The 72,089-nt window shown below is 40.3% G+C and overlaps 2 protein-coding genes across 2 annotated transcripts; one reads left to right on the top strand and one right to left on the bottom strand.

Moving 5' to 3' along the window:
• Window positions 1-46,534: 46,534 nt before the first annotated feature.
• LOC130868662 (pregnancy-specific glycoprotein 22-like) lies at window positions 46,535-54,090 on the bottom strand. The gene is made up of 5 exons (XM_057760806.1): window positions 54,027-54,090; window positions 52,359-52,718; window positions 49,123-49,482; window positions 48,002-48,361; window positions 46,535-46,806 (listed from the first exon to the last, which is right to left on the bottom strand). Exons 1-5 carry the CDS (start codon window positions 54,088-54,090, stop codon window positions 46,535-46,537), a joined length of 1,416 nt encoding a protein of 471 aa, XP_057616789.1.
• Window positions 54,091-59,158: 5,068 nt separating this feature from the next.
• Window positions 59,159-63,034, top strand: LOC130870293 (F-box/WD repeat-containing protein 11-like). Its single transcript, XM_057762957.1, has one exon. The coding sequence runs from the start codon at window positions 59,276-59,278 to the stop codon at window positions 60,800-60,802; it is 1,527 nt and encodes a 508-aa protein (XP_057618940.1). The 5' UTR covers window positions 59,159-59,275; the 3' UTR covers window positions 60,803-63,034.
• Window positions 63,035-72,089: the final 9,055 nt, after the last annotated feature.

Here is a 72,089-nt window from a genome sequence, read left to right as displayed (position 1 = left end):
CAATCTGAGATGAATATCTTCCTAGGAAGGATAACCTCCCAGAGTCCTGTAGACTATAGGTAGGTTTGCGTTCAAAATACTGCTCTGCCCTTCCAGTCTCCGAGCTGCCTCAAGTTCCTTTCCCATCTTTTCTTTATGCTTCTGTCCTATAGAACAAAGAGTGAGAGTCAAGGGTAATGAACTTCTTTGTGATGAGACAATAGTAGTTGACCCTGGAACTGCACTCTGCTTTGTCCTGACCTAGGTTAGTCAGTACTGGAAAGGGACAGAATGTACAACTGTGTGACACAAAACTCAGCTGGGCATCCAGTCAGCCCTGTGTTTTCAATGCTCTGGAAACATGGAATTTGCTCCCAGCAGGAAGGTGACAAAACTGTCTTTGAGGTTCCAAAGGGCCAGGTGTGTAATGTGTCATGAAAAGACCAAATCTTTTCTCATTGGAGTCACCAAAAGACTGGGCTCTGACTGAGGTCAATGGTCCAAGATGTGTCAGGAGTCTCACATCTTGGGTGTGTAAGAGGAGGTGACCTGATTCCTAGAAAAAGGTTGTGAGCTCTTTCACCCTGTAAGACTTTCAAGACTGTAATACTACTTTCTCTGTTGTTGAGTTATGTAATTGGTCTACACTTGCACTCCATGGTCTTTTGAGAGGCCTTGAACCTTTACCTAGTTGATTCCCCTTGGATACCATGAATTTTCCAAAGGAAACACATAAAGTGGGAAACAGAAAATGGTCTCTGACAGTGTAACAGACACATTAAGCAGTCAGTAGGTCTGGGAATGCTGTGACCAGGATTTATAGGTATGTAAAATCAGAGTGGTACAAGGTTACTAGGTAACTTCCTGGTTCAGACAAATACTTTTCTGCCATTTCATTGTGTACCCTGATAACATCCCTGGTGATCACCAGGGGAACTACTGCTCATGTCTGGGAAGCTGTCAAATCACCATAGCCTGCAGTTATTTACCTGCACGAGAGAATTTTCCAAGTGGGACCCAGAGGAGAAGCTCTTGTCAGGACATCTTTTGTCCTTGGTCCAGTTCCTAAGGTACCATGACCTTTCTGTGAAATCTCATATGCCGAACAAGACAGTGAGTTAATGGCCTGGATACTAGTTGAGCTAGACTCCTCTGCTGACTCTCTGAAGAAGATGGCCAAGGGATGTACACCAACCAAGGCTCTCATGACAGAGCACTGTCTGATTCCACATATCACAAGATTTTGAATACTAGGGAGCACTATTCCCTGCCATCAGGAAGCCAAAAATCCACCACTTATAAAATGCTTCTCATGGACACCTGGAGTTCAGTCTAGGACAGAGTTCAGGAGGCAGGGCATCCTGGTGCTCACATCTCTGTGAAGAGCTCATGTAGTCCATAATCAGGCACAGTGTTGATTCCCTTGGAGTCTTTCTTAAGGAAACATGCCTGGTAAGAACCACTAAAGACTAGACAGAGGCTGATATCCTTGGCATGTTACCCACCACATATTTACCTGTGTTCTAGGTGAAGTCAAATGAAGGATTAAAATCTGTTGCCATTATTCTAAACTATATGTGTTCTGCACTAAATGCTCCAACCCCAATACAGGGCCACAATGCACAGAGAATGTAGGTGCAGACCACACTCCTGTGCGTGTCCAGTGAGGTGAACCTCACCCACCTCACAGAGTTCCCAGAAAATCACTTACCTTGCACATGGAGGTAGGTGGATGTGGTTGATACAATTCTTCCACGTCTACTATAGGCTCGAAAGGTGTAGAATCCTGTGTCCTTCTGAGTGAGTTTTTCAATCAACAAGGATCCATTGTGATATATTGTCTCTCTGCCACTATGCACAGGCCCTGTAGCACTTACATTTTTGTGCAGTGCATATAATGCAATTCCTTGCTTCATATTTGTTAGCCCTTTGAACCAGGCTAAGGCTAAAAGATTCTCTGGCAGATTGTTGACAAGGATAAGGACGTTATCACCTTCAGCCACTAGGGGTGGCACTGATTCAGTGGACAAATGAGCAGTAGTGGGGAGATGCCAGAAGGAGAAAAGGGAGGCTAGAAGGGAATTGAAAAAACCACCAATATTAAAGAGTTGTGATTATCACTCAGTTTTGCTGTGAGGTAGGTTGTGCCCACCCTCATTGGCAGACATGAACAGCATGATTTCCATTCACTCAGAGCCTCTGAGTATGTCATTACTTCTTAGAATTTTTCTGCTCAGCTGTCTACCTGGTTCTCCATTCAGTGTATCACATCCCTCCTTATAGAGCATTTGGAATGAGGAGAAACATCTCTCTGAACTCTTCTTCTTGAAAGTCCTCCCTTTCTGAATTTTTCTCTGTTCCCTTTGTGATTCCTACCAACCGATGACTTCATTTTTTCTATATACTGACATCATGTCCACTAGAACTAGGGAATTTTGTGTTTGTCTGTTTTTTTTTTTTTTTTTTTTTTTTTTTTTTTTTTTTTTTGAGGCAGGGTGTCTCTGTGTAGCTTTGGCTGTCCTGGAACTTGCTTGCTCTATAGACCCGTTTGGCCTTAAACTCACAGAGATCACCTGTCTCTGCCTCCAAGTGCTAGGATTAAAGGCCTGTGCCACAACTGTCTGGCCGAACCAGGGATTTATGATGCAGGATAAGTCTGACCTTTTTGTCTGCTTCAGTTCCTGGAAGAGACTCAGACACAAATGGATAAAGGGAAAAAAAGGAAGGAGGAATGCATCTTCATGGATTTCTCTTCATAGCTCCTAGGTTTGGACCTATCTTATGACAATAATTACGTAATTATATTTAAGTGTGAAATAAATGACTTTAGATTTACTTATATAAATACATGTGTGTAGTTGTAAAGTCTGGTGTCTCCTTGTGCACATATGAAGATATATTCCACAAATCTTTGTGGGACATATGTGTCAGGGTATGCAGGTAAGTGTATGCCACAGCACCTATGTTGAAGGCAGAGTAGAGCCTGCAGGAGTCTGTTCTCTCCATATACTGCGTGGGAACTGAGGTTTGGCTTCAGTTTGTCTCATCTTCCCAAACTGAGACATCTTGCTAACCCTCCCCTGTTTGATTTCATTTGAAGGGTCATGGTTGGATAAAGCTGTCTACATAACACTGCAGCTAATATAATTCTCATTGTTTGAGCCCTTTCCCTTATCATCATCACCTCCTGTCCTCTGAGAGCTTCAGGCTGCTGAGCGCCTGTCCCTCACTGTACTTTATGCAAACACAAGCCTTGAGACTCATCTTAGACTCCTGTTTTCTTCAGGAGACTCCAGACTAGTTCCCCTTCCCACACATTCAGGGAGTGGGTACCCTTACCTGTGAGCAGAAGCCCCTGCCAGTGGTTGCATCTTTTGTAGAGAAGCACAAAGAACCCCTCCATCAATCTTCTCACTTACTGTCCTCCCTCTGAGAAAAAAAAACAAAAACAAAAACTCAGGCTCTGATGTTCCTCCTTTCTGGCTGAGATCCTTCTCAGGCAGTAGCACTTCCCAGAATGCAGTGGGTTGTGAGTTGTGGGATTTCAGTCCAAGACACTTCTCAATCCCTTCCACTCTCAGTGCTGTCCCACATCCATCTTGACTTCCCTTTATAGTTCTTCTCCAAGCAGCACATTGAGCGACAAGGCTGATAAACATCCCCATGCCCTCAGAGAACAACCGCTCCTCCCAAGGCTGACACCTGCTGTGTTCTTGCCTTGCATCTGTCAGTACCAATGAGGGAGCCTCCACCATGTCTCTGTGTCCTTGTGACACAGAAATACAATTGATCCCTCAGTCAAGCCAGTGTTCTCTATGATTTAGGAAGGTTGTATTTATTTAATCCTTGCAGTAATGTCTCTGATGGCTGGAAAGTTGAGTGATAATTAGGGATGAAGCTCAGTCCTTTATCACTAATGTCACCAGTCAAATTCGTGATCAAGAAGAGAGGCCCAGGTGTAGTTGTGTGAGGAGTTCCATGTTTTCAGTGTTGGGGAAGAGGTGACCCGTGCATCCTTGAAAGGATTGTGTGCTCCATCTTCCAATGGAAAGTTTCAAAGCTACATTCTAGCAATATGTACTGGGTGTATACATGTCCTCTTCTATATTCCTGGGTTACCTTTGCCCTTTTTCTAAATGATTTATGAGTCATAATCTCATCTTCCCCTATGAGAGAGGTGAGGAGTGAGGTGACCTTCATGGTCCCCATGCAGAAAGGTATCCTCAGACCGAGGAAGAAGCCAGTCGGTCAGAGCAGGGTCTATGGAAGGAACTCAAGGTTTAGTAGGGACAGAAATGAAAAGCAGTCTACTTAGGGGAGCCATTTTTGGAGTATTGAGAATATGACTTTTTTATCACTCTGTGGAAATCACTGGGAGAATTGCAATCACATGTCTAGGGCTATAGCAAACATGGTCAAGAAGCCAACTGTGAACTTCACTGATGCATTCAACACAGGTGGGTGGCAGGGTCTGTCATCCTGATTAGTGGGCCCTTTAGGACTCGTAATTCCTTGTACTGTAGGAAGAGTCTAGACAGAGATCCGTATTTGTTCTGGGAAGCCCTACACTAAATTTGGAAGTAGTGTGAATCCAGAGGAAGAGTATTCTCAAAAAGAGCTTTGTGCTTAGGAAGTTTCAAAGAAAATTTCTAGGATATTTATCGAGATTAAAGGGCAGGAAACCGTAGGGCATGGTGGTGAATGCCTTTAATGCAGAGCATTCAGGAGGCAGAGAAAGAGAAAGTTGAATCTCTTAGATCTAGGCCAGCATGTTATATGGAGCAAGTTCCAGGATAGCTGGGATTACACGGAGATATACTGTCTGGTAAAAAAATAAAAATAAAAAAAGAAAGGACACTAATAGAGGAAATTTCACATGCATTTTCTGCCCAATCACTGGTGTCTAAACCCTACCTTCTCTTTGTCCAAAGGGTGCAGAGGGGGCTTGCTCTTGAGTACAATTCACATTGATTCAAATAGAAGTATCTTTCCTCTACACTGGTCTATGTTTATTTCTCTTGCCGTGATAAAAACACCCTGAAAAGGGGCAGTTTAGGAGAGAGGGTACAGTCCATTTTCCTACTGGGACTGTGTTATATGGTAGCACTGAAGGAAGTCAAGGTAGAAAACATGTTCCTTACTGGCTCATTTGCAGGTTCACACACTGGTTCACGCTTAGCTAGCTTTCTTATATAACCAAAGACCATCTGCTTAGAAATGATGCTGCCCACAGTGCTCTGGGCCCTCATGTATCAATTAAGACAATCACTCACAAAAACGCACAGCCTTTGCCTGACTAGGTTGATTGAGACTCTGTTCTATTTTTCATTGCTGTGGTTTTTTTATTTGTCTATTCATTTATTTTTGCATCCTGACCACACTATCCTCTCCCTCCTCTCCTCTCAGTCCCTCTGCCCACTTCACCCTTTTCATTGATCCACATGTCTGATTTAATGAGAAGACAATTCAGCTATTTTATTTTTTATTATAGTTCCATAGTAGATCTTGAAGTCGGGTATGGTGATAGCTCCAGAAGTTCCTTTATTGTATTCTTTTAGGTATCCTGGATTTTTTTTTGTTTGTTTATCCATATGATGTTGAGTGTTATTCTTTTGATGTCTGTGATGAATTGTGTTAGAATTTTGATGGGAATTGCGTGGAATCTGTAGATTGCTTTTGGTAAGATGTACATGTTTACTGTATTAATACTATGTCCCCAAGAGCATGGGAGATTTTTCCATTTTCTAATATCTTTTCCAATTTCTTCTTTCAAAGATTTGGAGTTCTTGTTATAAATGTCTTTCACTTGCTTGGTATCTTAGGGTTTCTATTGCTGTAAAGAGAAACCATGATTATGGCCATTCTTATAAAGGAACATATTTAATTGGGGTGCCTCACTTGCAGTTTCAAAGGTTCAATCCATTATCATCACAGTGGAGATCATGGCAGCAAGCTCACAGATATGTGGCTTGAGATTAGTCCTACATAGTCCTTCTAGATTTCATTGATTCTTTATATTGTTTATACTTTTCCCTTCGCTTCTATTTTATTGATTTATCCCTCAATTTGATTATTTCACACTGTCATGTACTCATCTTGAGTGTTTGCTTCTTTTTGTTCTAGAGCTTTCAGGTGCACTGTTATGTCACTAATATGATATCTCATTAATTTCTTTATGAAAGTATTTAGTGAAATGAACTTTCCTCCTAACACCACTTTGTGTCCCGAAGTTTGGATGTGTTCTACATCCAATTTTATTGAATTCTCAAAATTCGTTAACTTATTTCTTTATTTTTTCCTTGACTCAGTGATAATTCCATGGAGAGTTTTTCAGTTTCTATTAGTTTACTGACTTTCTGTTGTTTCTGTTGTTATTGAAATCCAGCTTTAATCCACAATGATCTGATAAAATACAGGTGGTTATTTCAATTTTCTTGTGTTTTTTGAGACTTGCTTTGGTGACCAAGTATATAATCAGTTTGGAATAATATTCCATGAGGTGCTAAGAAAAAATTATATTCTTTTGTGTTTGGGTACAGTGTTCTGTAGATAGCTGTTAAGTCCATTATAGTCATAATGTCTGTTAGTTTCTTTATTTCTCTATTTATTTTCTGTCTGGACTACATGTCCATTGGTGAGAGTAGAGTCTTGAAGACTCCCACTATTAGTGCATGGGGTTCAGTGTGTGATCTAATCTTTAGTACTGTTGCTTTTATAAATGTGAGTACTTTTGTATTGGGGGCATAAATGTTCAGAACTGAGAGTTATCTTGGTAGGTTTATTCTCTGATGAATATGAAATGTCCTTCTCTGTCTGTCTTGATTAATTTTGGTGAGGCAGGATGTCTCTATTCTTCTTCCTAGTGTGGTCTTCACTTTTTCTTCTTCCTTTTCCTCCTCTTCTTCCTCCTCCTCCTCTTCTTCTTGTGATTGATGTGCCCTGTTCCTAAACAACAGAAGCCAGCCAGAATAGGGACAGGACACAACAGCAGTGCAATTGATAATATGGGAGCACATATTCTGTGGGACAGGTCTTTGGGAACAGAATCTGGTGAGTGGTGTATTTCAGCTGGCACATGGGTCATTCATCTGTTCTTCTATATAGTATGGTCTGTGCCTCAAGACTTTATTTCTTCTAAGGTGATTTTGGGCAGTCTCAGCATGACAGTTAATTCTAACTAGGACACTGTTTCAAACTGTTAAGTCCTCCTCCATGGGGAGATTCCACAAAAAGTTCCCCATTCTTTAAATGAGTGGCCATCTCTGTTTGACATGGTTATCACAGGTGCTGGTATCCAATCAGAGCCAGAACACAGCTGAAGGACACCCTGAGTCTTACTTTTCCCACTTCTTAGATACTGATCTCAGGAACACTGAGATGCCTACAACAGACATTGGGAAGAGTTAAGGAAAGAGCATCAATAAAACATAAGTTTCATCCTGAAACAGGACTGTACTCCCAGGCACATTAATTTCCTGTCTCTTTTGGCCCCATTGGAATCAAAGCAGAGCCAATTACCACATGAGACAAGGCAGAATTCAGGAGCATTTAGGGGAAAGGAACATGAGCAGAGATCAAAGTTCTGGGTGTTCTTTCAGGGTCATAGAGATCATGAGAGCAAATGGGGTGACAAGAATGCATGAGTTAATGACAGAAATAAAAATCTGCTTAACCTTAACTAAACTCTCTGCCTGGGAAGTTTCTCCCTCTTGGGAGAACCCTCCAATTAACATTCCAATACCAGTCTAAGGTAAACCAAGAGAAATCAGAGATTCAAGGAGCGGAGGAAGAATTGTAGATGGATTCTCACAAGATGATAGGGATTTTTTTGTGACCATGACAAAAGCTAGGAATTAATTTCTATATCTATCTATGAAATTAAGGCTTTACCCAAAGCTCGATAGTGTCATTTTGGGGATCTACATCCCAAGCATAGCATTTTTTTTTTTTACTTTGGGCCTATATATGCCAATGACAGGGTTCTAGGCAAGGGAGATACAGGAGCTACAAGTATTATTAATGGTGTTGGGAATTAAGAGTTATTAATAGGTTATCAAGGGCTCTCCATTGATAAGCCAAGAGTACTGGAAAGGTGGATGAGACACAACATGCAGAAAAGATTTAGGTTTGACATTTGACATTGGAAACAAATGATTAGCTGAAATGAATATGATTAAATCATCTGAACAATATGGAGCAAACCAAATAAAGCCACATGTGATACCTGCAAAGAAACAGGAAAATCCTGATGTACAGAAGGTTCTAGTATCTATCTGCTTTACCACCTCTGTTGAGTAGTTCCCAATTAGAGCTGGGGTGCAGATTACTAGAAGAGTATTCGTGCAGCATACTTAAACCCTTGATCTATCACCAGCCCAACACACAAAAAACCCACTGGAATCTCATGTGTGTACTGAGACTGAATCTGAGATATCCCCTATGTCTATCACCCTGAGCTAGTCAAGGAAGGGGAAGTCCCTCCAGCTCAGTCTAGCTCAGTGATGGGCATAGCTGTTTGTACTTGTATTTGAGTAGGATTCCTTAGCCAGCCTAGGTATCTGTGTGGTGGCTCTGTGTTAATATCCAAGAGTCACCAAGCTTCCAAGCTCTAGCTCTCTGTATGTAGCCAGGTATAGTAAGAAGGAAACAGAATATTACACATAAGTAATATTCAGGCTAAATGGATCACCTCAGGTGGCAGTCATTCATTTCCAGATTATACACTCATAGAGTCCTGTGTTATTTGTGACGTTGAATAAGTGAGAGTACAGTTGCCCTCTGAGAGTTTCAGTCTCTTACCTTGTGAGAGACTTTAACCATTTACCACCCACATATAGGTTATATTCTGACACTCACATGCATCTACTTGTATTTGAAGACTACTGTTCTCAACCTCCGTGAGGTTAGAATTGTTGCTTGTGATAGTTGTCTTAGAACAGAGCTGTGCAGATAACAGAGAGAATATGGTACTCTGTGAGACCTATGACCCTTTGCAAAGGCCTCTTTTAATCAGTGTTGCCCTTTCTAACATCTACCCCCAATATTTGTCCTTAGAGGACAAGGCAGAAGATGACTCACAGTTATATGCTGGAGGACCTTAGTACTCTTGAGATTGTGGATCTCCTCTGCTGTGTGGGAGAAACATTCTTTGTCATTTGTGAGATGAGATGCAGAGCTTGATGATACACTTAGGATCTGGAATCAAATGCCTGTTGTCTCTTCTGAGCCTCACTAATTCACTGCTTACCCTGCACCAAGGAGTGTTGTGTCCCTCCTGCTGTACTGATATCTGCTTCTGGCCCTGGGACAGTGACCTCCAAGGTTTAAAGAAGTCCTACAGATGGGATATAATAAGACTTCTTAATTAACTTTCCTGAGAATCCCTCACAAATATTCATCAGTACTTTTGTGTACAGAAATCACACACGATCATGAGTAGACCTGCTATTCAGCTAAATAAGCAGACTGAATCATAACATGGGCCAATCTTCCCAGGTGTTGATGGTGACTGATGTGAAGCATGGATCCCTGAATTCAAAGGATGAATCACAGAATGATCTATGAGAGGAAAGACTATGGGTTAAAAGTGAACTTGAAACAGAACCATTGTCTTGGCTTTTGATCCTGTTTTTCACAGTTAAAAGTTGTAGCAAGATATTTTGTGAAATGCAGGTTGCTGTTTTCTTTCTTTTCTTCTTTTTCAAGTTCTTACATTTCAGGTGTATAGTTATTTTTACTGTATATATCTGTAGAGCACAAGTATACCCAATTCTCCCAGAAGCCAGAAGAAGGCAGGGGATAACCTGGAAATGGAATTACAAATTGGTTATTAAATGTCATGGGTGTGCTAAAAACCTCTACAAGAGCAATCAGAGTTCTAAACCACTGAGCCATCTCTTCAACACTCCCAGATGAATGTTTTCAGACCCAGATCTGACTAGAACTATGACTTGAGGGGATGGGTGTTTTAGGCAGATCTGGATTAAAAATTTAGAGCCCTAACTTTCTCTATATGACACCACTGTTACTAGTACCTAGGATCTAAGGCCAATTTCTGAAAACATTACTACTCTAAAGAATACAATGAGTTATGATAAGAGGCAAATGTTATTTTGTTTGAAATCAGTGACTGCCTGACCAAATAGAGGCCTGTGTTAGATACATGATCTATTGGAAGGGGGAGATCAAAGCCATATTCTTTGCCTTTCTGGAGTAATAAGCATGGCATGGGAGAAATCAAATGATTTTCTGTCCAGTATGTGAGCTATGAAGTCCTGAAATTTGAAAAAAAAATCCTGCACCAGTGAGTAGTTTAGTTCTAGAATAAAATCTAACTCTCCCATTTGTTTTCACTTCATAGAGCAGACATCTCCAGAAGCTGCCAAGAGTCTATGTTAGCATCTGTGAAACAGCTGCTTCTGCTCCACATACACCTGAGAAGACCTCTGGGGGAAGACACCGGATATGTGCTTGTACACAGACATCCTGCCTGTCACCCATGGCCTGTGAGACAGACATATACACTGTGGTTTCTGCGTCTCTTTTCCAGTGATAGCACACATTGCTTATGAATGCCACCAAGGTGATAAAGTGGCCTCAGGTATGAACAAAGACCTGACACTGGAGCAGGACAGCTGTCGAGACCAGCATCATCTGTTCCTGCTTGCCTACAGGACATAATTAGCTAATTAGCTATAATCCCTGAAGACACGCAGTCATCAGGAGGATGTATGACCTCTGTCCCTCCTCTAGGACTTCCTGATTTTCCTGTAAAGTGTCATAAGTCCATCAGAAAAGTTGGCTAGGAGCCTTGGCACTGGAGCAGCAGGGCTCTCCATGCTGAGTCTCAGAAGATGCCCAGTGGACGCATAAGGGTTGTGCATAGTCCCCATGGAGCTGGAGTTAGGTAACCTTGGGAAGCCTCTTCACGGAGGTTCTGGGAACTGGAATCAGGTTCTCTGGAACAGCAGAATGTTCTATTAAACACTGGGTCATATCTTCAACCTCCCTTTCTCATTCTCTTCTTTTTTCTCCTTGTGGTTCCAATCAGCTCCTGAATTCACCTTCTAAATGTCTGTCTGCCTTCTGATCCATTACAGTTAGGGCTTTGGGATGACAGAGCGCCCCTTCTGCTTTGGAATATTTGGAATGAATGAATGAATAAATAAATGAATGAATGACGAATGATGTTACTAGGACATTGAATTGAAGGAATCTCATGCTTGTGGGTAACAAAATAAACTAATGCCACAGTTTATTTCTAATTTACAGTTACTCATGTATTTTTAGATATGTGTATGAGAGATAAAGAGGACATGTGTGTTTATTCATGTATATATCAGTGTATAGATGAGAAAATGCTATTGCACTTATATTTAGGTTGAATGACATGAGGAAGTTGATTTTCTCCTTCTACCAACTTGGATCTAGGAATTGAAACTAGCATGACACCCTTGTCAGGATGTGCTTTTACAGACTAGGCCACCCTTTTCTGATTTTTTTTTAGAGGGTGAACACTGCCACAGTTGGGAACAATAATCTTTAGACAATAATGGCCAATGATAATAAAATTTGAATAGAAAATGATCTCCTTAATGTTTCCTGTTTGCCAAGGGCTTCTTATTGCTAAACATTTGTCCTTCTCTACCCTCACCCTTTGTGATAAAGAACAAACCCCGAGTCTCCTCTCAAGCACCTAACTCAGAAAAGTCCAGCCATACTCTGAGTTCTCATCCAATGTCAAGCCACGGTCTCTACAACTACGTGTTAGGACACAGGTTTGCAGCTTCAGCCCACCTTCCCACATCCTCAGTCAGGCCATATGTTCTGCAGCTCCTCTAGGACAGAGAGTGTAGTAGCTGTCTGTCGTATGACCTGACTACTCTCGGTTTACAACACCTGGCTCCTCCATGATTCTTGTTACATACACTACACTAATGTAAACCCGTGGTATGTTAGTTCCCTCTGTCCTTATAAGGTTATAGAAGATCAGAACTCTACTTTGTGTGAGGAATCTGAAGACAGTTCAGTGATGTTGAGCAGAAATGGAGAGTACTCTTAGAAGTGGCTTCTTGACCTCACTACATAATCTGTCTCATGGCAATTTTTCTTATTCTCTCACTTTCCCTTGTTCTCTCTTATTTTGACCCCTTTTTAAAGCTTTTAAATGGCTTTTTTAGAATTTTCTAGATGCTTATTGTAATTACACTATTTTCATTCCGCATTCTCATCCTCTACCTCTTCCCATGCCTTCCACTCTCTTTCTAATTCATTCTTCTTCTGCAATCATTATTGTTATTATTACACATGTATTTTATTTATTTATTTTTACTGTTAACATTTTATTCTTAGCTGGTGGGGATATAAAAATGTGAATATTGTTTATTTTATGTCTAATATCCACTTGTGAGTGAGTACATACCATCTTTGTCTTTCTGGGTGTTGGTTATCTCACTCAAGATGGTTTTTCCTCGTTCCATATATTTACCTGTAATTTTCAAGATGTTATTGGTTTTTACCATTGAGTAGTATTTCATTATGTAAATGTACCACATTTTCTTTAACCGTTCATCAGTTGAGGTACATCTAGGTTGTTTCTAGTTTCTGGCTATTATGAAAAATGCTGCTCTGAACATTAGTTGAGGAAAAAAACTTATGGTATAGGTCTGCATTCTTTGGGTATATGCCAAAGAGTAGTATTGTTGGATCTTGAGGTAAATTGATTCCCCATTTTCTGAGAAGCCATCATAGTATGGGAAGCCTTCTGTATATGTATTGCTTTTATTAGTTAATGAATAAAGAAGCTGTTTTGTCCTGTGATAGGGCAGAATAGACCTAGCTGGAAAAACCAAGCTGAATGCTGGGAGAAAGTAGGTAGATTCAGCGAGATGCTATGTAGCTGCCACCAAAGGAAACAGATGCCCAGGAACTTTACCCATAAACCATGAGCCTCATGGTAAAATATAAAATAATGGAAATAGGTTAATTTAAGATATAAGAGCTAGATAGAAATATGTTTAAGTTATTGGCAAAACAGTATTGCAATTGGATTTGGACTCCACATGTACTGGGTGGACAGCCTAAATGCCTAACCAGTCCACAGCCCAGAAAGTCTCCCAACCCTGCTCTCTTAGCTTGCTTTTACCTAAGCAGTTTTTTTTTTTGTAAAACTCCTGCTACAGCAGAGCTAACTTCATGCAGCGACTTGGAAATTTCCCAAGCTCATGAACCTCTCCTCCCCCACTGCCACATTCCTTGCTGAGTGGTATCTCTTGTGCAGCTTCTGGTTTATGCTCCCTGCCCATGAATTCTGGGATTCTGCTCCATGTATGGAATTGATTTAATTGCTTTAATTTGTCAAGCAAAGCATATTTCTCAGTATTTAACCAGTACCATGGCAGGAGACTAAATTGGCTCAGGACTGTTCATGTTGCCACTGGCTGCATCGCTGCTAGCCATGACTCTGCAACCACAACACCTGCTGGACAATAAAGATTATTATACCTAAAACAATTTGCCAGATCTCATAAGAGTTCATTAATAAATCAATATGGTGACTACATTAACATTGAAACATTCAGTAACTTTTTTGCTAATATTACAAATTAGATTGTATTCTGCAAGGCTTATGTGGTTATGGTGGTACATCCATTTATTGGATATTGGGACTCAGTTTTTTTCTTCATATTATATCCTTAAGAAAGAATGAAGCACTTTTAGAAATGATACGGTCTTTACAGACTAATAATGAACAGCTAGTTAACAAGATTAACACCATCAGAAATCAAAATTTACCTACAAAAATTAATACTATTAAAAAGGGTAATACTAATTTGACAGACAACATTGAATCCATGTTTAAGAGTACTGAGAAATTATATGAAAGAATTTATACTGTTGAACTTGACAATCAAAATTTATTAAAAAGTTATGATAAATTAGCAGATAGAGTATCTCTCCAGGATGGCAATCTGAATGCTATCTAAGTAATGGCCAAGGATGAGGAGAAACTTCAGACATTGGAATCACATGTGCAGAATGAGGACCAGAGTCTAGGTGCCTCAATGAAATCATTAGAAATATATACTGATCAGGAGATTTGGGCTTTACAAAAGACAATAGTAAAAAGATTTGAAATAATTGAGGAAATTATTGGAGCTAATGAACAGGGAAAGAAGACACAAGGACAGGATTCAACATTGCCAGAAGCATCTAATTACTTCTGTATCTTAGAAGCAGAGGCCATATATGGATAATATTGCAGTAAATTTATGAGGTTGTGAACTGCTGCGGCAATGGAATACCAATATTAACATTCTAGCAGTCCCAGGAACTCATAATTTTGGGAAGGATATTATAAGGTACTATACACACAGTTCACCAGTCATTTGAGCTGTACAAGAACACTAAGCAACTAGTGAACCTTTAGAGATACCAGCAGCCCTAACTTTAAAATGGCTGAGAAACTGATATGGGTTAAACAATGGCCTCTAACTGAAGAAAAGCTTCAGGCTTTAGAATGACTGGTACAAGGGCAACTAGATGCTAGCCATATTGAAGAGTCAACCAGCCCTTGGAATTCTCCTGTATTTGTTTTTAAAAGAAATATGGTAAACAGAGAATAGTGACTGATCTTAGAGTTGTCAATAGGATAATTCAACCTATAGGCCCTCTACAATCTGGAATTCCTCTGCCTTCTTTATTATCGAAACTGTATTCTCTTATAGTTATTGTTTTGAAAGATTGTTTCTTCACTATACCTTTATAAGAAAAGGATAGAGAAAAATTTACCTTCATAGTGCCTACTTATAATTTCCAGCCTACTAGGATATATCAATGGACCATCCACCCACAGTGAATGTTCAATAGTCCTACCCTGTGCCGATACTTTGTAAGTCAGCCATTGGAAATAATATGCAAACAATTTCCTAAGTTTTTAATTTTCTATTACATGTATGACATTTTGTTATCTGATTCAAACATAGATACTTTAGAAAGAATGTTTGAGGAAGTAAAGAAAGTTTTGCCAAAATGGGGATTACAAATTGCTCCTGAAAAAAATACAGAAAGGAGATTCTGTCAATTACCTGGATTATAGAATAGGTTTACAGAAAATTAGAACACAAAAGGTAAAATTCAGGAGAGACTGATTGTAGATTTTTTATTATTGATTTTTATTAAGCTCTACATTTTTCTCTGCTCCCCTCCCCCCTTCAGCCCTCTTGCAAGGTCCTGATGCTCCCAATTTACTCAGGAGATTTTGTCTTAATGATTTTCAAAGACTGTTAGAAGACATTTCCAGTCTACTACCAGCTATTGGGATATCACCTGATTTAATAATTCATTTAAACAAAACCTTAGATGGCGACAAAGACTTGAATAGTCCCAGAGAATTAACAGCTGAAACGGAAAAGAAATTGACAATTGTTGAGGAGAAATTGCGGGAAGCACATATGGATAGGGTAAATCCAAATCTTAAATTGTATTCTAGTCATACTGCCTTCTAGAATTTCTCCTACAGGAATTTTAATGCAGAGGGATGATATATCTTAGAATGGGTCTTTTTACCACATACACTAAGTAAAAAATTAAAAAATTATGTAGAAAAAGTCTCTGAATTAATTATAAAAGGAAAATTGAGACTTCATCAATTAGCAGGTATAGACTCAGCAGAGATCATAGTGCCTTTTACTAATGATGAAATAAAAAAGTTATGGGAAGAAAATGAACCATGACAAAGAGCTTGTGGTAAATTTTTTGGGAGAAATTAATAGCAATCATAACAAAAAGTGATAGACTTAGCCTTATAATGTTAGTTTACTCACACTAATAATAATAGTGAGTAATAGAGTGAATACATGTGAGCTATTATTTATAGGAAATTTATATTGGTATAGATTCTTGTATATGGATACAAACTTAAATTATAATGAATATATTCCTATTTTTCTCTACAATATTTGTATATCTAGGCAAAGTTATTCTGTCATATTGTATGCATGCATGCTTGTACCCCCACTTAAAACATTTTTGTATATTGACACGATTTTAGGATATATTTATCATATTACTATGTACACTTCTACCTCTGATCAAGATACTTGCACATTGTTTACATTTTGAGATCATTGTCCTCATTTGTTGCACAGTTTTTTATTGTAAAATATTCTAATATGAAATCTTAGTCTATAAGTTATATAGGTATTAATAATAATTATAGATCAATAATCATCTATGTTTGCCATACTTATAGTTAGACTAAACAGGCTCTTTATAGATACATAGACATTGTATTCTGCCTAGATAGGTAATCTTCAACCACTTCAAAGAAATGTAGAATATGGCATTTAAAGAATTTAGGGTTCTTTGAAGTGAAACACGATTGCTCCTGACAGCACCAATCTATTCCTGAGAGAATGTTGAGCGCTGAAGACATTCCACTTGAAGCTTGTTTTCTTCTTGGCAAAACTGGCCTTTGGGCAAGGAACTGCCCGTGCATCAATCACTGACAAAAATGCACAATGTCCGGACAGTACAAGCAGGATACAAGAAAAAAGACTGTCAAATCTTGCCAAGACAGGGTAAGATGGCTTTGAATAATTTCTTGCCTCTGAAAATGGTCTTTAAGTTACTCTAGGCCTTAGCCAAAGTTTGTTGCTCCAATGTTCCAAATGAAACTTTGGGTGGAACCAGCACGGAGATCTGTTCTCGGCACCATGAGAGCCATCATTGGGGTGAGTTTCTGACCCGCAGCAGCAGCCCGGGACAGGGAACTCAGAAGTTCCTCACCCCCCCACCCATACTTCCTGGGCTCTCTGTAGGGGCTCTACTCACCGCATACTGCCTCTCTCTTCCTATCCCACCCAGCTTGCATCCAGAACCACCCTCACTTTTGCCCCCCTTCCCCCTTCGGGCCCATAACACCACCCAGCTTAGCCTGCCTGGGCGCTGGGGTCGAATCCTCAGGGCAAGCGGGCGGGTGGGAGATCCTTTGTTTCACTAGCCTACCTGAACCAAGCAAGGTAGGCGCTTTGGTTTACGAACTACCCAAAAAGCACGGAGATCTGATCTCGGCACCAGGAGAGCCATCACTGGAGCACCAAGAGAGCCATCACTGGGGAGTGCCATCACTGGGAAGGTACATCAGTAGGCAAGGAGACCTGATCCTGTAAAAGAAGATCCATAGGGGAGCACTCAGAGGAAGAGATGGGCAGGCGCTAATGCAAGAATTCAACCAACAATCTGAAAAACAATATGAAACCACCAGAAACCAGTGACCTCACAACAGGAGGTCATGAACACCTTAATCAAGAAGAAGTAGAAAAAATTGACTTTATGAAAGTGATTGACGCCCTTAAACAGCATGTAAAAAATGCCCTTATAGAAATGGATGAGAAGTATAACAGAAAGTTTGAAGAATTGAGTAAATCAGTGAATGATACCGAAGGAAACCAAGGAAAAACAATCAAACAGATAATGGAAACAGTTCAAGACTTGAAAACTGAAATGGAGGCAAAGAAGAAAACACAAACAGAGAGCCGGCTAGACATGGAAAATCTAGGTAAACGAATAGAGACTACAGAAACAAGCATAACCAACAGAATACAAGAGATAGAAGAAAGAATCTAAGATTCTGAAGACACCATAGAGAAAATAAACACGCTGATCAAAGAAAACAGCAAGGCCAACAAACTCTCATCACAAAACATTCAGGAAATATGGGACACAATAAAAAGACCAAACCTAAGAATAATAGGAGTAGAAGAAGGGGAATAAGCGCAACTCAATGGTCCAGAAAATATATTTAATAAAATTATAGAAGAAAACTTTCCCAACCTAAAGAAAGATATACCTATGAAGGTTCAAGAAGCATACAGAACACCAAATAGACTGGATCAAAAAGAAACATCCCCTTGCCATATAATAATCACAACATAAAGCATACAAAATAAAGAAAGAATATTAAGAGCTGCAAAGGAAAAAGACCAAGTTACTTATAAAGGTAAACCTATCAGACTTACACCTGACTTCTCTATGGAAACCATGAAAGACAGAAGGTCCTGGATAGATGTATTGCAGAAACTGAGAGACATGGATGCAAGCCCAGACTACTATACCCAGCCAAGCTTTCGTTCACTATAAATGGAGAAAACAAAATTTTCCAAGATAAAAACAAATTTAAACAATACGTAGCTACAAATCCAGCCTTACAGAAAGTAATAGGAGGAAAATCACTAACCAAGGAGTCCAACAATGACCACAATAATTCAGACATCTAGAGACCCTTCACCAGGGCAACTCAAAGAAGGAAAACACACAAGCTCTACTACTAAAAAAGTGACCGGAGTTAACAACCCCTGGTCATTAATATCACTTAATGTCAATGGACTCAACTCACCTATAAAAAGGCACAGACTAAGAGATTGGATACGAAAACAGGATCCAACATTCTGCTGTTTACAAGAAACACACCTCAACCACAAAGACAGGCACCTACTCAGAGTAAAGGGCTGGGATAAGGCTTATCAAGCAAAAGGACCTAAGAAACATGCAGGGGTGGCCATACTAATTTCTAACAAAGTTGACTTCAAACTTAAATCAATCAGAAGCGATGGAGAGGGACATTTTCTACTCATAATAGGAACAATTCATCAGGATGAAGTCTCAATCCTGAATATCTATGCTCCTAATATAAAAGCACCCACACACGTAAAAGAAACATTGCTAAAACTCAAGGCAGCCATCAAACCACACACACTAATAGTAGGAGACTTTAACACTCCTCTCTCAGCAATGGACAGGTCAATTAGACAGAAACCTAACAGAGAAATAAGAGAATTGTTGGGGGTAATGAATCAAATGGACTTAACAGACATCTATAGAATATTCCACCCAAATAGGAAAGAATATACCTTCTTCTCTGCAGCTCATGGAACCTTCTCGGAAATTGACCACATACTCGGTAAGAAAGCAAACATCCACAGTTACAAAAAAATATCTGTAACCACCTGTATCTTATCAGATCACCATGGATTAAAGCTAGAATTCAACAACAATGCTACCCCCAGAAAGCCTACAAACCCATGGACACTGAACAGTCAACTACAGAACCATACCTGGATTAAGGAAGAAATAAAGAAAGAAATTAAAGTCTTCCTTGAATTCAATGAAAATAAAGAAACAACATACTCAAACTTATGGGACACTATGAAAGCAGTCCTAAGAGGAAAGTTCATAGCACTAAGTGCCCACTTAAAGAAAACAGAGAAAGCACACATGCGAGATTTAACAGACCAACTGAAAGCTCTAGAAAAAAAAATAAGCAGACTCACCTAGGAGGAGTAGAAGAATGGAAATAATCAAACTGAGGGCTGAAATCAACAAAATAGAAACACAGAAAACAATCCAAAGAATCAATGAAACAAAAAGCTGGCTCCTGGAGAAAATCAACAAGATTGATAAACCCCTATCCAAACTAATCAAACGGCAGAGAGAGAATTTGCAAATTAATAAGATCAGAAATGAAAAGGGGGACATGACCACAGACACAGAGGAAATTCAGAGAACCATTAGATCTTACTACAAAAGCCTGTATGCCACAAAACTGGAAAATGTAAAAGAAACGGACAATTTTTTAGATAAATACCATAAACCAAAGTTAAACAAGGACCAGGTGAACAACCTAAATAGACCTGTTGGTTGCGAATAATTAGAAGCTGTTATCAAAAACCTCCCTTCCAAAAAAAGTCCAGAACCAGATGGTTTCAATGCAGAATTCTACCAGAACTTCCAAGAAGACCTAATACCTATACTCCTTAATGTATTTCACAATATAGAAATAGAAGAGTCATTGCCAAATTCCTTTTATGAAGCTACAGTAACTCTGATACCAAAACCACACAAAGACTCAACCAAGAAAGAGAATTACAGGTCAATCTCACTCATGAACATTGAAGCAAAAATCGTCAACAAAATACTGGCAAACCAAATCCAAAAACACATTAGAAAAATTATCCATTATGATCAAGTAGGCTTCATCCCAGAGATGCAGGGCTGGTTCAACATACGCAAATCTATCAATGTAATCTATCATATAAATAAACTGAAAGAAAAAAACATATTATCATTTCATTAGATGCTGAAAAAGCATTTGACAAAATTCAACATCTCTTTATGATGAAAGTCTTGGAGAGATTAGGGATACAAGGGTCATACCTAAATATACTAAAAGCTATTTACAGCAAGCCGATAGCTAACATCAAATTAAATGGAGAGAAACTTAAATCCACCCCACTAAAATCAGGAACACGCCAAGGCTGTCCACTCTCTCCATACCTCTTCAATATAGTCCTTGAAGTTTTAGCAATAGCAATAAGACAAAAGAAGGGGATCAAGGGGATTAAATTTGGAAAGGAGGAAGTTAAACTTGCGTTATTTGCAGATGATATGATAGTGTACATAAGTGACCCCAAAAACTCAACCAAAGAACTCCTACAGCTGATAAACACCTTTATCAATGTGGCAGGATACAAGATCAACTCCAAAAAATCAGTCGCCCTCTTATACACAAAGGATTTGGAAGCAGAGAGGGAAATAACAGAATCATCACCTTTCACGATAGCCACAAACAGCATAAAATATCTTGGAGTAACTCTAACCAAGGAAGTGAAAGATCTATTTGACAAGAACTTTAAGGCATTGAAGAAAGAAATTGAAGAGAATACCAGAAAATGGAAGAATCTCCCCTGCTCTTGGATTGGGAGGATCAACATAGTGAAAATGGCAATTCTACCAAAGGCAATTTATAGATTCAATACAATCCCCATCAAGGTCCCATCAAAATACTTCACAGATCTTGAGAGGACAATAATCAACTTTATATGGAAAAACAAAAAACCCAGGATAGCCAAAACAATCTTATACAATAAAGGAACTTCTGGAGTCATTACCATCCCTGACTTCAAACTCTATTACAGAGCTACAGTAATGAAAACAGCGTGGGACTGGCATAAAAACAGAGAAGTCGACCAATGGAAATGTATAGAAGACACGGATTTTAACCCACAAACTTATGAACACCTCATTTTCGATAAAGGAGCAAAACGTATACAAATAGAAGAAAGAAAGCATCTACAACAAATGGTGCTGGCACAACTGGATGTCAACCTGTAGAAGAATGAAAATAGACCCATATCTATCACCATGCACAAAACTCAAGTCCTAATGGATCAAAGACCTCAATATCAATCTGAACACACTGAACCTGATAGAAGAGAAAATGGTAAGTACCCTACAACACATGGGCACAGAAGATCACTTCCTATGTATAACCCCAACAGCACAGACATTAAGGGCAACATTGAATAAATGGGACCTCCTGAAACTGAGAAGCTTCTGTAAAGCAAAGGACACTGTCACTAAGACAAAAAAACAGCCTACTGACTGGGAGAAGATCTTCACCAACCCCGCAACAGACAAAGGTCTGATCTCCAAAATATATAAAGAACTCAAGAAACTAGACGTTAAAATGCTAATTAACCCAATTAAAAAAAATGGGGCACTGAACTGAACAGAGAATTCTCAACAGAAGAAGTTCGAATGGCCAAAAGATACTTAAGGTCATGCTCAACCTCCTTAGCGATCAGAGAAATGCAAATCAAAACAACTTTGAGATATCATCTTACACCTGTCAGAATGGCTAAAATCAAAAACACCAAGGATAGCCTTTGCTGGAGAGGTTGTGGAGAAAGGGGTACCCTCATCCATTGCTGGTGGGACTGCAAACTTGTGCAACCACTTTGGAAATCAGTGTGGCGGTTTCTCAGGAAATTTGGGATCAACCTACCCCTGGACCCAGCAATACCACTCTTGGGAATATACCCAAGAGATGCCCTATCATATGACAAAAGCATTTGTTCAACTATGTTCATAGCAGCTTATTTGTAATAGCCAGAACCTGGAAGCAACCTAGATGTCCTTCAATGGAAGAATGGATGAAGAAAGTGTGGAATATATATACGTTACAGTACTACTCTGCGGTAAAAAACAATGACTTCTCGAATTTTGCATGCAAATGGATGGAAATAGAAAATACTATCCTGAGTGAGGTAACCCAGACCCAAAAAGAAGATCATGGGATGTACCCATTCATAATTGGTTTCTACCCATGGATAGGGGCCACTGAGTCTATAATTTGTGATCCTAAAGAAGCTAAATAAGAGGGGGAACCCAAGGAAAAACATATAGTTATCCTCCTGGCTATGGGATGTAGACAAGATTGCTGGGCAAAAAATTGGAATCATGGGGGTGGGGTGTGATGGGGTTAAGGGGAGATGGGGAGAGAAAAGTGTGAAGGAGAGGATGGGGGGAACTTGGGGAAACGAGATGATTGGGGGAAAAGGAAGGTTGGATAGGTGAGCAGGGAAGCACATATCTTAGTTAAGGGAGCCACCTAAGGGTTGGCAAGAGACTTCAACCTGGAGTGGCTACCAGGTGCCCAGGGCAATGTCCCCAGTTAGTTCCTTGGGCAGCTGAGGATAAGGATCCTGAAATGACCCTATCCTATAGCCATACTGATGAATATCTTGTATATCACCATAGAACCTTCATCTAGCGATGGAGGGAGATAGAGACAGAGACCCACACTGGAGCACCGGACTGAGCTCCCAAGGTCCTAATGAGGAGCAAAAGAAGGGAGAACATGAACAAGTAAGTCAGGACCACGAGGGGTGCACCCACCCACTGAGACAGTGGGTCTGATCTCTTTGGAGCTCACCAAGGCCAGCTGGACTGTGACTGATAAAGCATGGGATAAAACCGGACTCTCTGAACATGGCAGACAATGAGAGCTGATGAGAGGCCAAGGACAATAGCGCGGGGTTTTGATCCTACTTCATGTTCTGGCTTTGTGGGAGCCTAGACAGTTTGGATGTTCACCTTCCTAGACCTGGATGGAGCAGGGAGGACCTTGGACTTTCCACAGGCAGGGAACCCTGACTGCTCTTCGGACTGTAGAGGGAGGATAAGAGGAGTGGGGGGAGGGGGACAGGGGCGGGAGGAGGGGGAGGGAAATGGGAGGCAGAGAGGAGGCAGAAAATTTTTTTTTCAGGACCGGGAGGGGTGCACCCAGACACTGAGGCAATGGGGATGTTCTATCGGGAACTCACCAAGGCCAGCTGGCCGGGGTCTGAAAAAGCATGGGACAAAACCGGTCTCGCTGAACATAACAGACAATGAGGACTACTGAGAACTGAAGAACAATGGCAATGGGTTCTTGATCCTATTGCACGTAATGGCTTTGTGGGAGCCCAGGTAGTTTGGATGCTCACCTTAATAGACCTGGATGGAGGTGGGTGGTCCTTGGACCTCCCACAGGGCAGGGAAACCTGCTTGCTCTTTGGGCTGAGGAGGGAGTAAGACTTGATTGGGGGAGGGGGGAAATGGGAGGTGGTGGAGGGGAAGAGGCAGAAATCTTTAATAATTAAATAAATTAATTAAAAGCCAAAAAAAAGAAAAAAGAAAGAAATGGGTACCTGTGGGCCCATATTTCGGTTTGGCACAGTAGCCATTAGCCTGGTCTGAGCTAGGCACATAGCTCTGCAGACAAGCTGTCGCCTGCTTAACAAAAGTCAGGATGTGCTGCTCCTAGCTTCTTTTGTTAGAATGTGGATTACCTGAGGAGAGATGTTGGCTAAAGCTGATGACTCGAGAGTTTCAGAGGTTCGGTGCTTCCTTCCTTTTGTAACTAAGAGGATGTCTTATAGAGATGCTAATTCATGGCCTACCTGACTGCTAGATGCGGACGTGACCTAAGCCCAGGCACCTGGTTGCCTAGGAGACAGCCTAATGGGTTTTCCCCCCACTGGATGTAGATATAAGATGTTCCGAGAATAAAGATTCATTCTGGCCTTTTCCAAGATGACCTTGTAAGCTGTGTCGGTTTTATTCCTCACGACTCCGTTTCAGCCGGGTTAGGGAATCTATGTTGGACCCACATGGGCTCCGACATAATGGCGCCGTAACGTGGGACTGACGACTGAACCCCGAGATTAAAGACAACGTGGTGCTGACTACTGAACCCGAGACGAACCCCGGAGCAAGAAGTACGAAAAGGAACGTGGTGCTGACCGCCAAACTCCATGACCCTGGAGAAGGGACAACACGAGAGAGACGGTGAATGCTGATCACTGGATCCCAGAGGAAAACAAGACAAAAGAATGGAGGAGAACCGCGAGGCTGATCGGCGCTCCCCAAAAAGCAAGGAAGAGGTGACCAGACGTGAGGAACCCGCGAGAAAAAAATCGGTGGATGCGTGAGTAGTGAGCGCTCAGAAACAGAGATATAGAGTAGAGAAAGAAATGTAGGAAAAAGGGGGCAAAATTTTAATTGGTAGTAAAAATTTGTAAATAAGTTAGATATGGAATAAGGAAAAGGTATTCGGGTATATATGTTGGCAACTTAATTTAGAGTGGAGCAGAACAATGACAGAGATATTGAAAATCTGTAAGCAAGATAGATGCAGAATTGCAACTTTTATTGCCTGCTAAATTAGTAGGAAAAGGTAAAAAAATGACTTGGCCCAAGAATCACCAAGTTACTGCAGAGATTGAATAGCCACGTGCTCACAGCCAGTTAATCTAACCCACCTGCAGGTAAAAGACAAGCAAGAGCAAGAATAAGTTTAGAGAGCAAATTTGACCTCACACAGTCTATAGAACAGAGGAGAGGATTCAGAAATTCTCTTAATTTTATGATTTACAAGTTAAAATAAAAAAGATAGTTAAAAATCTGCCTTCCAGAGCTCAGAAACGCAGTCTAACAAAGAGAGCCTGTGTCCTACCCCCTGCCATGCAGTGCAGCTCAACTGAAAGAAAAAAGCCAGGTTTAAATTAAGGTAGTCTCTGAGATAAGTAGGTTAAAATGCTTTTTTTCCATCTCACAATTTTGCCTTTTTGTCAAAAGTCTGTTGTTTATATGTAAGTGAATTCGTATGCAAGGTGGATTGATTCCAGTACTGTGGCTCTGTAGTAAAGTTTGAAGTCAGAGATTGTGATGCATTCAGAAGTTCCTTGATTGTACAGGATTTTGGGATTGTTTAGGCTATTTTGAGTTTTTGTCTTCTCATAAAGTTGAGGATTTCTTTCGGAGTCTAAAGAATTTTGATATAAGTTTGGACATTTGCATTAAATCTATGGATTGCTTTCAGTAAGATTGTCAGTTTTGCTAGGTTGGCACTGTTTTTACAAGAGAATAGGAGCTCTTTACATTTTCTGATGGCTTAAGTTTATTCAAAAGTTTAAAGTTCTTATACAGATTTTTCAATTTGTGATTAGAGTTACTCAAAGATATACATGGTATTTGTGGCTATCTCATTTATGATGTATGTAGAAGAGACGCATTTGGGTTGTTTTCAGATTCTATGCGTGATAAAGTAATTCTGCTGTGGACATGGTTGAGCACGTGTCCTTGTGGTATGGTTGAGCATCTTTGTATATAGGCCCAGAGGAGGTATAGCTGACTTTTAAAGTAGTTTGTTGCCTAATTTTCTGAGAATTCGACAGCAATGGAGGAGTTTCTCTTTAAGTATAAGTTGTGAGCAGTGTTTTTGATCTTGGTCATGTTACAGAGATAAGATGAGGTCTCAGAGTTGTTTAGATTTGAATTTCTCCAATGGCAAGGGATGCTATATTTGAGCATTTTTTTTTCAATGTCTTCAAGTCATTTAAAGTTCATCTACTGAGAGTTTTCAGTTTAGGTCTGTTGCATATATTTTTAGTGGATTAATTGTTCTTTTGGTGACTAATTTCCTTAGTCTTGTATGTTTTTGAAGTGGATTAGTGATTGGTAAAGATATTTTCCAGTTGTATAGGTTATTATGTCATGTTGATTAAGTCCTTTGCTATATAGAAGCTTCTCAGTTCAAGAGATCTTATTGTTTCTCTCAAAGTGTATGCCAATGAGGCTGTGTTAGAGTTGTACCAGTGCATTCGTGTGTTAATTCTAAAATTTTCTTAAAAGAGGTTAAGTATTGTTGGTTTTATGTTGAGGTCTTGAAAAGAAGAGAGGAGAAGATGAATTTGGTTCATCTGATGCATTTTGGATACAGACTATAGGTCCTCAGAGACCAGAACTCACTTTGTTTATAAATGGAAAAAGATTTTCTGGCTTCCTGGATACTGGCCCGGATACTTCCGTCATAACCGCCAGTCAGTGGCCTATTATTTTAGACTTGAAAGATTGTTTTTATACAATTCCGCTAGCGCCACAAGATTGTCAAAGATTTGCTTTTAGTATTCCTTCAGTTAATTTCAAAGAGTCAATGAAGATACTTTACTAGAGACATATGCATTGTTACAGCAGTGTCTAAGCCATGCAGGTTTAGTTATCGCTCCTGAGAAAGTACAGAGGCACCCACCTTTTCAATATCTAGGTCATATATTATACCCCAAAGAAATTAAGCCTCAAAAGGTAGAAATCAGGAAGGATGACTTAAAAACTCTTAATGACTTTCAAAGGTTATTAGGAAACATACAGTAGTTAAGACCTTATTTGAGGTTTCCTACAGGAGCCCTTGAGCCTTTAAGTGAAATACTTAAAGGAGACAGTGATCCAAATTCTAGAAGGCAGCTTTCATAAGCCGCCAGACAGACTCTCTCACAGATAGAGCAGGCTATACAGGAACAGCAGGTGTGCTATATTGATTATAGCCAAACATGGCAAGCATGTATTTTACCTACAAGGCTGACTCCTACAGCAGTCTTATGGCAGAACGGACCACTTTTATGGGTGCATCTGCCTGTATCACCAGCAAAAGTATTAAATCCTTATTTTGAAGCAGTAGCATGCTTAGCTCAGAAGAGCAGAATGGAATCTAGAAAGTATTTTGGCAGAGAACCAGCCATAATCAATGTGCCTTACACTAAGCAACAAATTGAATGGTTATTTCAAAATAGTGACTCATGGGCAATTGCATTTGCTCAGTTTCAAGGTCAGATTAATAATCTTTTCCCAGCTGACCAGTTACTACAGTTTACACAGCAACATTTATTCATTTTTCCTAAAATAGTAGCAAAGAATCCCTTAAAAGATGCTTTGTTAATTTTCACTGATGGCTCATCTAATGGAAAAGCTGCTTATGTTGTCAATGGCAAAGGACATGTGGTACAGACAGAACCAGCTTCAGCTCAAATAGTTGAACTGCGGGCTGTAGCTCTGGTATTTAAGAATTTTGATGATAAGGCTTTCAATTTATATACTGATAGCCGGTATATTTATGAAGCATTAAGGATCCTGGAAACAGTATCATATATAGCAACTAGCAATGAACAAGTTAAAATATTGTTTCAGCAGATTCAGAAAGCCATACAATGTAGAAAGTTACCATGTTTTGTGGGACATATCAGAGCGCATTCAAGTCTTCCTGGTCCGTTAGCTGAAGGTAATGCTCTAGCTGACGAACTTACAAAAATTATTGCCATATCTCAGGTTGAACTTGCACAGCAATCACATGCTTTGCATCATCAAAACAGCTTAAGTTTAAGAAAACAATTTAAGTTGACCAGAGAAGCTGCTCGGCAAATTGTTAAACAGTGTGAAAGATGCCCACAATATCTACCTGTGCCTCATTTGGGGGTAAATCCCCGAGGACTGCTTCCTAACCATATATGGCAAATGGATATAACTCATATTACTGAGTTTGGAAAATTGAGATATGTGCATGTGACAATTGATACTTACTCAGGATTTATAATGGCCACAGCACAAACTGGGGAAGCTGCCAAGCATGTAATAACTCATTGCTTAAAATGCTTTTCATGCATGGGAACCCCAAAGGTAATAAAGACGGACAATGGATCCGGATATGTTAACAAAGCTTTTCAAAGATTTTGTGCTCAATGGAATATCGTTCATAAGACTGGTATTCCATATAATCCTCAAGGACAAGGAATTGTGGAGCGTGCACATGGCTCCTTGAAAACACAACTCCAAAAAATAAAGACAGGGGAGTTGTATCCTCAGACGCCACACAATGCCTTAAATCATGCATTGTTTACGCTAAACTTTCTAAATACAGATGTCCATGAGCAATCAGCCGCAGACAGATTGTGGCATAGTGGTACAAAATCCACATTTGCTAAAGCCAAATGGAAAGATCTATGTACTGGGATTTGGAAGGGACCCGACCCCATCCTAATATGGGGTCGAGGGCATGTCTGTGTTTTCTCACAGGACGAAAACCAAGCAAGATGGCTTCCAGAGCGGCTAATTCGATGCACTCAGCAGAAGGAAGGACTGCGGAACTGAGGACAACGTGGCTGACAACCGCGCCGCAGAAGGAACAGAAAGAAAACGGCTCCAGGAGGAATCCAGTAACCCAGCCCACAGAGAGGAGCCTGATCCGAACCTACAACTTGCAGGACTGCAAAGAGACTTCGGACAAAGAGATCCTGCTGAGAGGAGCTGACTGCGGCGTCTGCTGCTGGCTGTGGTGTGAAACCTGTTGCTTCAGAACTAAGATACAAACTGAACATTTGAGTGTTCTCGGTTTATGGGACAGAACTCATTTTGAATAAAGTATTAAACCTGAGAACTAAGACCTAAGCTTTCCCCTCAGGGAAAGAAAGATGCAAAATAAAGTATGACTAAAATCCCTCTTCATTTAACAAGGGGGCAGACTAAGGGTTTAACAGCCACACAGAGACTGAAAATGAGATTTAATAACAACAAATGGTATTATACTCTTAACGGTAATGACCTGATATTTACAGCTGCATATAAGGTGATGGGAAAAATCTGGTAATGACCAATGGTACGAAATACATCGGTAATGACCGAGAAGAATATAAATTTACGGTAAAGAAAAATATGAAATTATGAATAATTGGAGAGCTGGTACTGACCGGCCAAAAGTGAAATTATGAATAATTGGAGAGCTGGTACTGACCGGCGAAAGGTGAAATTATGAATAATTGGAAAGCTGGTACTGACCGGCTAAAGGTGAAATTCTGAAGAATCAGAGAGCTGGTACTGACCGGCTAAAAATAAAATTATGAAGAATTGGAGGGCTGGTATTGACCGGCTAAACACGAAATTATGAATAATTTGGAGAGCTGGTATTGACCGGCTAAATATGAAATTATGAAAATTGGGAGAGCTGGTTTTGACCGGCCAAATATGAAATTACGGTATTAGAAATTTAAAGATCGGTATTGACCGATGATGTGGAAAGATCATGATTGTGAATTGCTGCGATTGACAGTTGGCTGAAAGAGAGGCTGTGATGATGAATGTTGAGAGGTGATACGTATGCTGAGAAAGTAAACTCTGAATGTTGTTCTGTACCAGCGGAAGAAACATCTTCAACTCAGGTGATTCTACTCTCCTTTAAGACAGGAGAATATAGTTATTGGGAGCATAATTATTCATAAAGCATTATGATACATCCTGACAAGAGATATGGCTGATATACAGGGCCTGAAAAGTATATTTCTCTCCACTAATCTCTTCTTTTTACAGAGGTCGGCAGTCAATGACGGGTTTGAAGCTTCTTCTCCCCAGATGCCTAAGACAGGAGCTTGCATAATTGATGCCTGTTCCAATGACGGGAAAATTTGGGTAAATGAAGAGGACTTTGCCCAAACCAGACGCGGCGTGTCTGTCCTGTTGCAGACGCACAGGAGTTATTAAAATTAATAAGAGAGAGTGGATTGTGGGCCCATATTTCGGTTTGGCACAGTAGCCATTAGCCTGGTCTGAGCTAGGCACATAGCTCTGCAGACAAGCTGTCGCCTGCTTAACAAAAGTCAGGATGTGCTGCTCCTAGCTTCTTTTGTTAGAATGTGGATTACCTGAGGAGAGATGTTGGCTAAAGCTGATGACTCGAGAGTTTCAGAGGTTCGGTGCTTCCTTCCTTTTGTAACTAAGAGGATGTCTTATAGAGATGCTAATTCATGGCCTACCTGACTGCTAGATGCGGACGTGACCTAAGCCCAGGCACCTGGTTGCCTAGGAGACAGCCTAATGGGTTTTCCCCCCACTGGATGTAGATATAAGATGTTCCGAGAATAAAGATTCATTCTGGCCTTTTCCAAGATGACCTTGTAAGCTGTGTCGGTTTTATTCCTCACGACTCCGTTTCAGCCGGGTTAGGGAATCTATGTTGGACCCACATGGGCTCCGACAGGTACCCTCATCCATTGCTGGTGGGACTGCAAACTTGTGCAACCACTTTGGAAGAGGAAAAAGAAAAAAAAGTTTTTTTTTTCAATAAAAATAAAAATAAAAGAAGTGAAACTTTGGGTGATTGCCCAAGTAGCCAGTTGTTTCTGTCATTTGTTGTACACTTTTAGAAATTGTTTGATTGCACTTCCTGCTTACTCAAGTAATATTATTTCCCTTCTCAGGTCTTCAATGTGGTTAAAGACTAGATAGTTGTAATTACTTTCCTCTCATGACTTGACCAAGTTCTTTATTAGACAAGACTTAAACCCATTAGAATAGAATAATTATTGAAACATTTATCACATGTTTCTTGCTTGTTATATTTGTTCTTATTGTATATAATTTTGCATTACACGTAGAACTCTCTTATTTAAACATAATATGGAGGTGCTATAGGTATTTCTACTACCAGTAGCCTTTAAGTTATCTGCCAACTGGGGCAGGGCCTCTTATACCATTTATGCTGAGGTAAAGTATGTGTCTGGCCTCCTCCAACAAGTTTCTCTGTGAATATTTCAAGTCTAAGAGTCTGGAAACAAACAAAAAGCTTCCACCAACACCACCATATTTATTAGCAAAGTGACTGTAAAAGTTTGCATTCTGACCAGCAATGGAGGAGTGTTCCCCTACTCTGCATCCTCTCCAGCATAAGCTATTGCTAGTGCTTTTGATCTTAGCCATTCTGACTGGTGTATAATGGCATCTCACAGTTGTTTTTATTTGCCTTTTCCTAATGTATAAGAATGTTGAATAATTCCTTAAGTGTCTTTCAGCCATTTGAGATTCTTCTGTTGAGAATTCTCTGTTTAGACATCTACCCCATTTTTAATTGGATTATTTGGTATTTTGATATCTAGTTTCTTGAGTTCTTTATATATTTTTGAGACTAAGTCCTCTATATGATGAGGGGTGAAGCTCTTTTCACAATCATTTAACTGCCATTTTGTCTTATTGACTATGTCCTTTGCCTTACAGAAGCTTTTCTACTTTCAGGAGGCTATGAGACATAAAGCAAAGTATGTGATGGGGGGTGAAGCTCTTTTCACAATCATTTAACTGCCATTTTGTCTTATTGACTATGTCCTTTGCCTTACAGAAGCTTTTCTACTTTCAGGAGGCTATGAGACATAAAGCAAAGTATAAACCAGCCTAGAATCCATTACCCCAGAAAAGCTAGGTAACAAGGGGAATATAATGGACCCTTCTTGGATAGGTAAATACTAAAGAAGTCCTGAGAAAATTGGGAGCATGTGGGGGTGGGGATAAAGGAAGGAAAGAAGATGAGATGGAAGGGTGTAGAGACAGTGGGAGGAGAACATGAGGGAATGGGATGTCAGAGAACGAGGAAGAACAGACAGGAGGAGCAAAGAAAGAGATATCTTGATTGAGGTTGCCATTATGGGGCTAGCAAGAAACCTGACACTAAGGAAATTTCTAGGAATCCACAAGGATGACCCCAGCTAAAACCCTAAGCAATAATGGAGAGGGTACCTAAACTAGCCTTCCCCTATAATCAGATTGATAACTACCTTAATTGTCATTATAGAAATATCAGCAAGTGATAGAAGCAGATGCAGAGATACACAGCTAGCTCTGGGCTGAACTCCTAGAATTCATTCAAAGAGAGTAAAGAGCGATAATATGAGCAAGGGCATCAAGACCATGATGGGGATATCCACAGATACAGTTGATCTGAGCTAGTGGAAGTTCGCTGACTCCAGACTCACAGTGGGGGAACCTACATAGGCCCAAACAAGGCCCTCTGGTTGAGGGTAAAAGTTATATGGCTGGGGCAGTCTGTGGGGCCACTGGCAGTGGGCCAAGGATTTTTCCCTAGTGCTTGAACTGACTTTTTGGAGCCCATTCTCTTTGGAGAGATACTTGCTGGGTCAAGATATATGGAGGAGGGCCTTGGTCCTGCCTCAAAATGATGTGTTAGACTTTGTTCACTTCCCTTTTTACCTTGCAGCTTTTAAGATTACTTCTTAGTTCTGTGTGTTTAGTGTTTTGATTATTATGTGAGTCAGTGACTATCTTTTCTGTTCTAATCTATTTCATGTTCTGTATGGTTCTTGTATATTTATAAATCTGTCCTTCTTTAAGTTAGGATAATTTTTCTTCTATGATTTTATTATGGGATTCTACTCCTTCTACTATTCCTAGAATTCTTGGGTTTTATCTCTTCATAGTACCCCATCCTGGATGTTTTCTATTAGTTTTCTTAGATTCAACATTTTCTCTGACCAATTAAGCTATTTCTTCTACCATAATTGTAATGTCTGAAATTCTGTCTTCCAACTCTTGTATTTTGTTGATGGTATTGTTTCTATATTTCCTGTTCACTTTTCCAGATTATCCATTTCCAGAATTCCTTCAGTTTGAGTTAATTGCTTTTATTTCAATTTTCAGAACCCAAGTTTTCTTCATCCGATTATTTTTTTCTTGGATGTTGACATTCTTTATAGGAGTTATTAATTTTTGTCAGTTTTTGATTATCCTTTCCTAGGTTTCATTAAGGTAGTTCTTCATTTCTTTTTAAGGACATCAAACTTCTTCATAAAGTTGCTTTTAAGGGCATTTCCTTTGGCAACAATGGAGTATTCCGGTCATGGAGTTGTATGGCAGTTGGGTTCTCTTGGTACTATATTGCCCTGTCTGTTGTTAATTGTATCCTTAGACTGGTGTTTAGGCTTCTAGGTCTGGGATGATGAGATCTAGGACTTCATTTCTCAGTGTGTATTTATATATTTGTGTTTGTTTCATTGTTTCTGTTTGCTCTTTGTTCTTCTGGTCTTTGTGATGTGGATGTCTCATCACTGAAACTTCCCCAGTCTCCAAGTGAGTGTCTGTTTATGTTTACCACAATCATCACAAGTGCTGGTGTCCACTGAGAGCCAAGGGTATACCTCAAGAACATCTACCCAGAGTGTCCCTGTTCCCACTTCCCACATCCTGATCTCAGGGACATTGTGATATCTGCCACAGACATGTGAAGAGTTAAGAGTTTCATCCAGACACAGAACAGGCCTCCCAGGCACATTAATCACCTGCCTCTTTTGCCTCAGTTGGAATGAGAGCAGAAGTCAATCACCAGCTGAGACAAAACAGAATCTGTGAGTATTTGGGGTAAAGGAACATCAGCATGGCTCAGAGATTTAAGCTATCCTTCTGTGTCATGGTGATCATGAAAGCAAATGGAGGGAACTTGAGAGTAGGAGTTAGTGACAGAAAAATCTACTTGAATTTAATTTAAGTAAAGGTTCTGCTTAGAAAGCTTCTCTCTCTTGGGAGGATTACACACTACAAATTCAAATACCAGACCAACCAGGATCATCCAAGAGCAATAAGAGATACAAGAACAGAAGGAATAATCATAACAGGAATCTCATGAGAGGATTGGGATTTGTTATGTTCATGACACAGACTAGAAATTAATTTTTGTATCTCTCCACAAAATCGAGACTTTGATGTATCTTCAGGGATCCACTTCCCATGATTTGTAATTTTCTTTACTTTGGTCCTGTTGATGCCAATAGCTGAGTCTGGTAGAAGGGAGACATAGGATCTTTAATTATTAGCAGTGTTGTTGCCAATAAAGTACTCTTGGCAGGTATCTGGAACTCCAAATTGAGAAGACAAGAGTACTTTGCATTTTGGTAAGAGGCAGCATGGCAGAAGAGGTTGAGGCTTGATCCTGAATACAATGAATACATGTGAAGGATATGATCAGGTCATCTGAACAATCAGGAGCAAACAGAAAAAAAAGGATCATGTGGTTTCAGCAGAGGGAAGGGGAAATTCTGATTTATAGAAGCCTATCATATTTCTGGTATAACCTTAGTTGAACAGGTCTTTTCAGAGCTGAGGTGCAGATTAGTGGAAGAGTATTCACATAGCATGCACAATCCCTGAACCATCTCTAGCACAACATACATCACAGTCTCCCTGTACATGGTACAGTGTACATGTGTGCATGGAGCCAATTCTGAGATGTCCCTCATCTCCATCACACACAAGAGAAAGAAGGAGCCATTTGATCTCCTGGAAATGGAATAACAATTTATTTATGAGCTGCCATAGGTGTCCTGGGAACAGAACATCAGTTTTCTAAAAGTAAAATCATTGTTTTTAACCACTGAATCATCTCTCCACCACTCCTAGGTGGATGTTTACATAAGCAAATATTACTGGTATAAAGGAGAGCTGTGTTTTGCAGAACTAGGTTATGGGTTTTAGATGTTAACATTTTCCATATGATACTATTGTTACTCAATCCCAAGACTGAACAATACCTGACAGGATTAGTTCTCTAAGGAATACAATGAGGCATAATGAGAGGCTGATGCTAAAATTGTTTGAAATAATGACTTTTGGGCAGAAAGACTCCTTTGTTAGCTGCTGGATTCATTGATAGCAAGAGAAAAAAGTCTGGTCCTCTGTTTTTCTAGAGTAGTGGCATCAGCATTCCAGAAACCACACAATTTCCTGTCTAGCAGCTGGGTTGCAGGCTTCTGGAATTTTGTACAAATTCTCCTTTGGCAAGTATTTTAGTTCTAGAGTCAAATCTAACTGTCCATTTGTTTCACTTCATGGAACAGATATCTACTCAAGAGGCTTATTCCTGAGAGTAATATCTCTGAAAAACAGCACATCTTCCTCCACAGAAACCTGAAGATGTCTCCACGGTGAAGGCACTGAACACAAGGTTATATGCAAACAGCTTGTATGTAATCTATGGCCTGTGTGAGGCCGATCTACACAATGGGGCTCCTGTGTCTCAGTTTCCCAATGATAGTACATATGGTAAATGAATGTCACCATGGTGATAAAGTGGCCTCACATAGGAACATAGTACTGACAGTGGGACAGGACAGCTTTATGAATGAGCATCCTCTGTTACTACTTGTCTGCAGGAGATAATTCACAAGACTTAATCCCTAAGAAATTCAGTCATCAAGAAGACCTAGGTCCTCTGTATCTCTCCTTGGAGACCCTGACTATCTTGTGAAGTTTCATAAGCCCATCCAAGCCTTCGGCTAATGGCCAGGGCACTAGTGCAGCTTGGGTGTCTATGCTGAGAATCAGAAAGAGATTCCTAGTTGATGATTGGGTACCTGGAGATTGTATAGAATCCACTATACTTGGAGCTATGTAAGGCTGTGATTAATAATCTTCATGAATGTTCTGGGAACAGAACTCAGGTGATCTGGAAGAGCAACAATTGCTATTAAACACTGGATCATCACCCAAGTTCCCATTTCTCATTCTCTTCTTTGTTATGCTATGGATCTAGTCAAATCTTAAATTCACGTTCTAAATAGCTTTCTGCCTTCTAGAGTTTAGATAGGACAGAACATGCCTTCTGTTTTGGGATGTTCCACTGCCTAAACATCATGGATGAATAGATGGATGGATGGATGGATAGATGGATGGATGGATGGATGGATGGATGGATGGATGGATGGATGGATGGATGGATGATTATACAAGGGAACTGCCTTTGGAAAGAATATCTTGACAGATAAAAATAGGATAATATGAGTGTTTAACTTTTATCTAGAGTTACTTATACATTTTTTATATATGTGAGAGAAGATGTGCATGTGTTTATTCATGTATACATCAGTGTATGGGTAAGAAATTATACTTTACATAAAATGAGGATAGAATATATGAGTGAATTGGCTCTCTCCATCTACCAAAGTTGAAGTTGGGGATTATACTCGGCATGTCAGCCTTGGTAGCTTGTACCTTTACTCACTTAGACATTTTAGAGGACCACCATGATCTGATATTGATTTAGAGGGAAACCCTGCCATATTTGGGGACATCTGAAGAGAAAATGATCACCAAAGATGATAAACTTTGGCTAGAAAACAATTTGATTCTCCCTGCAATTACTGTTCCACTTCACAAAGGACTTCCTCCTACTGAACATGTGTAACTCTCCATCCTTTCTTTCTAGACTTCAAGAACAAAAGCATAGCCCCCTCCTAATATCCTAGCATGGAAGACTTCTGTCATACTCTGAGTTCCCCATCCACTGTCAAGGCATATCTCCACCACTTTGTATTAGGATACAAATATGTAGCTTTAGGTCATGTCCTCACAACTTTAATCATATCATATCCCCTGCAGCTCACTGTAAGACAAATAGTGTAGGAGCTGCCTGTGCTGTGACTCACATATTCTCTGTTTACAATACCTGGCTTCTCCATGCTTCTTGTCATGTATGCTATACTGAACTGAACAAATGGTGAGAAACTTCCCTCTCTAACTATAAAGTTATAAATGAAAACTTTCCTGTGTTCTGGGGATTGGAGGAAAACTGTTTGTTGATATTTTTAGGAAATGAAGAGTGCTCCCAGATGATTACTCCCTCCATGATCACTCTCATGGAAGTTATTTCTTGTTCTCACACTCTCCAAAGCACTCTCTTATTTTTACTCCTCTCTAAAGTATTACAAACATTACTTTAGGATCACTTATGTGTTGCAAGGAGAGGGCCCACTTGTTCATCCCAGCTGCCCAGCTATCTTAGCCCCAAAATAATCACATAGAAAATGTATAAATTAAAACACTGCTTGGCCCCCTTGAAAAGTTGCTGTGAACACCCTCAAAAAAATTACTTCACCCAACTGCTGACTAAGCTGAACCTAACACACAGGATACACCATGAAAGGCCTGAACAACAGTGCCCCCAAGCAGCAGGAAGCAGTATGGATAAAACTACACCCGTATTCCCAAATATTGTTTATAATTTTTTTTTTACATTTAAAGAAGGATATAATATAGATATGAATAATTTGCATTGGTATGAATCTTGGTTTATTGATACAAATTTAAGGTTAATTTTGCTATGTCGATATATATTTCTGATCTTGATTAAGTTATTGTGATTGTGTAGCTCATTTTAAAAAATATAATGTATAAGAAATATAGGTTAATAGTCATCTATAATAGACAATATTTTAGTCATGTTAGTTAGATTTTCTAGATGTATAGAGGTATATTTCAGTTAGATGGGTATTCTTCAAATCTTTCAGAGACCTTCAGAATATGGCATTTGAAATGTTTACGAACTTAAGACTTTTCATGACAGTGAGACACATCTGATCCGGGCAGCACCAAGCTACTTCAAGAGGAAGATGAGCATCAAAAAAGCTCCTTATGAAGTTGGTTAGCCATTTGGGCAAGAAACTGCTCTTGCTTGGACTGCTTAACTGGATATGTTGTACCCACAAAGAAATGACTATTGAACTTGTCTAAAGGTGAGATGATCCTTTGGGGCTCCTGCTTTATGAAAGAGTCAGCAAGACATTATACAGGATACAGAAGAAAGTGACTGGCAAACTTCCAATATAGGCAGACCTGTCATTGAAATTTCCTGCTTCATGAAAAAGTCTGCTGGATACTATGAGCCTGTATGCTGAAGATGGATGCCCCAACAATACAGAAAAACTTTGGGTAGCTATCCAGTCAGCGAGATGTCTCTGCCAATTTTAGAGTTTTGGAAGTTGCTTACAATACACTTCCTGTTTTCTTAGGTAATATTATATCCTTATGGAGTCTTTTATGGAGTTGAAGAATAGATAGCTAGTTATAGCTATAGTTTTCCTTAGTTATGATAAATGATAAAGTAAATAGAAATATTGTAACTGTAATTCTTGCTTGAAACCTGTTATATGTAATTTCACTATGTTAAAGTTAGAAACTTCCTTTTTATTTAAACAGAAAAGGGGAGGTGATGTGAGAGTCCCCTCTGTGTGTTGCTTGTACTGGTTAATGAATAAAGAAACTGCCTTGACTTAATAGGGAAAAACTTAGATAGGCAGAGAAGATGGAAAAACTGAATGCTGGGAGAAAGAAGGGCAGAGGAAAGAGACACCATGGAGCCACAAGAGACTGACATGCCCAAATCTTTCCCGGTAAGCCACTGCCATGTGGCGATATACAGATTAATAGAAATTGGTTAAATCAAGATGTTAGAAATAGCCAATAAGAGGCTAGAGATAATGGGCCAGTCAGTGAATTAATTAATACAATTTCTGTGTGGTTATTTCAGGGCCAAGCTAGCTAGGAGGCCAGGAAGAACAAGCAGGCCTTCTTCTTACAACACTTATGTATAGTATCATATCACCTGGAGAAAGCAAAGGTTTGACTTCTTCCTTTCCAATTTGAATCCCTTTGATCTCCTTTTGTTGTTTTATTGCTCTAACCAGAGCATATCAACTATGTTTGAAGAGATATGGAGTGAGTGGGCAGTCTCATCTTGTTCCTGATTTTAGTGGAATCATTTTTAATTTCTCTCCATTTGATGTTGGCTGTGGCTTTCTGTATATTGCTTTTATTATGTTTAGATAAGCTCCTTGTATCCATGATCTCTCTAAGACCTTCATCATGAAGGGGTGTTGGATTTTGTCAAATGCATTTTCAGCATCTAATGAGATGATCATCTGTTTTTTTTTCTTTTAGTTTATTTATATGATGGATTACATTGATAGATTTTTTTCTATGTTGAGCCATCCCTGCATCTCTAGTGTGAAGTTGACTTGATTATGGTGAATAATTTTTTTGATGTGTTCTTAGATTCGGTTTGCCAGTATTTTATTGAGTATTTTTGCATCTAGGTTTATGAGTGAGATTGGTCTGTAATAATACTCTTTCTTGGTAGAGTCTTTGTGTGGTTTTGTTATAAGCATAGCTGTAGCCTTATAAAAAGAGTTTAGCAATGACCCTTCTATTTCTATCATGTGGAACACTTTGAGGAGTGTAGGTATTAATTCTTCTTCGAAGTTCTGGTAGAATTCTCCACTAAAACCATCCATCTCTGGGCTTTTTTTGATTTGGAGGCTTTTGATGACAACTTCTATTTCCTTGCAGTTTATAGGTCAATTTAAATTGTTTACCTGGTCTTGATTTAACTTTTGTATATAGTATCTATCTAGGAAATTGTTCATTTCTTCTACATTTTACAATTTTGTGGCATATAGGTTTTTGTAGTATGACCTAATGATTTTTTTTTTAATTTTCTCAGTGTCTGTTCTTATGGCCCCCTTTTTATTTCTGATTTTGTTAATTTGGATGTTCTCTCTCTGTCTTTTGATTAGTTTGGATAAGGGTTTGTCTATCTTGTCGATTTTTCTCAAAGAACCAGCTCTTTGTTTCACTGATTCTTTATATTGTTTTCTTTGTTTCTATTTTATTAATTTTAGCCCTCAATTTGATTATTTCCTGTCTTCTACTCCTCCTGGGTGGAGTCTGTTTCTTTTTCTTCTAGAGCTTTCAGATGTGCTGTTAAGTCACTGATGTGAGCTTTCTCCACTTTTCTTTATGTGTGCACTTAGTGCTATGAACTTTCCTCTTAACTGATTTTGTAGTATCCCATAGGTTTGCCATGTAGTCAGACTGATAAATATATTAAATATTGCCAAAGAACCTTCATCTAGTAACTGATGAAAACAAAGTCAGAGATCCACAGCAGAACACTGGGCTGAGCTCCCAAAATCCAGTTGAAGAGTGGGAGGAGTGAGAATATGAGCAAAGAGGTAAAGACCATGATGGGGACACCCACTGAAACAGTTTACCAGCCAGACAGGGAAGGAACCAGCATATGTCCAAACTAGTCCCTGCAAATGTGGGTTACAGTTGTATGGCTGGGGTAGACAGAGGGGCCACTGGCAGTGACACCAGAATTTATTCCTACTGCTTGTACTGACTTTCTGGGAACCTATTCTTTTTGGATTAATACTTTGCTCAGCCTAGATATATTCCCAAACAATGTGCCTTACCCTCTCTGAGGAGTGAATGGGGGGTGGGTTAGAGGGTAGGTTCAAGGAATGGAAGAGGAGGGGATGGGAACTGGGATTGGTATATAAAATAAAAACAATAGTTTGTTTTCTTTTTAAAAAACGAAATTAAAAGAAAAGTAAATATTGCTTTTAGAATTTTCTATATGCTTGTTGTATTTATAGCATATTCATTTCTCAATTTTACCCTCTACCTTCTGTGACTTCCGCACTCTTTTGAACTCATACCCCTTCTGCAAATACTATTAATATACATATATTTATATAAAATTTATGAATATATGAATACAATATGCTGGGTGTATTTAGTGTGTATATGTTTATGGCTGACAATTTGAGATTAGGTAATCTATCAGAGGCTATCTTATGAAGAATATTGGTTTTCCCTTTCTCAGCATTCATTAATTACTATAACCCTTTACATATGGATGGAGCCATGGGAGATTTCCTCATCAATGCTAGCATTCAAGTTGAGGCTATCATCATTTAATCTTGTTTAGGCAGGAATATACTTGAAAATTCTTGGGTACAGCTTCCACATCATATGCAGAAGACATAATCTTACAGTAGACTGCTGGTCCTTAGTCTCTTAAAATTTTTCCACTTCAACTTTTGAGATTATCCCTGATTGTAAACAATGGGATTGTGATCCAGTTAAAGTATTGGGGCTAGAAATCCTGTTATATTTGTTGTTCTAAATAGTTGGACAAATTTTGGTATTTTTTTGCTGGTCTCCACCTATGCAACTAGAGGCTATTGACAACTGTGTGAGACACACATATCTGTATGTACAGGGATGTGCTTAAATTTACCTAGAAATTATACTAGTTTAGGAAAGTGGCCACACTATGTATCCTTCTAAGGTCCATTACCGTACTAGACAAATGTAGCTGTCAAGCATTCCAATATTAGAAATGATTTCCCTCCTATCAAGCACATCTTAAGCCTATTAGGAAGGTGTCTGTTACCTCCAAGCAATAAGTTCCTCTCTAGCATCTTACGGATATCTTCAAATGCTGTCTTTTGCTGAGGTTTATAGACATCACAACTGAGTAGGACTACTGACTCAAAATAACTGAAAAGAGAGTTTACAGAGTGTGGGAGAATGTTTTCCAGTTATACAGCTGACAGAGTATCAATATATAGAATACTTTTAAAATAATTTTTAAAAACCCAAAGATAGAGGAAAATAAGCAGAGCCTGGCATGGTTGCTAATCACAGTACTTAGGAGGCAGAGAAAGGAAGATCTCTGTGAGTTTGAGGGCAGTCTGGACAATATAGTGATATTCAGGACAGGTGAGGCTATATCTAGATTGTCTCAAAAATCTAAAATAAAAGGAAAGAGAAGAGAGATAAAGTAGAGAAAGAGAGAGATAGGAATAAAAGAGATAGGAGAGAAAAGAGAGGGGAAAAGAAAATAAACAATTGAGTTTTAGAATGTGCCATTGATCTGAACAGAGAATTCTCAAAAGAAAAAAAACAAAAATTAGTAAGAACTATTTCCAGAAGTGTTCATCATCCTCAGCTACTTGAGAAGTACTGTGATTAGCAGCCATATTGAGATTTCATATTACCCCCATAAGAATAGCTAGTAGCCTACAACAAATGAAATGCTGATTAGGATATAGAGAAAGAGGAGTCCTTATGTGTGGTTCCAAATTGGTGTAATATCTTTTAGAAATCAGGCTGTAGAATACTGCCAAAACTAAAAACAAATCTACCACATGACCAAATTACACCAATTTTGCATTGGCTCAAAGCAGGTGATGGCCTACTCTAAAGGTACCTGCTCAGCCATGTTCATTGCTTCTTTATTCACAAAAGCTAAGAAATGGAACCAACTGAAATGGCCTTCAACTGGGGTACAAAAATATGATATATATATATATATATATATATATATATATATATATACAATAAAATAATTTTCTGAGTGTTGATTCTGTGTTCTTATGTTGCCACTTAGGGAGCAGTAGGAGACCTACAATTTATATCTGTGGCGACAAGAGGAATGGCAACCAGACTTAAATTCTGTGAAATGGCCAGACACTTGGGCACAAGTACATTGCAGAGCTAGCCATCATGATCTCTGTTATTCCAGGCAGTGTAGAGTGAATCTAGGAAGAGTTGTTTTTATAATTTCTGGTAATTCCTTTCCAGAGACAGAAATATTATATATCTAGAGGATGGGAAGACCTTCCAAAATAAGATAGAAAAATTCTAGTAGTGTATCATTTGAATTTTGATAAGTAAATCTTGCCTGAAGACCAGAGGCAAAGCTAAAGCCACTAGAGGTCAGGCAAAGGTGATACACAACTTTAACCTGAGAATTTGGGAGAGAGAGTCAGATGTCTCTCTGTGAGTACAAGGCCACCCTGAGCTACACAAGATAAATGCAGAAAAATCAAACCCAGGTGGTCATGTCTCACACCTCTAATCCCAGGCTAGAATTCTTATCATTGGCTCATCCATGGAGAACACTGAACTTTCCCTCTCCCAGAACTCATTAATTACCTGGAGATGTTTGTTTATGTAGGAGTAGAGATTCTTGAGATTTTTTCATGTATTTCATTTTCTGGCATGTCAATTGGTGCTGTCATTTTTTATGCCTATTTATGCAGTGTTATGGTTTAATTTTTTGGGGTGTTGCTTCCTTGTAACGTATAGCGACATAATTTTACAGTGAACAGAAGGTCTTCTGCAGTATTTTCAGTCCTCTTCTGAGATGTGACTTGAACATCAAACAAAGGGGTTGTGTTATAGATAAATCAGGTAGGACTGGACAGTATCTATCTTAGTTAGGATTTTGTTGTTGTGAGAGACACCGAGATCATAGCAAATCTTATTAAGGAAAACAGTTAATCAGGGATTGCTTACCATTTCAAAATTTTAATCTATTACTATGATGGCAAAAAAATCATTACTTGAAGGCAAGCATGCTGCTGGAGAAGGTGCTGGGAGTTCCACATCTAGAATTTCAGGCAGCAGAATGAGACTGTGTGCCACTGTGAGAGTAGTTTGACAATACGAGACTTCAAAGTCTATCTTCATAGAGACAAACTTACTTTAATAAGACCACACTGACCTAAACAAGGCCCCATCTTCTAGTAGTGCAGATCCTTATGGGCCAAACATTCAAACATGTAAATCTATGGGGGACATTCCTATACATACCACCAAGCATCTATTGTTCACTGCATTTAGATTGTTTTGGATTTCTTTGGTAGCCTCAGTCTTTGCAAAAATAGGCATCTTTAATGTAGGGCTAGAGCTACACTTGTCTCTGGGAATAAGGATGTGCATTTAGAATAAACATAGAAATTAAACTGGTTTAGGAATCTGGCCATTATAGATATCCTTTAAGATCCATCAAATCATTATCCATCTACAATTGTTTGCAGTTCAGTACTAATGATTATCCTTCTTTGAAGCAGCCTGACAAACAATTAGACAGTTTTTGGTTACTTCCAAGAGATAACTGATACTCTTGTGTATTTAGGGATATCTTGTCATGTTGGTCATTGCTGTAGTTTATAGGAATCATAACTGGGTAGGACAATTGATGGTTTTCCTCTGTTACCCACTTACATAGAATCTTCAAGTACTATAAGGTCTAGTCCTCAGAGAAAAAGTTTCTGCATGAGATCACCTTTCACAGGAACTACATGAATTGGTAGCAGGTCCCCTGCCTGTATTTTATAATTATTATCAGAGTATTTTTCTGAGACTCCCAACTCTAAGAACAAGTGAGTCTCTTGTATCTGCTTTTAGGATTCATATGCTCACTTAGGGATGCAGGGTGCAACATCTATACCATATCTTTTGTTTTATTTTATTACATTTTATTTTGTCATTTTTTGTTATCTCGTAAAGGCCTATTCTTCTCTAATGAGAGAAAGAAATGGAGTGGATCCCATGGTACAGATGTGGGTAAGAACTGGGAACTGTTGAGAAAGGAGAAACTATAAACAGAATATATTTTATGAGTAAAGAATCTATTTTCAATAAAAGAAAAAAGTTTATTTTTCAAAGTGATTAATAGAATTGACAATCTTTAATTGGATTAACTTTGTTTTTAGAAGAGTAACATTAACACTAGAAGTGAAATTTGAGAACTTGTCAGTTATTCAGATTACTAAAATTTCCCTGACTACTCGACAGTGATGGGGGTAATTGTAGAATGATTTAGATAAAACAGACAAATGCCGAGAATCCCAGAACCGACAAAGATCGAAGCATGAAGAAACACAAAATGGATTCCATGAATAACTCATAAGCCTGAATTAATAAAGACATTTGAAAAAAGTGAATTTTTTAATGATTAAAACAAACCAGGGATAGAACAGAGGCCAGTTCATGAGGGGCACACATGTAAAACCACTGCCAACTCAGTACTCAATGGGAACACTGATATCTTTTCCTCTAAGACCAGGATAGACACAAGGATACTGCAGTGGCCACTATTCTTCAGCATTCCCTGAGATATCCTAGGAAGAACAAAAGAGTAACACAAATAAATAAATTTGGTGAGTTGATTGCCTGGAAAGTAGATTTGCAGATGAAATGGCCTTATTTATTGAAAATCCTAAAGATTCTACAGAAGTTTCTGGAACTGGCAAACAAACACACCCATCTTAACTCTACTACTGTAAACTACTATTGCACACAACCCATTAGAAGTCCAGTTTTATCAAATGCATAGGTAAACAAAGTAACAAGGAAGACTCAAGTGGGACACATGTATCACCCCAGGAAGAAGAATAGGAAAGATTTTGTGGATGGATGGGAGAAAAGGGGGAATAGGAAGAGGACAAACAGGAAGGGGAAGGTGGGATGAAAGGAAAGAGTATTTGGAGTAATGACTGGAATGGTGGGACTTTGTAGAGCAATGTGGAGGCCTACTATGATGGAAAATCCCTAGGATCTACATGAACAACCCTAGTAAAAACTCCTTGTAGTGAGGGATAGGTATCCTGAACCAGTCATCTTCTGCCATCAAAGATTTCTATTTCTAGTAGTGTGAGTGAGATCAAAATCCAGCCATAAAATATTCAACCTACAATCTGTCCTTCCTGAAATATATACTGGGGTAATGGTGGAACAGAACTTGTGGGAGTGGCCAACAAATGACCTGCCAAAATTAGAGCCCAGGCCTTGAGAGGAAGCACAGACCTGACACTGTCTGGATGGCCAGGAACCAGAGGCTGGACAGACCAGAAATTCAGGAAAGAACCAAAGATGACTGGAAACACATTTAAATGAAAATATTGCTAATGATATTCTGTTACACTACTAGATCTACTAGATCAGTCTTCACCCTAAAATTCATCAGAAAGATATGATCCAGTAACATATGGGAACAGATGCAGAGACAGCCAGCCAAACACTTGGTAGGACCAGGCAAACCCCACACATGGAACACAGAAACAATTAAGCAGGGCTTATAGGGAATCAAGAGACTGAAGTAATAATCACAGACCCTCTATAGGCTTGAGTTACAGCCTCTGCATATAAGTATGGTTTTATATATATATATATATATATATATATATATATATATATATATATACATATGCTTGTGCAACTCTTAACAGCAGAAGCAGAGGACACCTCTGACTTTTGCCTGCCCTTAGGACGCTTTTCTTCTTATTGGGTTATTTCTCTCAGATCTAATTTGAGGGACTGTGGCAAGTCTTATATAACTTTCTGGGTAATATTCTGGTAGATGTCCCTGAGAGGTCTGCTGATTTTTTGAAGGGGAACAGAACATGAGTGAATCTGGTGTAAGGAGAAGTAAGGTTGAGGAAGGTGAGGGAGGGAAAACTGTGGATAACTGTAATATATGAGAAGAGGTAAAAAGGAAAGAAATACATATTAACCGAAAAAAAGAATCATGTGCAAGGACCCACTGTGAATGCCTCTTTCAGGATGAAAACAGTATGATCTGCCATTACACAAAGACACTTACATTTGTGCATCAAACAAAGAGTGGGTCAAAGCTATTTAGAAACCAGCTATGTCGTAAGAGAAACACGAGCAGATCCTTATCCTGCCATTCTTCCTCACTACACATGGATTAATGGTGTGCATGCAGCATTGGGCTTAATGTGAATTAGGTAAATAGGGGGTGTATTTGAGTATATCAGAGGATGTTTTCTCAATGCAAACAAGAAACCATTTTCCCAGCAGACTCAGAGCATCCAAAAGTTTGAGGGGCCCTGTAGCTAGTTCCCATGAATTCTGAGGTATCACTATATATTTCAACTACAACCTAAGCTCCTAAGGCCTTTAAATTTTTGTTTTCTATATTGATATCTTTATTTTCTTTTTAAGACTGCCTCACTTTAAATCCCGGCCTTCCCTTGTACACACGTGTATCCAGGGATTATAGGTGTGAGTCACCATGCTGGCTGTACCTGAGTAGTACTTAACCACTTTCACCGCATAACTTTTCTCCATTTTGTACCCCATTGATAAAGTAATAGCCCCACTCTGCTGTAGGATGAGAGGAAAGGTCACGTACTCATCATGACCAGGAGACTGGGGGACTGGTCTTTGAACTGAATCGGTTGGAGACCTCACACTGATAAAGTCCAGCATCCTCCCTCGTGACAGGATCTATTCTGAGTCCACACTTTGTTGGGGACAGAGTCATCCTCTCTGTGAGCTCCAGATTCTTCTTATTGAAGATCCAACGGATGGAGACATCAGTGTCGGGAGAAATGCAGGTGAAGATCACAGATCTCTGTCCTGTGACTGTACTGTCAGTGACTTGCACAAAGGGCTGTGTTACATTCTCTGTGAAAAAACAAAGGAAGGTGCCAAATGTCAGAAGTTCAAAGAGTTTGACCAGGCTCACTGAAATTCATACTTTATAAAGTATGAATTTATAAAGGTTTCGTGGGGGGGGGAATTCGGAGTTGTGACTATAGGCATATCTTGTGCTTCAGGTCTGCCACCCAGGGACTGTGCTAATTTAGTGGCTGTTTCCTGTAGAACAGTTTTCCTGTAATATGATACACAGTGCGGGATTATTGCCATGTCCATGAGGTAAGCTTAGCTACGAGCAATGAACTTGGGATGGGGAGTTGCTGACATCAGCACCATCTGTTCTATTTAACTGCAGAAGAAAATTCCCTAGTCTGGACCCATCAGGAGAAGGAAGAATCTGGAGTAACTGACTTCTGTTTCTTCTCTTGCTGCTTTGACATTTCTGTGAAATTTCACAAGCCCATCAGAACAATAGGCTAATGGAACAGACAAATGCCCACTGAACCTCAGGAGAAGGAGATACACAGGAGACCTATGTAACTACAACTGTCATGGCAGTACACAATTGATTCTAAACTCTATGGGACAATCAGTCTCTTGACTTGGGCAATAAGTAAAGTCTTGTTCCCTGTCAGCTCTGACAGGAAATCTAACAAACATAAATAAACACTTACAAAATGGTTCTCCATATCACATTGAATCCAGCCAGGGCAGTTTTGTATTCAGGGCTGCCTAGTTGTCTCTGACAGAAAATCTAAACAAACAGTTACAAAATAAAAAAAAAAAAAAAAAACAAAAAAAAAACAAACAAACAAAAAAAAAACTCCCCAATGTCATACTGTATCCAACTCAGGCAAAGTTTTAGAATCAGGGATTCATGGTGCTCTCTGTGAGGACCCCATGACTTCACCAGCCTGGGCCTGCATTGACTCCCATGGAGTCTTTCTGGGACATGTGCATGGTGAGAGCTCCAAGGATCTGGGCTGTAGCTGATATCCTGATGTTAAGTTTACCCAGAACAGTTCCTCCTCTCTGCAAGTAAACAGAGGTTCTGATTTATTACTATTCATCTACTCAATATGTGTCCTGTGGAGAGACCCAAACCCTAGTGGAGGGCACAATGCAGTGGGGGAGAAAGCAGGAACAGCCCAATCCTGACAGTTTGGTATATGAAGTAGGATAAGCCACACCCAGAAGTTGGAGACCATAGAAAGTCACTTACTCTTCACATAAAATTCCACATATGCACTTTCAATTTTGGAAGCTTTGTTTAAAACTGCTAGTGTGTACATTCCTGCATCTTCCTCAGTGACATCCTGGAGCATCAGGGATCCATTTTCATACACCATCTCTTGTCTTCTGTGTGCAGGTTCCCAGGTGATGGAATTATTGGCTCTGCTGTACTCTACAATTTTGTGAAACTGGGTCCTAGATATTGATTTGTACCAGGAAAAGGCTTTTGCATCTTCTGGAAGATTATGAACTTGTAGAAGCACACCTTTCCCTTCAGCAGCATACCGAGGCACTGACTGGATCATGAGTTGGGAAGAAGTGAGAACATTACAGAACAGTGAAACGGAGCCTGGAAGTGAAAAGAGAAAAAAGCCATCATGTAGGGATCATTGTGCTTGGTGAAAAGATTCTGACCTCTATTTTGAGCAAATGGATTCATTCTATCAAGTCTTCATTATGGGCCTGTGTGGTGGCTGGGAACAGTCTGATCTTCAAAGCAGGCATAGACCTTTAAAGGTCTTGGGAACTAGGCTGGCAGGTTTTAAGTCAACTTGACACAACCTATGGTCATTTTTCAAAACAAGTTTTTAGTTGAAAATGCTATCACCTGATTGGGCAAACTATAGTATATTTTTTATATTGGGGTTGATACAAAAGGATTCAGACCAATTCAGGCAGTTCCTAGCCCTGGGCTAGGAGTCCTGTGTCATACAAGAGAGCAGATTTAACAAATATGAAGACCAAGCCAACAGGAAGCATAGTTTTTAGAGGAGATATAAGTAGAGCACTGGAAAAAGGCTCCCCTAGATCATTTTGTTTTGCCTTGGAAATATGACAGGATTCAGGGCTCCCTCGAGTAGAGCCCCAGGAGACTGTACTGACTCTGACATCTTAAGTTGAATTACTTTTCAACAAGACCTTTTTTGATGCAGGTAGAGTCAGAAGATGAAAACTGATCTATGGCCATTTGTCTCTAACAGTGTATTCTGCATTAAATGCTCAAACCTCCACATGGAGACACTGTGCTAAGGGAAGGAAGACTAGACCAGCCATGACAGTATAGTGTGTCTAAACCCACCCAACACTGAACAATCACAGAAAATCACTCACTGTCGACCTGAAGTTGCACCCGTGCTTCTTCACTTCTCATATCTGCCCTCAAAATTTGTAGGGTGTATAATCCGTGGTCTTTCTGAGTGACACCATGAAGCAGCAGGGATCCATCACTGTACAATGTCTTTCTGCCACCATATGCAGGTCCCCACACAGTTGACTTACTGCCTAGTGTATACTGGGCAACCACAATGTTCTCGGACACAGTCATTCCTTTAAACCAGACAAAGCTTACAATATTCTCTGGAGGATTGTGAACAAGTAGAAGAATACTTCTCCCTTCAGCAACTCTGGATGGCAATGATTCAATGGTGGGCTGGGAAGAGGTAGCAAGGCGCCCACACTTCCAAAGGAAAGCTAGAAGGAAAGAAAGAGATCCATTTAAATAATGTTTGTACTTAACTAAGATGAGGCCCTGTGTCTTTTGCAACTCTGTCTGTTGCTCAGCCTAGATTTGTGGGTGAGCATCTCCATGTCTTACTTGGTAGAGGTCAGCACATGGTCTTTATGTTCTCAGTGTCCCCACACTTGTTATGTTTGGTATATGACTCTTTCTTTAACCATCAACATTGCCCCTGCTCAATGCCATCAGATCCCTGCTCACATTTGCAAATGATTGGAATTGGGGTGATGCCTGCCCAACTTCTTCCTCTATAGACTTTAAGTCTTTCCTCTCTGACTTTTGGTTTTTTTTTCCTATTCATCTTGAGGTTACAGCTAATTTCATCTGTGTAAACATTCTAACTTTCTTTATTTCAAGTACGCCCAAACTGCGACATCATAAGAACCATGAATTGTCTTCAATTAAAAAAAAAAAAGATGCCTAGAAAAAAACTCCTATATGTGTGGAGATGAATGAATGATGTCTCAAGATTCTGTATGCCCATGGATTCATTTAAGAAATTCACAGATTTAGAAATACAATATTGGTTCATTCCATTTCTTCGATTTTTCACACGTTTACATATTATAATTGTTTGTGAGTAGTATAAGGGCTTGTCTAGTATGTGTTAGTGGGTCCAGAACACAGTACTTAAGTGAATGTCAAAAGATTTCTGTTCATTGGTCTCAGATTGTCAGACAACAAAGAAGATGCTTATATCCATTGTAAAAAGTCAATGTTCCACATCAGCTTGATTTATTTTGGCCATCATGTTGAGAGCACCAGTCTTCAAAATATTGTGGTCATGCTTACTAACTTCATGCAAGAATAATGTATCCCCCACCTTACTGTTTCACATTCATTGAGAGCACCCTACTGCTCAGCCTCTCCCTCACTCTGTATCTTCAGCCCTACAAACACTGAGACTCATCTCATGTTCTCGTACCACTCGGGAGACTACAGACAGTATGATGTTCAGTCCTCTCCTTTCATGCACTGTCAAATCCTGGTCTTCTCATCTGTGAATGAAAGTTTCTAAGATGTGATACAGCCTTTGCAGAGGAGTACAGAGGGGGCCACCATTGTCTGAGTATGTTGATCTGTCATCTCTCTGAGGAACCTCTGCTCCACAACATCTTCCAGTCTCTGCTGCTCTTCCCTCATGAGAGTTGAGCCTCTCCCCAGGAAGGAGCACCTCCCAGAGTCCCATGGCCTGTAAATGGGTCTATGTTTAAAAAACTGATTTGCATCTCCAGTTTCAGTCCTGCCTCATGCTCCTATCCCATTCTCTCTTTATGTTTCTGTCCTCTAGAACACAAAATGGTAACCAAGGGCAATGACCATCCATTGGCAAAAGATAATAGCTGTTGACTATGGAACTGCATTCTGTTTGTCCTGGCCTAAGTTAATCAGCACCAAAAAGGGAAAATATGTACAACCAACCTAGCTGAGCATCCAGTCTGCCCTGTGTTTACATTGCTCTGAATACAAGGAATTTACTCTCAACAAGAATGTGACAAAACTACCTTTGAGACTCCAAAGGGACTTGTGAGTGATGTTTGTGGAAAAGAACAAAACTGTTCTCACTGGAGTCACCATCAGACTGGGTTCTGACAGAGTTTAAAGGCCCAGGATGTATCATGACTTTCACATCTTGGGTGTTTAAGAGTAATTGACATGATTCCTGGAAAATGACTGTGCAAGATTTTCAAGGCAATGCTCCCACTTCCTCTGTTTGCTGAGCTTTGTAGTGGATTTGCCCCTGTGCTTCATAGTCTTTCTAAGAGGTCTTTGACCTCTGTCTAGTGCATTTCCCTTGGATACCATGGATTTTCCAAAGGAAACATATAATGGGAAACAGAACATGGTCTCCTGGCAGTGTGGCAGACATATTAAGCAGTAAGTAGGTCTGAGAACAATGTGACCATGATTTACAGGCCTGAAAAAACAGGAATGGAACCAGGCTGCTAGGTAAGTTCCTGGTTCGAACAAATACGTTACTGCAGTTCATTGTGTGTCCTGGTAATATCACTGGTGAACCGCAGCTCATGTCTTGGAAGCTGTCAGATCAACAGAGCTTGTAGCCATTTGACTACAGGAGAAAATCCCTTGAGTTGAACCCAAAGTAGAAGCACTTACAGGAGAACCTGTATCCTTGGTCCCTCTCCTTGGGGACAATGACTTTCATGTGAAAGAAATCTCATATGTCCAACAGGACAGTTAGTTAACACGTGAATAGTTATGTCCCCCTTCTTAAGAAAATTGCCAAGAAATTTAGACTAATCAAGACTCTCATGATAGTGTACTGTATGATTGCATATATCACAAGACTGATAACTAATGATCACTGTTTGATCAGGAGGTCAAAATTCAACACTTATAAAATGCTGTTCATGGATACATGGAGTTGAGTCTGGGTCAGAGCTCTGGAGACAGGGCAGACTCTTACTCACAGCTCAATAAGGATCCCATCTTTTTCTCTATCAGGCCCAATATTCACTCCCTCCAGGACTTTTCTGAAGGAAAAATTCCTAGTATGAACCTCTAGAGTCTAGATACAGGTTAATATCATTGGATGAGTTATATATCATGCATCCACCTGTGTTCAAGATGACATCAAATGGAGGATTCTAATTTATTTGCCTTTGTTCTATAATATATGTGTCCTGCAGTAAATGCTCAAATCACAACATGGGAAACAATGCATAGGAAAAGTAGGCACAAACACACACACACACACACACACACACAGAGAGAGAGAGAGAGAGAGAGAGAGAGAGAGAGAGACTCCTATATGTGTCCAGTGAAATGAACCTCACCTAGCTCACATAGTTCACAATAAATTACTTACCATGCACGTGGAGGTACATAGATGTTGTTGATGCAATTTTTTCACTTCTATTATAGGTTCGTAGGGTATAGATTCCTGTGTCTTTCTGGGTGACATTTTCTATCAGCAGAGATCCATTGCTATAAATTGTCTCTCTACTACTGTGCACAGGCCCTGGTGCACTTAAATTGTTGTGCAGTGTATATACTGCAATTCTTCGCATCATATTTGTTAGCCCTTTGAACCAGGCAAAGGCTATAAGATTCTCTGGCAGATTGTGGACAAGCAAGAGAACATTTTCTCCTTCAACCACTTGGCGTGGCAGTGACTCAGTGGTCACATGGGCAGTAGTGGGTATGTACCAGAAGCTTAAAATGGAGGCTAGAAGGGAATTGAGAAAAATCACCAATTAACCAGGTGTGATCAGCATTTAGCTTTGGTGTGTGACTATGGGTGTTCCCACCTTCCTTTGCAGACAAGAGCAACATGACTTCCGATGGCTCAAAGTGTCTAAGAGTGTTAGTAAATTCTCTTAGGAATTCTCTGCCTAGATGGCTGCCTGGTCACCCCTGTCGGTGTCCCATATATCTCCTCACATAGAGTATTTGGTGTGAGGAGTAATGCCTCTCTGAACTCATGATCTGGAGAGTCCTCTCTTTCTGATTTTTAACTCTGTTTTCTTTGTGATTCTAGTAAAGCCATGACTTCATCTTTTGGATAAACTGGCATCAGGTAAACTAGAACCAGAACTTTTTGTTTCTTAGTTCATTTTGTTTTGGTTTTGGTTTTGGTTTTAGTTTTGGCTTTTTGAGACAGGATATCTCTGTATAACCTTGCTTGTCCTGAAACTTACTCTGTAGACTAAGGTATACTTGAACTCACAGAGACCACCTGTGTCTGCCTCCCAAGTGCTGGTATTAAAGGCTTTAGACACCATCGCCAATTAGATTTGGGATTTGTAAGGCCAGGAGAAATTAGAATTTATTAGTAGGTTCAGTTCCCTGAAAAGACTCAGGCACAAGTGAATAAATGAAAAAGGGAAGGAGGGAAAGAGAAATGTGTCTCCATGGATTTCTCTTTATAGTTCCTAGGTTTGGAGGTTATGACAATAATTATATCCAACTGTGAAATAAATACCTTTAGATTTACTTATGTAAATATGTGTGTATTTGTAAAGCTGGTGTCTCTGTGTGTACATATGTAGAGATATGCCACAAATCTATGTGGAGCACACGTACCAGAGTGTACACGTGTGGGTGCATGCCACAATGCCTATGTGGAGGACAGAATAGATTCTGCAGGAGTCTGTTCTCTCCATCTACTGCTTGGGAGCTGAGGATTGGTTTCAGATTGTCATATCTTTCCACACTAAGACATCTTTCTAGCCCTCCCCAGTTTAACTTCTATTTGGAGGGTCATGCTGACATGGTTGTGGAAGAACTGTCTTCACAACATTAGAGCCAATGTAATTCACAGTTAATATGGAGTGTTTGAGGCTTTTCTCATACCATCATCAATTCCTCTCTCCTGAGAACTTCACTGTGCTGAGCCTCTGTCCCTCACTGTACCTTCTGCACCATAACTGCAATCAAAAACATGAGTCTCCTCTCAAGATCCTTTTCTCTTTATGAGACTTTGACCTGCCTCTGAGTTCCCCTCCCAACAAACTCAGAGAGTGGGTATCCTTACCTGTGAGAAGAAGCCCCTTCCATGGTATACACCCCCTGTGGAGAAGCACAGAGAACTCCTCCATCAATCTTCTCACTTCTTGTTCTGCCTCTGAGGAGAAAAGTCTAGGGTCCAACACAGAACTCAGGCTCTGCTGTTCTTCCTCCCTGGTCTAAGATTTTTCTTAGACAGGAACACTTCCCAGAATCCAATGGATTGTGAGAGGTAGGGTTTGAGTCCCTGCTACTCTCAGTGCTGTCTTGCATCCTTCTCAACTCCCGTTTGTGTTCCTCCTCCAAGCAACACACAGGACAATTCAGATAAGAATCCCCATGCTCTTAGAGAAAAATGGATCACCCCAGGCCTGACATCTGCTGTGTCTTTGCCTTAGGTCTTTCAGTACCAAACAGCCTCTATCATGCCTATGTGCCTTTGTGTCACAGAGATACAGTTGAACCCCCAGTCTAACCTGTGTTTACTAAATCCCTGCAAGAAGTTGACAGAATCTTTCTGACATGTGAAAAGTGACCCACTGAGTGATGACTAGGAATGTTGATCAATGGTTTATCACTATTGGCACCAGTCAAATTAATGAACTAGGACAGAGGCCCAGGAACAGAAGTATGAGGAATTTTATGTTCTCAGCCTTGGGGAAGAGATGACCTGTGTGTCCTTGAAAGGACTATGGATTCCATCTTCTTATGGAGGGTTTCAGGACAACATTCTAGCGCTATGTGTTAGGTATATACTTGTCCTTTCTGGTCACATTTGCCGTTTCCTAGATGACTCCCTGGTGGCAATCTTGTATTCCCCTACAAGAGATGCAAGGAAGGAGGAGATCTTCATGGTCCCCATGCAGGAAGGAGTTCTCACACAAAGGAAGTAACCAGTAGGTCAGAGCAGGGTCTAGTGAGCTAACTCAGTGTTAGTAGGGACAAAGAAGAAAAGCATTCTGCTAGGTCATGGCTCAGTGAAACAGTTTCCAGAGCAATGAGCATGTACACTGCTATCAACCCCTAGAGATCACTGAGAGAGTTGCAATCTCATGTCTAGGGCTACCAAAGGCATGGTCTAGAATCCAAATGTCAACTTCTCTGATACATTCGGCACAGGTGGGTTGCAGGACCTGTCATCCAGATCACTGTACACTTTAGTACACCTAATTCATCCTACTGTAGGATTGGTTAAGACAACATTTTATATTTGTCCTGGAAAGCCCTGAACTAAAGTTGGAAGCAGTATGAATCCAGAGGAAGGGCATTCTCAGGAGTCCTTTTCTAGGAAATTGCAGAGTAAAGTCCTCAGACATTTCTCTTGAGATTAAAAGGACAGAACAGAGTCAGGAATGGTGATAAATGTCTTTAATCCCATCACTCAGGAAAAGGCATGTTGATCTCTTATATACAGCCCAGTCTGGCCTATGTAACAAGTTCCAGGACAGCTGGGGTTACCAGAGAAATTCTGCCTCGTAATAAAAAGGAGAGGACACTAAGTTATGGGATACACATGCGCTTCCTGGCCAATCCTACCATTTCTCTTTTTAATATTTTATTGATTTTATTGAGCTATACATTTTTCTCTGCTCCCCTCTCTTCCTCTCCACTCTGCTTCTACTCTCTCCATTGGCCTGCATGCTCCAAATTTACTCAGGATATCTTGTCTTTTTCTACTTTTAGACATAAACCAAAGAAAGCCAGCCTACTATTCACAATCCCAGAGAAAGGACCAAGACAACAATGAAAACCCTAAGAGAGACATACATGGACCTACCACTTCATTATCCAGAACGTGTTGAGTACAAATCAAATTGTTTCAAATAAATGTGTCTTCCCTATACACTGTTCTATGTTTCTTTCATTTCCTGTCATGAAAATACCATAAAATGAGCAGTTTAGAAGAGAGATTAGAGTCCATTTCCCTACTGAGGCTGTGTCACATTGTGTCACTGAAGGAAGTCAAGGCAGAGAACATAGTCTTTTCTGGCTCATTTGCAGGCTCAGACTATGGCTCACCCTTAGCTAGTTTCTTATACAACCAGGGACCACCTGCCTAGACTCTCCTGCATCAATTATTAAGACAACCATTCACAGAAATATATAGCCTGACCTAACTTGGTTGAGATTTTGTGTTCTTTTTTTTTTTTTTAAAGTAACTATCACAAATCAGGAATACTTCTTTTTTTTTTTTTTGAAAAAAATTTTACGCCTCCTCCCCACCTCCTATTTCCCTTCCCCTCCTCCCATTCCTCTTCTCCTCCCTCTCCAGTCCGAAGAGCAGTCAGGGTTCCCTGCCCTGTGGAAAGTCCAAGGTCCTCCCCCCTCCATCCAGGTCTAGGAAGGTGGACATCCAAACTGGCTAGGCTCCCACAAAGCCAGAACATGAAGTAGGATCAAAATCCTGTTGTATTATTATTTATTTTGGCACCCTGACAACAGTTTCCTCTCCAACATCTCCTTCCTGTTCCTCTGCCTACTTCTCCCATCCGTTGATCCACCTGTCTGTTTTTATACTAATACAATACAATTTTTATTACTATAGCTCTATAGTAGATCTTGAAATTAGGGGTGGTGTTACCTCATGTAGTTCCTTTATTATACAGGATTGTTTTAGCTTTCTTGGGTTTCTTTGTTTTTCCCTAAGGAGTTGAACATTGTTTTTGAAACTTTGTAAAGAATTGTGTTAGAATTTTGATGGGAATTATATTGAATCTATAGATTGCTTTTGGTAAGATGGCTGTTTTTACAATGTTAACCCTACTGATCCATGAGCATGGGAGACCTTTCCATATTCTGATATTTTTTCCAAAGACTTGAGGTTATTGTTATAAAGGTCTTTCATATGCTTGGTGTCTTATGGTTTATATTTCTGTGAAGAGAAACCATAATTATCATTACTCATATAAAGGAACATATTTATTTGAGTTGGCTTATTTAGAATTTCAGATGTTCCACTATTGACATTATGGAGAAGAGCATGGCAGTGTGCAGACAGATAAAGAGCTTGAGAATTAACTGAGATTCCTATATCATCCGGATAACAGGAAATGATATGTCAGATAACAGAAAATGGTATGTCTGTCACAAAAGCAAATGTTGAGCCAAAGGAACCTCAAAGCCTACTCCCACAGTAACACACCTACTTCAATGAGACCACAACTCCAAATAGTGCCACTCTCTTTGGATGGCATTATCTTTCAAACCACCACATTGGGTTAGAGTTACACTAAGATCAATTTTACTGTTTGTAGAAACTGTGAAGGATGTTTTATCACTGATTTTTTTCCCTCAACCCATTACCATTTGGATATAGGAAGATTACTGATTTTTATTTATTTATTTATTTTGTTGAAAAAATTTCCACCTGCTCCCCGCCTCCCATTTCCCTCCCCCTCCCCCCACTTTATTCCCCCTCCCTCTCCAGTCTGATGAACAGACCGGATTCCCTGCTCTGTGGGAAGTCCAAGGTCCTTCCCCCTCCATCCAAGTCCAGGAACGTGAGCATCCAAACAGTCTAGGCTCCCACAACGCCAGTTCATGCATTAGGATCGAAACCTAGTGCCATTGTCCTTGGCTTCTCATCAGCCTTCATTGTCAGCCATGTTCAGAGAGTCCACTTTAATCCCATGCTTATTCAGTCCAGCTGGCCTTGGTGAGCTCCCAATAGATCAGCCCCACTGTCACAGTGGGTGGGTGCACTCCTCGTGCTCCTGACTTCCTTGCTCATGTTCTCCCTCCTTCTGCTCCTCATTTGGACCTTGGGAGCTCAGTCTGGTGCTCCAGTGTGGGTCTCTGTCTCTATCTCCATATGACAAAAGCATTTGTTCAACTATGTTCATAGCAGTATTATTTGTTATAGCCAGAACTTGAAAACAACCTAGATGCCCTGCAATGGAAGAATGGATGAAGAAAGTATGGAATATATACAATTAGAGTACTACTCAGCGGTAAAAAACAATGACATCCTGAATTTTGCATGCAAATGGATAGAAATAGAAAACACTATTCTGAGTGAGGTAACCCAGACCCAAAAAGATGAACATGAGATGTACTCACTCATAATTGGTTTCTAGCCTAAATAAAGAACATTTAGCCTATAATTTGTGATCCTAGAGAAGCTAAATAAGAAGGAGAACCCAAAGAAAAACATAGTCTTCTGCCTTGATATGGGAAGTAGACAAGATTGCCGGGCAAAAACTGGGAACTTGGCGGGTGGAGTGGAAAGGGGCTTAGGGAAAATGGAGTGAGAAAAGTGAGAAGGGGAGGATGAGGGAAGCTTGGGGGAATGGGATGGTTGGGATAAAGGAAGGGTGGATATGAGAGCAGGGAAGTATATATCCTAATTAAGGGAGCCATTCTTAGGGTTGGCAAGAGACTTGACTCTAAAGAAGCTCGCAGGTGTCCAGGGAGATGTCGCCAGCTAGTACCTTGGGCAACTGAGGACAGGGAACCTGAAATGACCCTATTTTTTTATTTTATTAAAAATTTCCGCCTCCTCCCCACCTCCCATTTCCTTCCCCCTCCCCCCATGCCCCTCCCCCTCCCTCTCCAGTACAAAGAGAAATCAGGGTTCCCTGCCTTTTGGGAAGTTCAAGGTCCTCCCCCCTCCATCCAGGTCTAAGAAGATGACCATCCAAACAGACTAGTCTCCCACAAAGCCAGTACATGCAGTAGAATTAAAACCCAGTGCCATTGTCCTTGGCTTCTCAGTCAGCCCTCATTGTCCGCCATGTTCAGAGAGTTCGATTTGACTCAAAGTATTACAGTTTGCAGATTATATGATTGTCTATATAACTGAACCCCAAAATTTGACCAGGGAATTCCTAACACTGATAAACACCTTCCATGAGTTGACTGGTTGTAAAATTAATTTAAAAAATCAGTAGTGGATGCTCTTGTATTGGGGCATAGATGTTTAGAATTGAATTATCATGTTGCTAGGCTTGTTTTTTGATGAATATATGAAAGATCCATCTCCAACTCTTTTAATTAATTTTAGTTTGAAGTCATTTTGTCATATTAGGACTAATTTACCAGCTTGCTTCTTAGGCGGTTTAATTGCAAAATCTCCAACTCTTTACTCTGATCTTTAAGTGAGTCACTGTTGAGGTTAGGAACTAGTCTTTAGAAAGTTAGCTTTGGGCCGGCGGTCCGGCGGGCTGGCAGCTAGAGTGGGTGCGAGAGCCGCCTCCACCGCCGCCGCTGCCACCGCCTCCTCCGCCCGGGCCGTTCGCTGCTGAGCGGGGAGAGCGAGGCGGGACCGCCGGGGCCGCCATGGAGCCCGACTCGGTGATTGAGGACAAGACCATCGAGCTCATGATAAGTAACGGAACGTCATCTGTGATTGTCTCCAGAAAGAGGCCGTCAGAGGGGAACTACCAGAAAGAAAAGGACCTGTGCATTAAGTACTTCGACCAGTGGTCCGAATCGGACCAGGTGGAGTTTGTGGAGCATCTCATCTCACGGATGTGCCATTACCAGCATGGACATATCAACTCCTACCTGAAGCCCATGTTGCAGCGGGACTTTATCACCGCCTTACCAGAGCAAGGCCTAGATCACATAGCAGAAAACATCCTCTCCTACCTGGATGCCAGGTCTCTGTGTGCAGCAGAGCTGGTGTGTAAGGAATGGCAGCGAGTGATCTCAGAAGGGATGCTATGGAAGAAGCTGATTGAGAGGATGGTGCGCACTGACCCTCTCTGGAAGGGCCTCTCAGAAAGAAGAGGGTGGGATCAGTACCTGTTTAAAAACAGACCTACAGATGGCCCTCCCAATTCATTTTATAGATCATTATACCCGAAGATTATCCAGGACATAGAGACCATAGAATCAAATTGGCGGTGTGGACGGCACAACTTGCAGAGGATCCAGTGCCGCTCTGAAAATAGTAAAGGTGTCTACTGCTTGCAGTATGATGATGACAAGATCATCAGTGGCCTCCGAGACAACTCGATCAAGATCTGGGATAAAACCAGTCTGGAATGTTTGAAAGTGCTAACGGGACACACGGGCTCTGTCCTCTGCCTCCAGTATGATGAGCGAGTCATTGTAACTGGTTCTTCAGATTCAACGGTGAGAGTCTGGGATGTGAACACGGGTGAAGTTCTCAACACACTCATCCATCACAATGAAGCTGTACTGCACTTACGCTTCAGCAATGGACTGATGGTGACTTGTTCCAAGGACCGTTCCATTGCTGTATGGGACATGGCTTCTGCCACTGATATCACTTTACGCCGCGTCCTGGTTGGCCACCGTGCTGCTGTCAATGTAGTAGACTTTGATGATAAGTACATTGTGTCTGCCTCTGGAGACAGGACCATTAAAGTGTGGAGCACGAGCACGTGTGAGTTTGTTCGCACTCTGAATGGGCATAAGCGGGGTATCGCCTGTTTGCAGTACAGAGACCGGCTGGTTGTTAGCGGATCATCAGATAACACCATCCGGCTATGGGATATTGAATGTGGTGCCTGTCTAAGAGTCCTAGAGGGGCACGAAGAATTGGTCCGATGCATCCGTTTTGATAACAAGAGGATTGTCAGCGGCGCCTATGATGGGAAGATTAAAGTCTGGGACTTGCAAGCTGCTCTTGACCCTCGGGCCCCGGCAAGCACGTTGTGTCTGCGTACCTTGGTGGAACACTCTGGACGTGTGTTTCGGCTGCAGTTTGATGAGTTTCAGATCATCAGCAGTTCTCACGATGACACTATTTTGATTTGGGATTTCTTAAACGTGCCTCCCAGTGCCCAGAATGAGACACGCTCTCCCTCTAGAACCTACACCTACATCTCCAGATAGCGGTCTGCACTTTGGCCCAATCTGGGTTTCCCGATCTTGAACTACTGGCTACATGGCTACCACATGCCTAAGGGAGTTCGTTCACAGCTGAATTCTGGGGCTGGAGTTGGTTCTAGATGCTGGGTAGACACAAAGCAGCCCCACTCTTCAAGCCCCAACATTTCCCACCGCCGCCCCCGGCTCTACTTGTAGAAGGACAGCTCAGCTTACCACCTGCAAGTAGAGCAGCAGCTCACGTCCCTCCCTTCAGTGAAGAACCCAACGCTTCCGATGCACATGTTCACGTGAAGGACACATGGCCTGTTCAGAAGCAGAGCGACCGTCTGGAGAAGACTTGCCTCTAATTTACATCGCTTTGCACCTTGGTTTGGTACTAAAGTCAGCGTTGCATTCTTGGTGAATGTTGGGTGTTCAGGGCTTTCCTCTCCAGCAGCAGCAGCAGCTTCTCCTTAGACCTTCAGGCCCCTGTATTCTGACGTGCATAGGAATGTGTCGGACAATGGACAGCTCTGGATTATTTTAGTATTTTTGGATTTCACTTCCTTTCTGTACCAGTTTCTTTTAATTTAAAGAATAAGCGAGTTATATTGCCTCTCCACAGGTAATATAGCTGTTTTCTTTTATTAACTGTTCTCTGTTCCCTCATCATTTCTTGGTATTTGGTAGAGTAACACCTTTATCCATGTGCTTGCCTCCTAATTTAAAATACTGTCCCCGCATGTAGATATAATGTACATAACAATGAAGCTCAAGGTTGCCGTGCTGGGCCCGCAGCAGAGACACTACTGCTGAGTGCGCACTAGCACAGGTGGGCGGGACCCTGCTCCAGGGTTGCTGTGACCCTAGAGCTGTCCTGCAGTATTCACTCGCCCTTCCTTCGTTTGTCACGTCTGTGTGCCGTGCTTTCCCATAGGACTGCAGGAGTCTAACACGATGTTACTCGTTTTGTGACATCTGCAGTGGACAGGTATCTGTGTGGTCTCCACGTCACTGTTCTTTTCCTCATGTGTACCCCTCCTGAGAGCTGCGGGTCACTGCATCACGGTGATCCTTGGCTTTTCTGTCCAGCATCCTTCTCTGTGGCAGTAACCCTGAGACAGGGAAGGCAGCCCCGTTGCCGGGGCTCCTGGCTTGGGGCTTTGGGGCTCCCTGCACTCTGCAAGGTGTTGGAGGCTGCTGAGTTAGAGCCTGCAGAGCAGGTCAGCTGTTGAGAGCCCACATTGAGGTCAAGCACTTGTATGTGGAACACAGTCTCAGGCCCCGTCAGCTCTGTTGTCCCTCATCACTTCAGTCCTCAAAGCTCCCGGCGTGAGAGAGACACAGACAGGACATTGGTTGACATGATTTCCCTCTTTCAAGATTAGGTTTTGATTTGCCCCTCACCATTGTTTCCAAAGATCAAGGAATGTCAGTTCCCTTTAAAGGACCAACCAGCTCTCCCTGTGAATGGAGCCTCTTCCCGTGGAAGCACACTCTAGGAGAGAGAAAGCTCTGGGCTCCACTTGTCCTGGCATTGTGATGGCTGTGGGCTCTGTGTGTTGGTGACTTGTTTACTTGGTTGGTGATGCTTTTTAGATATTGGTTTCTTCTCTCTCTCTCTCTCTCTCTCTCTCTCTCTCTCTCTCTCTCTCTTTCTTGTTTGTTTTGATACATCGTTCCTCACATGCTTCTCCATTTGTCTCTGAGAGGTGGGGGCTCAGATATGTAAAAAGAAGGCCCCTGTCCATAACGGGGAGGTGTGAGCACACCACCTCACTCACAGCTCACCATCCGTTTGACAGGAATGCCCAGGGGAGAGGGAGAGGGGAGAAAGTGAGTTCTGGACAATTGGACTTTTCTGTTGTTTTTGCATGTTAAATATAGAGTTCCTGTCGATCCTTGGGAGATCATGGCCTTCAAATATGCACACGACCTTTGAATTGTGCCTACTAAATTATAGCAGGGGACTTGGGTACCCAAGGAATTCCAATTTCGGGGATTACAGTAGTAATTCCCAGTTGTACTCTGGACTTTATTTTGCTAACCATAATTGAGCAACTGTAAATTACTGCTATATTAATGTGTTAAAGCACTGGGGTAGTCTAATTCTAACTGGTAATTAATTATGTTTGCCAATTATCTGTTTGAAATAAATATGTGTCTGAACAGCTATTGAAACTGTTAAATTGTACAGATATTATCATGACGGCTTTGTACTGTGGAATGTGCTTAATAAAAAAAAGTTTGACCTTTGTCCAGTAAAAAAAAAAAAAAGAAAGAAAGAAAGTTAGCTTTGCATTTGGTGCAGCATGGGGACTCTGTTCTTATGTTGTGGCCTGCTACTCTTCTGATTGATGTGACCTATGCCTACTCATCAAAATTTTGCCAGAAGCAGGGACAATGCCCAAGAGCAGTGCAGTTGATTTGGGAGAGTTTACTTGGTGGGAGGGGTCCTTTGAAATAGAATCTAGGGAGTGTTGCATTTTAGCTGGCAGGTAGATCACTCACCAGGTTTTGTAACTAATGTGGCCTATGCCTCAAGACTCTTTTCACATAAGGTAATTTGGGGCAATCTCAAGATGATAGCTAATACTAACTAGGACACTATTTCAAACTGTTAAGTCCTCCTCCTCCATAGGGAGATTCCAGAGGATGTTCCCCATTCTCCAAGTGACTACCCCTCTTTGATTGTCATGGTCATTACATGTTTTGGTCCAATCTGAGCCAGAATAGACCTCAAAGACACATACGCTGAGTGTCACTTTTCTCACCTTCCTGATACTAATATCAGGGATGCTATGATGTCCACAAAAGATATAGTGTAGAGTTAAGGAAACAGCATCATCAAGACATGTTTCATCCTGACTTATGACAGTCCACTAAGGTACATCCATCACCTGCTTCTTCTGACTCTATTGGAATCAGAGCAAAAGCCAATTACCAGCTGAAACAAGACAGGAAATGGAAGCACCTGTGGTAAAGGAAAATAAGCATGGGTCAAAGTTCTAAGTATTTCTTCTGGGTCATAGAGACCATGATAGCAGATGGAAGGGGTAATGCATGAGTTAGTGACAGAAAGAAAAGTCTACTTGACATTAAGTAAAGTTTCTCTACTTGGGATGTTCCTCCATCCTGGGGAAGCCCCACCACCACTTCACATTCCAATACAGTCCAAGGTGAGCCAAGAGAAAGCAGAGATGTAAGGAGAGAAGAAAGAAATGTAGCTGAAATCTCAAAAGTGGTTTGGTATTTGTTTGTGTCCCACAGGCTGGGAATTAATTTCCATATCTGTCCATCAAACCAAGGCTTCACCCAAAGGTCAATGCTGTCATTTCAGCGATCTGCTACTCAAGACCTGTAATTTTCTTCACTTGGGTCTTATGGACACTAATGACTGAGTTCTAGTCAAGGGAGATATAGGATTTACAAATGTTAGTAATGAAGTTTTGGATAAATAACTTCTGTCAGGATATCCGGGGCTCTCCATTGTTAAGCCAACAGTATTGAAGCAACTTTGTGGAAGAGCTTGAGGTTTGACCCTGGATTCACGTGGTTATCTGAGATGGATATTATCCCATCACCTGAGTAATATTGAGCATACTGAATAAAGCCACATGTGATGTCTCCAAAGAAATGGAAAAATCCTCATGTATAGCAGGCTCTAATATCTGGCTTTTTTTACCTCAGTTGGACAGATCCCAACCAGAACTGGGGGTTTAGATTAGTAGAAGATTACTCATGTAGCATACACAAGCCCTCATCTATCACTAGCATAACAAACAAATATTCTCAGTGAACTATCATGTGTAAACTGAGCCTGAGTCTGAGATGTTCCCTGACTTCATCACCCTTAGCTTTTCTAGAAGGAGAAGACCCCCCATTCTAACTCAGTGCTCAACTTTGCTGCATGTGCTTGTGCTAGAGCAGCCTAGTTATCTGTGTGTGGGGTCGTTATCAATACCCAAGAGTGGATGAGTGTAGCTCTATATTTCTGTATGTAAGTAGTTATAGCCATGAGGAAACAGAAATTATTCACAGTTAACATTCAGGTTGATTGGGTCACTTTGGTTGTAAGTCACTCATTTCCGTATTATATGCTCACAGGATCCTGTGTCAGTTTTCACACTGAATATGTGAAATCCAGTTGCCCTGCCACAGTTTCAGCCTATAATCTTCTGAGAGGTTTTGACCATTTATCGCCCACAGGTAGGTTGTGTTCTGACACTAACACATAGGCTTTCAGGCTACTGTCATGAACTTCATTGAGATTAATATTGCTGCTTCTGATAATGGCCTTTTGTAACAGTGCTGCAAAGATAACAGAGATGACTTGCTGTGGGACCTTTGACCCTTACAAAGACCTCATTCAACCATTGTTGGTCTTTCTAATATCTGCCTTCGATCCTTGTCCTTACTGAACCTGGCAAAAGATTAACCACGGACATCCCAAGTGCTTAGATTAAAAGCATGTGCCACCACTTGGCTAGTAAGGTTTCTTTTTCAAATGTGGATCCCTCGTCTTGGGTGCATAAATGTTCACAATTTCTACTTCATCTTGATGGATTTTTTTCTTTTATGACTATGAAACATCTTTCTTCATCTCTTTTGATTAATTTTATTTTGAAGTCTATTTTGGTAGATATTAGAATAGTTAAAGCAGCTTGTTTCTTAGATCCATTTGAATGGAAATTTTCTCCCAACCCTTTACTCTGAAGTAATATCTGTCTTTGAAGTTCAGGTGTACTCATTGTATGCAGCAGAAGGATGTATCCTGTTTTCATTTCAATTCTGTTATCCTGTGTCTTTTTATTTGTGACTTGAGTGTATTGTATTAAGGGATATTAATGACCAGGTATTGATAATTCCTGTTATTCTTGGTTTTGTTGGTGGTGATGGTAATGTGATTGGATTTGCTGTTGTATTAATTTTCTATTGCCTGTGTTTTGTGGGTGTAGCTAAGATCCTTGGGTTGGAGATTTCCTTCTAATACATTCTGTTAGGCTGGATTCGTGGTTAGGTATTGGTTAAATATAGTTTTGCCATGGAATACCTTGTTTTCTCTGTCTATGGTGGTTGAAAGCATCACTGGGTAAAGTATTCTAGGCTGGCATCCATGATCTCTTAGTGTCTACAAAATGTCTGTCCAGGATATTCAGCACTTCAGAATCTCCATTGAAAAATTGAGTATAATTTTGATAGTCCTGTCTATATAGGTTACCTGACCTTTTATTTTGCAACTCTTAATATTCTTGCTTTATTTTGTATGTTTACTGTTTTGATTATTATGTGGCAAATGTATGATTGGGGGGGACAGATTATTTGGTGTTCTGTAAAATTCTTGTACCTTCATAGGCATTTCCATCTTTAGGTTGGCAAAGTTTTCCTGTATGATTTTGTTGAATATATTTTCTGTGCCTTTAAGTTTGAGTTCTTCTCCTTCTTCTATCCTTAATATTCTTAGATTTGATCTTTCCACGGTTTCTTAGATATCACGGATGTTTTGTTTTAAGAATTTGTTGGATTTTACATTTTTTTGACCAATGAATCAATTCTCTCTATTGTATCTTCAATGCTGGAGAGTCTCTCTCTCATTTTTTTGTATTCTGTTGTTTATGCTTGCATCTGTAGTTCCTGTTCTATATTTTCCATTTTTAGAATTCCCTTGGTTTCTGTTTTTTTATTGCCTCTATTACAATTTTCAATTCTTGAACTGTCTCCTTCAGCCATTCAACTGTTTTTCTAGGCTTTCTTGCTTTCTTCCAAATGTTTGTTTGTTTTTTACTTCATTTCCCCTTTAAGGGCCTCTATTATCTTCATACTGTTATTTTAAGGGTTTTTTTTTTCTACTTCATCTATGCTGGAATGTTCAGGTCTTGCTGTTGTAGAACCACTAGGTTCTGGTGGTGACATTTTGCTTTTTATGTTGTTGAATATATTGTCACACTGCCATTTATGCATGTGGGTTTTTTGTAGTTAAAGGTATAGGTGTTGATTTCTTACTCAAATTAGTGCAAGTGGTGTCTGTGCCTCAGAAGGTCATTTTTTCTCCAGTCAGTGCAGGTGCAGCCTGTGCCTCTGTGGGGACTCTGATGCCACTGGGAATGGTGTGGAGTAGCCTGGTAGCAGTAAGTAGTCTTGCCTGATGTCTTATTCTTGAGCTCTTCTTCCAATTGGTGTGGGCTTTGCCTTCAAAGACCTATTGTGGAGCTCTTCCTCCAGTCAGTGCAGTGGGTGATGTGCCTCTGGGGCCCTTTGATGTAGCTGGGAATGGTGGTGGAGCAGCATGGCCATAGGATACTTTCTTGTTGACTGGCTGTAGGGAATGCAATGGGGAAAGGTTTGATAAGTGCTTATTGAGCTAGGTCTTAGAGAACAAGGCTGTCCAATCCAGAGACCAGTTACTCACATCTACCTCCAGGCGGTGTGAGGGTGCGGTTCCTCCAGGGGCCTCTGAAAGAGCTTGGGATGGTGTTGAAGCAGCCTGCCCACAGGAGACTTAATTGATGACTGGCTACTGGGGCTGAGATGTGTGAAGGAAGGGCAAAGAAAGTGCCCAAGACCTAGGGCCTATAGAGTGGGATTGTCAAACCAGGAGAGCAGTCACTCACCTCTTCTTCCAATCAGTGCAGGTTCAGGTTGTGACTCCAGACCCTGGGCCCTATGTTGCAGCTGGAGATGGTAGTAGGATAACCTGGTGGCAGAAGATTGCCTGCTGACTGGCCGCAAGGAATGCTATTGGTGGGGAGGGGACTCTTTCTTTCTTCTCATGAATTTGGTTACTTTTATTGCATGTATATCTCTGAACCACAAGTATGTCTGGTGCCCACAGAGCCAGAAGAGGGCAATGGATACCCTGGAAATGGAGTTACAGATTAATTATGAGATGTCATGATTGTGCTGAAAGCAGAACTTGGGTCCTCTACAGGAGGAATTGGAGTTCTTAACCACTGAATCATCTCTTCTGCACTCCAAGGTGAATGTCTTCAGAGGCAGACCTGATTGGTAGAAGGCACTGTGAAGGTGTAAGTCATAAACAATCCCACACCAGTTTGGAATTATGATTAATAGGGTGGTATTTATTTAAAGGGGAAAAAACTTACAGATCACCGTCCCAGACAACAGCCCTCTGCGCAATTAGGAAGAAGTCTAGTCGCCGGAACCGGAGCTGCATCCAAGTCATATTGCCTTCCAGAATTTCTCCTACAGGGATTCTAATGCAGAGGGAAGATATTATTTTAGAGTGGATATTTATGCCTAATAAACCAAGTAAAAAATTAAAAACTTATGCTGAAAAAGTCTCTGAATTAATTATAAAAGGTAAGCTGAGACTTCGTCAACTAGCAGGTATAGACCCAGCAGAAATTATAGCGCCTTTTACTACTGAAGAAATAAAAAAGTTATGGGAAGACAATGAACCATGGCAAAGAGCTTGTGCTAAATTTTTGGGAGAAATTAATAGCAACTATCCCAAAAGTGGTAGACTTAACCTCATAAAGAAAACTTCTTGGATTCTTCCTAGAATTGTACGTGATGCTCCAATAACTGGAGCCCGTACGTTCTATACTGATGCAAATAAATCAGGGAAAGCAGGTTATAAGTCAGATGAATTGAGTAAGGTGGAACAAAGCCCTTATAATTCTGTCCAGAAGGCAGAATTATATGTCATTCTTATGGTGCTAAGGGATTTTAAAGAACCTCTTAATATAGTTACAGATTCACAATATGCAGAAAGAGTTATCTTGCATATTGAAACCGCTGAATTTATACCAGATGACACAGAGTTGACTTCATTGTTTATCCAGGTATAAGACATAATCAGGAACAGGCTTTGTCCGATGTACATAACACACATCCGGTCCCATACAGGTCTGCCTGGTCCTCTAGCACAAGGCAATGCTGAGATTGATCCATTATTGATTGGAAGCGTGTTGCAGGCCTCAGAATTTCATAAAAAGGATCATGTCAATAGTAAAGGCCTAAACAAAGAATTTTCCATTACATGGCAACAAGCTAAGGACATTATAAAGAGATGTCCTACTTGTTCTTTCTATAATCAAACACCGTTGCCTGCAGGGAGTAATCAAAAGGGTACTAAGAGAAATGAAATCTGGCAGATGGATGTGTTCCACTTTATGGAATTTGGTAAATTAAAATATGTACACCACACCATAGACACGTATTCAGGTTTTCAATGGGCTACTGCCTGAGCTCAGAAAAGGCTGATTCAGTAATCACGCATCTATTGGAAGTTATGGCCATCATGGGAATACCTGCACAAATAAAGACAGAAAAAAAATGGTCCAGCATATGTATCTAAGAAAATGAAACGCTTTTTTGCTTATTACAATATAAAACACATTACAGGTATACCACATAATCCCACAGGTCAGGCAGTTATAGAAAGATCAAATCGTACTATAAAGGATATGCTGAACAAACAGAAAGGGACCGAAAATACTCCCAGAAATAGATTATATAATGCTTTATTGACCTTGAATTTTCTTAACGCTAATGAGAAAGGAATGACAGCAGCAGAAAGACATTGGATAATGGAAAAGTCTGCTGAACTAAATCAACCAATTTATTTCAAAGATGTGCTGACCTCTCAATGGAAGCCAGGAGATGTGCTACGTTGGGGAAGGGGTTTTGCTCTTGTTTCCACATGAGAAGAAAAAATGTGGATACCATCAAAATTAATAAAGGTTCAATTTGAAGAGGAGAAACCTCTTGGAAAGGAGAAATGACAACTCATCCACAATGATGATATTCCTACAGGTGGTAAGAAAAACATACAGAATGGGAGCAGGGTTCTGTTCTTATCTCCACAGGAAAACACTCATCTTTGAAAAATTCAAGGGATCCTGGATGTTTGGATACTGACAGATGGAAAAATACCTGCCCAATAGGAACTATCAATAAAACTGAATAGGTTGTGTAAGTAAAATATACTAAACCATATTTCTAAATTTATAGAGCTGGTTTTGAAGTTGGACTCTGGCTCAGTCCCTCTCCAATTCCAAGCCTGTTGGTAAGAGAAAAACCCAGAGTTTCTGGAGTTTCTGTCTCATGTCAAGAACCATGATAGGGGACAGAAAGAAATATGAGTTTAGAAAACATCTTTGCTTTTTTCATATCTATCATACTTTTCATTGAATATATCTATCATGCCTTTCATTGAATATATATATATATGTTTATATATGTCTATATGATTAATGTTTAAGTTTTTCACAATGAACAATGAGTTTTTCCTGAAGTGACATTTGAAGTTTTCAGGAAGAAGATGGGGCCCCATAACAACGACTCCACCTGGTTGATATGACGTCATGATACTGATAGCGCTACTACAAGACCTGTTTTGGGTACCAGCTGCACAAGACAGTTCCAACTTGGTTAGCTGAAACAGTGCACATCTTATACAACATTCTGGCCAGACCTGCACAAAATACTCAGAGACTATTTGCAATTTGAAAAGACATTGATCTTGAAATTTAACCATCATTTTACTTTCACAGGATCCCCCCGAAAGAACATCACCCCCATGACAGCTGGAAGTAACTCTAGAGGACGATGTCCCCTCTCCCAGTAAAGTTTGCCCTTGGGTTTAGGGACATCATTTAGGGGTTGATTATAATTGGTATATGGTTGAGGGTTGGAGAAGCAATTTTATAAGCTCAGGGATCATTTGAAAAAAAAAAGAGGGATAATAGATTGGTACTTGTTGGTACTTGTGAGTTATAGTTTTGAGACAAATGTATTGGTATCGATTCTTATATATTGATACAAAGTGAAATTATATTGACTATTGTATGCATGCATGTTTCTACCTCTGTTTAAAAACATTTTTTATGTATTGACATATATTGTATTGAGATATATATATATATATATTGTATATATTTTGACTTTGAAATTTCTTGCTTCATGGAAATGTCTCTGGATACTATGGGCCTGTAGGCCGAAGATGGATGCCCCAACGGTACAGAGAAACTTTGGGTGACTGTCAAGGCAGCGAGATGTCTCTGTCATTTCTAGAGTTTGAAAGTTGCTTATTTCTTGTTCGCTTAGGTAATATTATATCCTTCTGGAGTCTTTGATGGAGTTAAAGAATATATAGATAGTTATAGTTTTCCTTAGTTATGATAAAGATAAAATAGATGTAAATATTGTAATTTTTACTTGATAACTGTTTTGTTATATGTAATTTTTCTATGTTAAAGTTAAAGCCTTCCTTTTTTTGTTTAAACAGAAAAAGGGGAAATGATGGAGGAAGGTCATTGGTTAAAAAATAAAGAAACTGCTTGGTCCTCATAGGTTAGAACATAGGTGGGTGGAGTAAACAGAACAGAATGCTGGGAGGAAGAGGTAGTGAGCAGATACAGGGCAGCTCCTCTGAGAGACAGACGCCATGCAGCTCATCGCCAGGGCAGGCGCAATGAAGCTCCGACCCAGGATGGACGTAGGCTAGAATCTTCCCGGTAAGCGCATCTTGGGGTGTTACACACATGAACAGAAATGGGCCAAGCAGTGTTTAAATGAATAGAGTTTGTGTGTTGTTATTTTGGGGCATTAGCTAGCCAGGACCAGGAGCTGGGGCAGGAGAAACGCAGCCAGCAGCTCCTACTACAGCACTGAACAGGATCTTTCTGGAACTATGAATGGAAAGGACAGGTGTATTTTGCAGATCTGGATTAGAAATTTAGAAGTCTAATTTTCTCCATATGACACAATTGTTACTAATACCCAGGATCTAAGTTCGATCTCTGAAAACATTACTTTTCTAAATAGTACAATGAGGTATGATAAGAGACAGATGATATGTTGTTTGAAATCAGTGACTTCCGGACCAGAAAGAGCCCTGTGTTCAATGCATTATCCATTGGAAGAACGAAAGCAAAGCCATGCCCTTTGCCCTTCTGAATTAATGACAGTGGATGCCAGAAAACAAATAATTTTCTGTCTTGTAGGTGGGCTTGGAAATCCTAAAATTTTGTAGGTCTCCTGAAAAGGCAGGTAGTTGAGATCTAGAGTCAAATCAAACTGTGCAGTTCTCACTTCCTGTAGTAGACATTCACTCAAGCTGCTGATGACTCTAAGATTCACATCTCTGAAAACCAATTTACTCGCTCCACAAACACTTGACAGGGCCTAAAGACTAAAGACACTGGAAACATGACTGTACACAGACAGCTTGACTATCACCCACGGCCTGCTTGAGACAGATGTACACACTGAGGTTTCTGTGTCTCAGTTTCTCAGCCACAGGAGGTATGGTGGATGGATGTTGTCATAGAGATAAGGTAGCCTC

This window comes from Chionomys nivalis, chromosome 2, assembly GCF_950005125.1.
Source record: "Chionomys nivalis chromosome 2, mChiNiv1.1, whole genome shotgun sequence".
Classification (NCBI taxonomy): domain Eukaryota; kingdom Metazoa; phylum Chordata; class Mammalia; order Rodentia; family Cricetidae; genus Chionomys; species Chionomys nivalis.
This window is presented reverse-complemented; position numbering and strand designations above follow the sequence as displayed.

What these genes read in the sequence shown, in the direction of transcription:
- LOC130870293 (XM_057762957.1), top strand. Translation starts at nt 59,276, where the DNA reads ATGGAGCCCGACTCGGTGATTGAGGACAAGACCATCGAGCTCATGATA.
- LOC130868662 (XM_057760806.1), bottom strand. Translation starts at nt 54,090, where the DNA reads ATGGAGGAGTTCTCTGTGCTTCTCCACAGGGGGTGTATACCATGGAAG. An exon ending in GAAGGGGCTTCTTCTCACAG is followed by an intron (nt 52,719 to 54,026) that starts GTAAGGATACCC and finishes ATTCCCTTCTAG; the next exon opens with CCTCCATTTTAAGCTTCTGG. An exon ending in TGTGGAATTTTATGTGAAGA is followed by an intron (nt 46,807 to 48,001) that starts GTAAGTGACTTT and finishes GTTTTTTCACAG; the next exon opens with AGAATGTAACACAGCCCTTT.